General features: G+C 36.3%; 3 protein-coding genes across 3 annotated transcripts; 1 reads left to right on the top strand and 2 right to left on the bottom strand.

The window, feature by feature from the left end:
• Positions 1–34,842: 34,842 nt before the first annotated feature.
• Positions 34,843–36,627, bottom strand: LOC145089414 (uncharacterized). Its single transcript, XM_079027855.1, has 4 exons — positions 36,481–36,627; positions 36,262–36,336; positions 35,364–35,783; positions 34,843–35,292 (listed from the first exon to the last, which is right to left on the bottom strand). The coding sequence occupies exons 1-4, from the start codon at positions 36,625–36,627 to the stop codon at positions 34,843–34,845; spliced, it is 1,092 nt and encodes a 363-aa protein (XP_078883981.1).
• Positions 36,628–39,876: 3,249 nt separating this feature from the next.
• Positions 39,877–40,984, top strand: NDHO (NAD(P)H:plastoquinone dehydrogenase complex subunit O). Its single transcript, XM_079024355.1, has 5 exons — positions 39,877–40,130; positions 40,212–40,267; positions 40,441–40,548; positions 40,662–40,721; positions 40,827–40,984. Exons 1-5 carry the CDS (start codon positions 39,914–39,916, stop codon positions 40,854–40,856), a joined length of 471 nt encoding a protein of 156 aa, XP_078880481.1. The 5' UTR covers positions 39,877–39,913; the 3' UTR covers positions 40,857–40,984.
• Positions 40,943–43,556, bottom strand: LOC145086547 (DNA repair metallo-beta-lactamase family protein). The gene is made up of 4 exons (XM_079024354.1): positions 43,157–43,556; positions 42,958–43,063; positions 42,337–42,548; positions 40,943–42,221 (listed from the first exon to the last, which is right to left on the bottom strand). Exons 1-4 carry the CDS (start codon positions 43,343–43,345, stop codon positions 41,202–41,204), a joined length of 1,527 nt encoding a protein of 508 aa, XP_078880480.1. The 5' UTR covers positions 43,346–43,556; the 3' UTR covers positions 40,943–41,201.
• Positions 43,557–72,089: the final 28,533 nt, after the last annotated feature.

Below are 72,089 nucleotides of genomic sequence, written 5' to 3'. Positions count from 1 at the left end.
CACCTGGGGAACGTACTCATCTCGGAACATAGCAGTGAACCTCTCCCAAGTCATTGCATCAAGCTCAGCAGGCGAATAATGCACCATCACAAACTTTCACCAGTCCTTCGCTCCCAAGCGAAGCTGGTTCAACGCGAACCGGACTCTCAAATGCTCTGGGGATGAGCAAGTGAAGAAAAACCCCTCGATGTCTGAAATCCACCTCATCGCTGCAATCGGGTCCTGGGTCCCATCAAACTCCGGTGGTTTTGTGTTGCTGAACTCCCAGAACAGAGACGCATCACCACCCTGCGGTCTAGTCGCAGCTACAGCTGCAGTGGCCGCAGCAACAGCAGCATCAGAAAGAGCAGTGTATCTCTCGTCAAATGTCTCTATTAAGGTGGTCTTGATAGACCCGAACATATCTGGAATCTCAGCGCGGATGGCAGCAACAACCTCATCATGAATCTTCTGGCGGAGCTCCTCGTCGCTCACACCCTCTCCACTAGTCCCTGGTCTGTGGCATGTCCCCACCATGATGTCTCTCTGAAATACAACACAAGATATCAGATACTCACTCGGGTGTACACACACTCGATATCCCAAACCTACTTGATCTCTGGTACCCTAAGGATTCTTACTTAGGTTGCGCACTGACTCGGTGCCTTCGGTAGTACGGGCCCAACACTACCGGCCACACCGCGTCAGCATTCATCCCAAGTCCTCCTCCCAGAGTCCCAAATTCCAACCACTCTACTCTCTTAAATCATATGCTACTCACTAGCTAATCTCTCATAAGCTCCTTGCTGCTATCTAAACACTTTAAATCATCCCTAGCAGCAAAGCTCCTAGACTAAGGCATCACATATCAGGCCACTCTAGTACTAATAAGGATACCTAGTCTACTCTAGCATGCATAATATAGCTCATCATATAACATAACATAATATATCTCATAACGCTTATTACAAGGGCATTTTGGGAAATCACCGTTCGGGCGCTGGCTGATCGTACACACGGCTCTGCTCTGTTTTTTTTTTCTCAAAACTCTTTTTAAAATTGTTTTGTTATCAAAATTTTTCCCAAATCCTCAGTTTGAATTCAGATACGCCCGAAGATGCATCCGAATCCCTCAAACCAAGGCTCTGATACCAACTTGTAACACCGTAAAAACTAAAACAATTTTTCACATTTTCAAAACACATTTTTCCAAACACATTTATTAATAAAATCTCATTGTATCATATCTTTGTTTCACAAAACATTTCCCAAGATCGAAATACATAAAATCTCATGTGTGTGTACAAATCATGCTGGCGCCTTCCCGCGGTCATCACTGGTACCTAAAACACATAACACGTAACACTGTAAGCATAAAGCTTAGTGAGTCCCCCAAAATACCACTCTAACACATATATTAGCCACTTAAGGCTATAGCTCTGCTGACCCTCTGGTCAGTGTGTCTCAGTAGGACCCTCCAGTCCCAACTCTCTGTGGGCTCTCTAGCCCTAGCTCTATGGACCCACGGGTCCTATCCCTGGAAACTCTGAATCACGCATATCACATATCACAATAACATACATAAATAGCATACAAATACACTTGCATACAACTCTGCAGTATACTAGCACATAACTCTGTTACCACTATAGTAAGTATAGTGAGAAGACTCACCTCAGATGTCCCGGTAAATCTCCGACTCGGTGGAAATATGGTCTAGCCTCCGCCTAATCACACAAAGTAAAATACTCCCATAAATATAACTCTCGAGACTAGACTCAACCCTCTCTTGACACAAAGACCCCATTGTTGACCAAACCCTCTAAGTCAACAAAGTCAACGGTCAGAATTTGACCCGACTCGCCGAGTGCACTTGGGTGACTCGGCTAGTCTACGTGTGTCCACTATCCCTTTAGTCTTGCATGACACATCGAGTCTTTCCCCTGCTCGACGGGTTACACCTGGCATGAATCGCAGGGCCACCCCGACTCAACTTGCCGAGTCCCATTATGAACTCGGCGAGTTCCGCCTTCAACTCCAGTCCTCTAATTCCTTCTGACTCACTGAGTCATTCCCCCAACTCGGCAAGTACTCACTGAGTGAACTACTGGGAAACCCTAACCCTACTCGCCGATTATGCTCTTGGTGCTTGGCGAGTTCGTGCCATGCTTGAGCTCAAATGAGCTCCTGACGTCAGATCCGTTCCTCTAACTCATAGATCTGGCCTCCTAAAGCATTAAAAACACGTAAAGTTTGGATCTTGATGCCCATGCAAAGACCTAATGGCTCTATTTGAAGAAATGGCCTCAATATGCCCCCCTTAAGCTCATATAACCCAATGACACCCCATAAAGATCAAGGGGCTTATATCTCTGGACCTCTTTGGATCCAGATCCGCAGCCTCAACACAAGAAGGGACCAATTGCCCTAACAATCATACTCTAAATGGGCTAGAAACCCTAACTCTCAAGGATTAACACCCAAAAATGAGGAAGGATCGAATATATACCTCAAGATGAAGTCTCTAAGCTCTGAAATCCACAGATTCGCACCCTCTTCAATTTCCTCTTGCCTTGGTCACCCTCTTCTTGCAAAATCACCCACACAAGGATCAAAAATGGCTTCCTTTCTCTCTCAAAACGTTCACACACTCTGGGGTTTCTCTCTATCAACCGGTAGCCACAAATGAAGGCCATAAGGGCCTTTAAATAGGTCTCAAACCCCGGGAATTAGGGTTTCATTAAACAGCGTGGACTCGCCGAGTCCGGTCATTAACCCGGATGGAAAATCGCGACACTACTCGGCGAGTCTAAGCATCAACTCGCCGAGTCCCTCCCAAAATCTCCAAAAATAATGAAATAATTAATATACCTGGAAATCCGGATGTTACATTTGTGGCACCCAGTTCCATGACAAAACCTCATTGAACTTCCCAAACTTGTCGCAAGTTTGACCCCTTTCCCCCATATGTCAAATTTGCAAGCTTGAACCGCTTAGCTATGGACCGTGACTGAACCTGAGTTTGTCTCTTCTCTCTCTTTTGGGTCTCTAACTCTAACTTTCTACTCCTTGCTTCTGACTACAACTGATATAGGGTCTGATACTAGGAGTTTTCCATTGTCTCCCTGTCTCGGTTTTCAACATACTTAGGTATCGGGACATATTAATCTCCTTATTGGTTAAATACTCTTGACAAAATAAGGCTCTTTTACTAAACTTCTTAGTGATCTCAGTCACCGACTCTTTCATCTGCATCAACGACATGTACTCTTAATCTAGGTGTTTTGTCTTAACGTTTAGGACGTACTCTGCTTTAAACATGTTAGTAAAATGCTCATAGTTTATCGCCTCATGCTTAGCATAAGAAAGGGTCTTGGAAACCAGACCCCACCAATCCTTCTCCCCCTAATTAAGAAGGTTCAACAAAAAATTAACCTTCAGCTCATTCGGACATAGGATTGTGCTAAAATCACTATCTACATCAGCGATCCATCTCATGATGAAAATCAGGTCCTTACCACCATTAAAATCAAGAGGGTGGATAGTGTAGCATTCACGATACGTCACCATGCAGGCTCTTTGTTGACCAAAAGCAGCAGTGACAATAACAATAGTTGTAGTAGCAGCAACATTAGTGACAACATATCTATCATCAACCATAACAATTAGTTTGGTCTTGATAGACCCAAACATATATGGAGTCATCTGTCTTACGACTGTGGATACCTCGATAAAAATGAAATCATGAATCTCTATATCACTCAGGCCCGATCTCTCTGAATCACTCGTACCCCCACTAATACCATCAAACGAACTAGTCATCACCATGTTGAAACATATAAAGAAAGATATCAAAACCAGATAATTGTCCTAGCTCATACTATTCACTTATTTACAATTTTCTTAGTAACAATATGAATTCCCCATATCCTTGTATGGCTCTTGTCCTTCTAGTCAAGGGCGGAACCAAGATATTTTATTAAAGTAGGCTTACATCGTAATGATATATTAAAATGTATTTTATTTTTGAATAATATAATAAAGTTTTTAAATTTGAAAAAGAAATTAAATGAGAAAAAAAACTATATAAAAATTACAACATTTTTTTCAGATGTTACCTATAATCGTATTTTGAAATAAAATATGAATCTAAAAGAGTCATGATATAGATGTACATATCTAGTTACATTTGTAATATTTTAGCAATAAAACAGTAATAGATGAAAAATATACAATAATAATAATAATAATATATATGTGAAATTTGTATTTATAATTTTATATTATGGTAATGTAGATGTATATGTTATATGTTGATGAGTTATAGAAGGGACCTATTCTGGAAATGTACATGTTAGATGTTGTTGAGTTATACAAGAAACACAACATAAAAATTTTAATCGACTAAATATGGTAAGGATACAATATAAAAGGACAGATTGTATAAATTTAACCTTTTCATATACAAAATAAAAACTATCATTTAGTAATTTAAGATATTTGCACTGGATGATATGGTATTATGGTCAACTATAGTAGGCTTATTAAACATATGGATATTAGGGGGGGCGAGCACCGGACAACCCCGCTACTCCCTCTGCCACTGCTTCCAGTAGTACCTGCACATTCTACCTTCCACACCTATTCGTACTTGTCCCCAAGAATTATCCCATAGTTTCCAATGCACTATACTCGACTACTGCTAGGTGTACAAAAACACACATATGTGCTCAAAATATCCACAAACTACTCTTCCTATACCCTTATTCTACGATTTCCTCTACCACATTCTTGTACTGCTAAAAATCTATGCTAACATCGATGGTTACCTCGTGTATGCGAGTTATATGTAATCCAAGATTAGATAGATGGTCGAATAAATGATTCAACCATAAGCCCACAACCAAACAAGGAATAGGAAGTAAGGCTAAATCAAGCACTCTAAGGCTATAAAATCCTATTCATGTACAACTATAAGAATACACTTAGAATCTAACAATTTAGCATAAACTTTAGTTAGCATTTAACAAGCAATTTCTAGGCTATAAGGCTTCTTAAATGTCAAACAATTCTAATATGCAATTCTTTAAAGATCCTTAGCCTACTTACTAGCAAACATTTCTAACAAAACACATATAAGCATATATATAACAAGTATGAATATTTCGAGAAATCACTTTCCATTGAGATCCAGATGACTTTCCTTTTTATTAAATTCTTTTTTGAAAACATTTTGTAAAAACTTTCAAATCCTAGTTTGAGTTTAGAATCACATGAGTTTTCATCCAAAACCCTCAAACCACGGATCTGATACCAACTTCTAACGTACAAATTTTCAAAATAAAATTTTCATTATTAAAATAAGATAAACACCCATTTTCATAAAATTATAATCAAGGTAAAACCTTGTGTTTGTAAGCCATAATCCGTAAATCAGAGTAATAAAGAAAATCGTTGCGGAATCTCAAAACATAAAACTGCTAATATATGTATACAATTATGCCTTCACCTTCCCACGATCCGAAGAAGTACTTGAAAACATTTAATCTACAATTGTACGCACAGATATTAGTGAGTTACCTAAAATACCACATACTATATATATATATATATATATATATATATATATATATATATATATATATATATATATATATATAATGCATACAAATAATGGTCTTCAGCACAAAGCTGATTCTACCCATTGGCCTTAAGCATAAAGTCGGTTTGCCCGTTTGGCCATCAACATAAATTTAGTCAGCCCCTGGCCTTCAGCATAAAGCTGGTCCGCCCCAAGTATCTTGTAATAAATAATATACTTTCCAAACAACACATAACATATTAACTACATCCTAACATATAAAGGATATATATTGTAATAAATAATATAGTAAGAAAACTCACATTATAGAAACCTGTGAATAAATGTAAAGGTCGGTCTCACGAACCACCTAGACATCATATAAAGGTCAAATCTCAGTCAATAACTAAAAACCGTAAAGTTTGACCTAAGGTCAAACATAGTGAAAATTTTAAAAAGTCAAAATTCTAGTCCAAAGGCACCATGTTCCCTCTTCTGAGCGCCCAACACCCACTACAAGACAAAATAGTTGGACCCGGGCTAAAATCGGATGCATTACAGAAATATTCATAGGAGGCGAGCCCATCAAAGGACGTGCCACGTCTAGGGTAATCTCCATAGGATTTTTTAACTTAATCCATTAAGTCAAGGCTCAACTTTTCAGATCTGATTCTCAATAGCTTCTTAATGGATAAAATTTACAACTTTAGCCATTAGGATGGTGCAAACAACCAAGATCTAAACTTTAGGTCTCTAAAATGACTAAATGGACCATAACTCTTGCATGAATTAATAGGAATGCACAAGATCCCATTTTTCCAAGTCCAAAGAGAATTCCTAAGTGGTCAAAACGCGATAGAGTTCTCTTGACTCCAAAGACATAAGGAAAATGGATCACTAGATCTAATGAAATAAAGAGCAAGATATGAACTTTATACTCACAAAGGTCAAAAAACAGAGTTACTTTGATAGATCTAAACATGGAACCACCTTCCTTGCAAAAAAGGAAACTTTCTTGATCTTCAATCTTCATTCAAAAAGGATGAAATAAGCTCTTAAATAACTAAAATGATCAAGAACAGCAGAAATGATGTTAGGGTTTCACTCAAGGGTGCTATAAAGGCTTAGAATGATGCCTCCTAGGGTTTTATGCCCTTTAAATAGGCCCAATTCCTGAGAAAATGTCAATAACCCATAGCTCGGATGCCCCACACCTTGATATTGGCGCTCGACGCCCTAGAAAAAACCCACAATTTTTAGATTACAGATTTTTAGCAAATTAAACTGATTAAAGCTAGAATAAAATATGAACTAGGAATTCGGATCTTACAATGCAGGTTGCACGATTGCCCAGAGCCTTAAAGTTATATATGGCTTTATTTAGATTGACATTAATGTTAGGTATTTTAGGGCCAAATTTTGAAATGTTTCTCTTACTTGCATCTAATTCCAAAATTGAAATACACATTGCCGATGTCCAATTATTAAACGCTTCGTTTTTTAAGAAGCATCAAAAGTCGAAGATCTATAATCTACTCATAACTTATGGTTTCAGCTTCACTCACAACTTATTTTAGGTTTTTAAATACGCTATAAAAGACCAAAGCCCTATTATTTTTAGAAGCCGTCGAGAAAATGTAATTCTCAATTTGTTATTGTTTTCGAAGCCGTCGAGAAAATGTAATTCTCTTTGCTTCTTTTGTTTTAGGTAGTTTAATATTTTTTCCAAATTTCCAATAGTTCTTTATTTTAACAATATACATTTCCAAAACTCTAATCTTGCAAATTTGATTCGAGTTCAGAGGTTTGAAATATGTTTTTGGCAATTTTTGGTTTTTGTTTTCAATATACATATGGTGCTTTTCACGTTTGTAATCATCTTTGCAATTGATATTGGAAGTAAAAGAAGTACAATAATATTCACAACTAGTTTATAACCCGTGGAAACCCACGATTATAAAATTAATTAAACTTTTATAGTAAAAACTCAAAATTATTAATCAATTATTTTAAATAAATTATTAATTAAGAGATGTTTTTATTAGTTATATGAAATTATAATCGTTGATTCAAATAAATATGTAAAAATTAATTTTTAATATATATTAGACATTTTTTATTTGTGAATTAATGAAAACAATACTATAAATTTTAAATTTTAAATTTAAATTTAAAATAGAGAATAAATATATTGACAAATAACATCACATTAACAATGATGTCTAATAAATTTAAAATAGAGAATTAATAGATTGACAAGTGTCAACACATTAATTAAGAGGTCTAATATGATGACACATGGCAAAACAACTATTCTTTTATTGGTATAGAGAAGAGATATAGAGATTGGTAAGGTAAGTGGTATGTAAGTTTTATATTTCATAACCTTTTTGTAACCGTTTTTTGGCATCTTGGACACAATAAATAAAATTTGAATTATTATGTATGTATGTCATTATGTTTTTGCTTTTTTCCTATATTTTTGTTTTTTTCTATCTTTTTTGTTTTTCATTTAAGTTTGAGTTTATGAGTGATAAATTTTCCTTGCTGCGAACATCATTTCTCAGTTGAGAAAGATAAATTTCTTAAGAAAATCAATTTGATAACTCTAATATTCATCATAAAAAGAAGTGCTTTGCTATTTTCGTTAAAACATTATAAGTTCATCATTATATCTTTTTTATTATGTGTCAAAAATATTATATGTATCATGTTATTTTTTAGCTATGTTTAATTTTGAAGATACCTTATTTTTTCAACGTTTTACAACCACAAAAAATCACATACATTAAAATATAGTTATTTGAATATACTTTTTTTTAAGGATCTTATTTTTGTTTTGCCCTAGACATCAAATCCGTTTGAACCGGCCTTGATTACTTGTCTCATTTGTCTCATTTTTTCATAAGAGGTGAATACTACAGAAAGATAATAAAATGCTACTTTGGTAGCCACTATAGCGTAAACCCGCAATTCCTTTTGGGCATGCATACCTTGTGTACACATGCAAAAAATGTGATGAACTTCCTCACCCTGGAAATGCTATTAATTTCCATAATTTTAATACATTAGTGCGTACGCTGTATAAAACTTGTGAATACCCTTTTTATTTTAACCATATTACAAATAAAATTACAATAATAATAATAAAATTTACAAGTGTAAACAATGTCCACATGAGTACCACATTGTTCTTGCTAGGTGTCTTAGTTTTTAGATATGGAATTAAAATTTAGTAATCAATACGGGTAGAAAACCTTTATATGTTTGACCTTATGCTTATGATTTCCTTTCTTTAATATTTTTTTACCTCCCTACAAGAAACGGGACCTACAGGGACGTCAAATGGCATCCCTATAGGTTCAAAAGTCGTCCCTCTAAGTGTTCGGGGTGACATGTCCCTATAGCTCTCGTCACCATAGCCTCGTCGCAATAGATATTTTTGTCGGAGCTATAAATATCGTTGCAGTAGATAGCCCTTTGAGACGACATGTTGTCGTTTTCTTCTTCGTCACTATGCGATGCTAGTCACCATAAACAAAGCTATAGAGACAATATGTCATCCGTGTAGTTGCATCTATAGAGACAACACATCATCTCTATAGAGACAACATGTGATTTCAATATATAGAGATGTATAGTCGACATTTTTATCCTACACCAACACATCATCGTGGTAAATACACTTGTAGAGACGACATGTGGCATCTATAGATGTACATATAGAAACGACATACCGTCTCTATAAGTATGTCCTTACAACTGTTATTTTTTGTCTATAATTTTGCCAGTTTTCACATACAAAATTGCTAAAGCGGTAAATTTACAGAATAGCTAAAATAGTAATTTAATTGTAAAACATTAAAATAGGATATGGTCTCAAAACATTTAAAGTCTTATAAAAGTTTACTAAAACATATCACCTAATTTGAAAATGTTTAAAAGTTTCATAAAATTATACATACTACCTAATTTAATCGGATCCACTAGAAGTTTGTCAATCATCATCATCAGTTTTGCAACATCCTAAAATTTAAGACTATATTCTTAAATTAATGAAATAAATAAATCAAAGATTATTTATATAGCTAAATCATCAAGGAATAATCGTACCATTAGTTGGTATGAAGTTCAGAAAATTTAGAAGTGAAAATAATAACATTTTAAAAAGTTAAAGGGTTAAAAGTGTCAAATTGGCAAAGTGAGTTGACCAAAGGGTTGACTCAGTTAATGGAAGGGACTGCCAAAGTTATTGAATGGATGGAGGAGGATTTGTTTTGTCAACCTTTTAGACAAATGTGAAAAATAAATGAAGTAATGGTGAAATTGACAAAATTTATAAATTATAGGGACTAAAATGGAAAAATAGGACAAGATGAACACTCTCATCATTCCTCTTCCAGATTCAATCTTACATACTAGAGACCTTCTAATGGTGATTTTCCTTCCTCCTTCCATCTATGTAACGTCCCGATTTTCAAAGCAAAATTTTCATTTTTATTTATTAAAATATATCAGAGTATGATTACATTGTGCGGAAACATGATGTGAATACGTGTGTGTACAGTCGAACCTTGCCCTTCTCATGAATCACTGAAGTACCTGAAAGACATTTTTATTTAATTGGGTAAGCACGAGGCTTAGTGAGTTTCCCAAAATATCATATATCACAATACATATACATACATACAAACAATAACTCAGGATCTACAAATAAGATGTGTATCTTGGAATACGCGGGTATATAGGTTCTCGACCTATTTAACTATTCCACCATCATCCCCTAACTAAATCTATATGGTTCTATAGGTTCTTGGCCTCTTTAAATGTTCCACCATCAACCCCTACCTAAGTCTGATAGCATAACAATTAAGCATATAGAGATTGCACTTTAGATTCTACTACTACATGAACATTTATACTTTCTACTTTACTAGTTCACACTTAAGCACATAGAGATTATACTACTAGCTCTACTCTACTTATTCCCTATCACAACATACATGGATATATATTATAGTACATGGTATAGTAAGATAACTCACCTTAACAAGTACTCCGATGATTGATAGATATCCCTTCATCGGAACGGATAACGTGTCTAATAGATATTAACCTAGAAAACAATAGCTTATCAGTTCCTACAACAATTTGATAATGAAAGATAGATCCATCATTAATCCCATTGAATTCTGAGAGTTCTATCAAATAATGATCATCCAGACAGGACAGTTGGGAGGCAGGATCATTTCGGCGTATATCCTTTTTGAGATCCAATAACCAAGCCAATGTGACCATTCTAGACAGCTCTCCTATAAGTAGATCAATAAGCACTACAACTGGAATTACTAATAAATCTTATTGATATATCTATAACAACGATTATGAATATAAATATAAGCTACACTAAAAGCGTAACTTAACTTATAGGGATCCTAGCGAAGACTGGGATTTGTGCTAGTAGAACTTCGATACCGAGCACTTCTACTCCACCAGGCTTTCAGATGCCTCAAGGTCTCACTAAAGAAGAATTCATCAGACACTTGAAAGTATCTCTAGAGGTCAAATTTATAGAGAAATGTATGAGAAATGGGTGTGAGAAATGAAGAATCTTGATTTAGTATTTATAGGCTGATTCGAGATGTGTGTCGCACACATGGTCGAGTGCGCAAAGCGCACTTGGTCTGGGTGCTGACGTGGCACCATCTAGGTGGTGAAATTGTCAGCAAGTTGGTTGTGTGTCAGTGCACATCGTGCGCTTGGTCTGTGCATTCCTTCTCATGTGCGGAATTAACAGTTCTTCAATAAATCATATATTCTCCATACGAGCTTCGTTTTGGACATCCTTTATATCCACATGTAGCTATCGATGATTTCAACAACTTTCCTTTAGACTTTGTTGGCTAAATCTCACTTTATTTTTAAATCTATATTTTTTAACAGGCTTAGACTGTTAAAGTTTGTATAAAAATCATAATTTTCTCATATGAATTACATTCTGGATTGTCTTTATATCGACAGAATCATATTGATGAGATCTTCAACTCTGGTTTAGATTGTTTTTCCTAACAATCAACCGATCTCTATTTCAGTTTCTATGTCATACACTATTGCGATGAAACTTCTAAAAATCATAACTTCCTCACAAGAAGTCAGATTTAGGGTACACTCTCGCTTTTACGACTACTATGACTTTTATCAAGACTATTTATCCTAAACAGTCGCCCATCAAAGACATCTATTTACGTAACGGATTGTTTATAAAATAAGGCGAAAATGTGGTGTTACAAATCTCTCCCACTTATAAAGATTTTGTCTCCAAAATCCTAATCTTAACTCACTTTAGGATAATTCCTACATACTATCTAGATGGGATTTCATGAGATCAAGCTAATATCTAGCCAATTTTGCCACATTGGCTTCGTCCATTTGTACTTCACTAGCCGTAGAACTTCATTTTCTACTATAGATGTATTGCCGAACTCTTCGCAGAGTTTTCCAAAACCAGAAACTCGTTGATCTAGACTTTTTAGAATCTAAACTCAACGATGAGCAATCACCTTCAGACAAGAAATGTGTATTTTTTCCTTTGATCAGGAAACATTGTCGTTTCGATATAATATGATTAATTAAGGAAACTTATCTACGACATCCTAATAGAATGCACTTTTGTGGATCATGCCTCTAAAAAGGCTTATGGCATAGCCTAAACACACATGAATTTAGATTGCATTTGGTTTCTTTACTTAGTTCAGGAGTTCCATCATCCTAAAATTTAACCAAAATTACTACAATGGGTTTACTAACTTGAAAACTCTAGAATCAATACTCTAATATTGGTGACGTGCTCATTATACGTATTTCTTATCTTCTATCATACTAGATTATAATGAACACTAGGTCACCAATAACCTTCTCGCAAGGCTCTAACTACTTTTCCTATATCGAGGTGTAACTATTGTTTGCGCAATTTGTCCTTATACCCGCTCATGATACATCGTGACATTATCCCACTACTGGGATTTTGATGCTAGATCATTCTTGTCAGCATCCACTCTTGGGCATGAACACTCACGATAGACCCTTTGGTGGTCTTGAAGGCTCACAACCATTATCTGACTGTTTTTAAGGGAACTCAATATCATCTTTCCTCGATATCTACTTATCACAATAGATCCTTGATTTATAAAAGTTTGTGGCTATAAATAATTAGAGCTCTTTAATCTACATTGTACGGGTGCTAAATTTTAACTGTCGTCCTATGTCAACCTATTAACGTTGAAATTCGATCCTAGTTTTCAATTAATTCTTACACTTATCGACTAAAGGAATAACTAAACTAAACACGTAGTCTAAAGTAAAACTTAAGTATTTCCATATGCTTAATGGGCATAGTTCTTTTCAAATAGTCTCCTCTAATTCTAATCATACTTATGAAAACACTCTATCATTTTATGTTGATTCTATTGATAAAATCCTTTGGCATGGGTTAACTAAATTCTTACTATGGTTGAGATCAAATCTCTAGCTCTGGTGTATCCCTCGAGTACTTGACACTCTATACGGAAAACTATACTTACCTATTGGATTCATGAACCTCTACTATGAGGATAAATCCTACATCCTCGAAGGCAAGAGCCTATATGGTCCTTTTGACTTTGAAGATACTCATTGTTGTCATATCCAATGACCTTTGACATTATCATTGTGCCTAAAGTAAGTGGTTTACATAGCACAACCAAAACATGATAAGGTTGTGATAAACACGTCGTTGCTAGTAATTTACTAACGCATGTGCGTGAGAAAGAGGATTTTATTGTGTAATAGAATTTAAAAGCAATAACGACGATTGTTAGGTTACATACTAATACCTACACACATAAAAATAATCATAACAACACACTATCAAACATTTCGACGAGTGTCACTCATTCTTCTTAGATGGGAAACAATAAAAATCCTTCATTGACTGTGGGTTCCTTTTCCAACGAATGCAGAACTTCTACCACTTCCCACGGAACTAAAAGTGTTGGTGTCTAAATCATTCCTATTTCTAATTGTGTGTAATCATTCCTAATGTGGCCACGCTGGTGACAACGATGGAATAACTCCACCTCTAGTGTGCAGTATGATGTTTTATGCCTCTTTTTTCTACACCTTGCACACTTTGATCCTGGGATGCACCAACCTTCGCCAGCCTCTATTATTTGGCATAGTACCATCAAGCTTCTTGGTTATTGTTAGCAGAGTTGGGTCTTGCTCTTGTTTTCTCTTTCTTAGTTGTGTTCCTAAACCAAGTTCCCCGTTCTGAGTGGTTCTAACAACTTCCTTAAAAGTTTAAATGATCGTGCTCTGTTCCTTGAACAAGACGACCAACATGTCAGTGATTTGTCCCACACAATCAGTTAACTCTTCTAGTAAGTTCTATAATACTTCAACAGCAATCCAATTGTGTAGTGATGCCTTGTCTGACCCAATCCTAGTGTAATCTACTTCGTGGTACATATTTGACATATAGTTAATATAAACAGGACTTGTCACCACCTATTCTGATAACTTTTTCCGCAGTTGGTTGCTAAAGAACTAACACCTGAGACACCTCTCATATATCTTATCCTCTTCATTATTAATAATCCAATTCATTCTCCTATGATTATGGGAGGTCGGTATTGAAGGGTTTTGAGTATTCTAACACTCCTATGGTGTACATGCAACCCTATAAACCTTGGATCTATGTTTTCTCTATTATACATGCAAATATTCAATATTCCAAGGGTTCATCCTAACTAGCATAATATGAAGCAACTATACTACAAAAGTCTAGTTAGATAACATACCTTTTGATGAAGCTTGAAGTCTTGAACTTTAAGAGCTTCACCCCAATAGTGTGGAAGCCTCAAGTGGAATCACAAATCACCAAAAACACCTTGGAAATCTTGAGAGAATAGTAAGCACACTAGAAATCGGCCCACCCTTGTATCCTCACACACTAGTGCCATTTCATGTGCCAAAGACCTCTTTATATAGTATGGAGGATTAGGGTTACATTCATGTAAACCCTAATACCCATGATCTTTCATTTCCATAGGATCCATGAGTTAAAAACTCCATGGACTATCCATGAAAGCTTAGGCCAACCTAAATGAACTTGGCCCATGCTATATATGTAAGAGTCCATATTTAATTAGTTCCTTTTGATCACTAAATTAATTCTAAATTAATTCTTGATCAATACTAATTTAAAAATATTATTCCATATTAATATATTAGAACTTATAATATATTAATATAAATCATAAACATACTATTCTCAAAAGACTATCCATATAAATTGTTCCGGTGAAGTGCAACCTAAATGGACCATTCTACTCTCGGGTCGAATACATACCAATAATAGTTATGGGCTTAGACATCTAATCCAACAATCTCCCACTTGGATAAGTCTAAAACTATTATTGTGTATGACTCCAAAATCCGACTAGCAATCGTAGCTCTTAAAGCCGTTGTCGAACTCTGACCTAGTCAAATGACTTGTCCATTAGATAAGGGATCATATGTTGCTCCATTATAGATATCATATGGACTGAAACATGGATTATAATCATTCTCTCTATCCATTTGTTGTTTCCCGATTTCCAATTTATGACGACCGACTAATTGAACAAATCACATCAGTCCAGGCTTGGCAAAGCACTTTGGGGTGTCATGACTAAATCATCTAGGGGCCTACGGATATCGCTTTTATCCCTCCAAGGGTAAAAGGAATAGATAAACTTCGATTCATATGCTTGTTCTACTAATTGTTGAATCATACACAAAGGCACGTTTTATAACATCGAGTTACCAATGCGTTTTCGTACAATCAATGCACAACCAACTCATAGGCAACAACACATATCTCTAGGTTTGAAGAATATAAGATATTATCGTCTCATGATCACTCGTGATAAAATCAATGAAGTGAGTCAAATGAGCGTGGGTTGAATCCAATACTCAGAACTTATGAGCACTCATGAGTGTTATAGCAACTCTTGCTATGTCCAACATCTTACACATCTACAAGCCAACTTAATGACAGTCTTGATTCATATCTACTTCCAACATATGACTGACTGTGGATGGTTTGAATAACTTAGTCATTCGGGAAGAATGACCTAGTTGTTCTGGAAGTCAAAACATGCAAAGTGAAACACAAGAATAATCGAATCCAAGTTATGATATCATTTTCCATTCCTTACCACCAAGTTATGATCATTTTTGTATGACTTATCATATGAGCAAGGAGGAAGTTACACGTAGCAAACTTCAAGGACTTTTAAGGACCGTTGAAAGTGGCCTTAAAGGTAAATCGGTTGTTACTTCTACTCCTACTCCTACAACAACCCTTGTTTTGGCAATTGGGCAGGGAAAGGGGAAGAAGAGGAAGACCCCTTCGAAGGGTATTAAAGGAAAGTCTCTTGATGGCTCCTCTTCAAGTGGGACCAAGAAAGGTCCCATTCCTCCTTCTTCAAACCCAAAGGAAGCACAATGCTTCTACTGCCACGAAAAGGGGCCCTGGAAGCGAAGCTGCCCTAAGTACTTGCATGATTTAAAGGATGGGAAAGTTAAACCCACCCATGCATGTATTTATACCATATTGTCTAAGAACTCATTTCATACTAACTCTTGGGTGCTTGACACAGGTTATGGTATTCACATTTGTACTTATTTGCAGGGCCTAAGAAGTAGTGAAGAAGTGGAGCATGGGAAGATAAACTTAATCATGGGCAATAGGAAAGCATCACCTGTGACCAAGATTGGAGTTTATTCTTTATTTCTTAATAATGGGTTAAATTTAGATTTGAATAAATGTTGTAACTCGTCAGAAATAGCGAGAAATATTATTTCCTTTCATAGTTTGTACAAGCAAGGATTCACATTTTCATTTGATAATAAAATTGGTGCTATTGATGCTTTTTATAATGATGTGTTTTATTTTAAAGCATTACCTTGTGATGGTGTATATGAAACTGTTTCGATTGTAGACAGCTTAGTAAATAATGTAGTTCATATTGATTCTTCGATTACCATGGATAAAGCACCCTTGTGGCATTGTGGTCTTGGACATGTCAACAAGAAGCGCATAGGCCAACTCCAAAAGGCTGGAGTTTTGGAATCACTTGACCTAAAATCAGATGATAGTTGTGAGTCTTTTTTACTTTGAAAAATGACAAAGTCACCCTTCACTGGTTCTTGTGAGAAGGGTGAAGGTTTGTTGGACCTCACACACACAGATGTGTGTGGACCCTTCAAAACCACTACAAGGGATGCTAATCGCTATTATGTGACTTTTACTGATGATTATAGTAGATATGGATATATCTACTTAATCAAACATAAGTCAGAAACCTTTGAAAAATTCAAAGAGTTTAAGTAGGAAGTGGAGAATCAACTGGGCAGGAACATCACGATGCTCTGATCCGATCGGGGAGGAGAGTATCTTAGTATTGAGTTCCTTGACTATCTTAAGGAACGTGGGATTGTCTCACAATTGACACCTCCTAGGAGACCATAGCTGAATGGTTTGGCTGAGAGGCGCAATCGAACCCTGATGTACATGGTTCATTCCATGATGAGTCGAGCTTCGTTACCAATCGCATTTTGGGGGTATGCCTTGGAGACTGCCGCCCATATCCTTAATCTAGTCCCTACCAAAAAGGTTGCCAAAACACCTCACGAGATGTGGACTGGGAAAGTTCTAAATCTAGACCACATCAAGATTTGGGGTTGCGAGGCTTTCGTGAGGCGCGATTGTCACGACAAGCTCGAATCTCGATGCGAGAGGTGTATTTTCATCGGTTACTCATAGAAATCCTTTGGTTACCTCTTCTACAGACCCAATGAAAATGTGGTCTTTGTGTCAAGGAGAGGAGTCTTTCGTGAGAGAGAGTTTATAAGCCGAGGAGACAGTGGGAGGCAAATTGACCTTGAAGAGCTTCAAGAGTCAAGCGGTGAAGGAACCTCAAACACTGACGACCAACTTGAGGAGGAAACTCCTGTTGAGCCGATAGATGACTCCGTACCTCCGAGGCGTTCCACTAGAGTTAAGAGCACACCTGGTTTTTATTATGGTTATCACATCACTACTGAAGGTGATACATTTATTAGTGACAGTACACTTATAGATTTAGATGAACCTAATAATTACAGGGAAGCCATGGCAGGCCCCGAGTCTGCTAAATGGAAGGAGGCTATGGATAGGGAGATTCAGTCCATGTATGACAATAGTTTGGAACTTGATTGACAATGTACCAGGTCGTAACACAGTTGGGTGCAAATCGATCTTCAAGAAGAAGACCGACATGGATGGGAAGGTGCACACTTACAAAGCGCGGCCGGTGGCGAAGGGCTTTACTCAAACTCTAGGAGTTGACTATTATGAGACCTTCTAACTAGTAGTGAAGATCAAGTCTATTAGAGTTTTACTAGCCATAGCTGCATTTCATGATTAGGAAATATGGAAAATGGATGTCAAAACCGCTTTCCTTAATGGAAAGTTGGCTACGGATGTTTACATGAATCAGCCTGAGGGTTTTGTCGATGCAAAATACCCTAATAGAGTGTGTAATCTTGAGAAATCCATTTATGGATTGAAACAAGCATCTCGCAGATGGAATCATTGCTTCGATGAGAAAGTCAAAGAGCGAGGATGAGTCATGCGTATATGTTAGGGCTAGTGGGAGTATAGTTAGTTTTTTGGTACTGTATGTGGATGACATACTACTCATAGGAAATGACATCCCAACTTTGCAGGAGGTTAAGTCCTGGCTTGGGAAGTGTTTCACTATGAAGGACCTTGGAGAAGCTGCCTATATCCTAAGGATAAGAGTACTGAGAGAGAGGAGTAAAAGACTAATTAGACTTAGTCAGAGTACCTACTTGGATAAGGTTTTGAAGAGGTTCAATGTAACAACGCAAATTTTTAAACAAATTTTTCATTTTAAAAATAAAGTATTTCCATTCAAACAAGGCATAAATAATGTAGGTGTCATGTCAAATACAAATTGTCTAAATCCCAAGATCATAAAAAAACATCCTTCAGTGTGTACCGATCACGCCGGCGCCTTCCCACGGTCCTCGCTAGTACCTGAAACACATACATAACAACTGTAAGCATAATTGCTTAGTGAGTTCCCCAATATACAACTTACGCACATACGCCCTTCCAGGCCCTGACCTTCCGGTCCTCAACACAACACCTTCCGGCCCATAACATAATCGCCTTCCGGCCCATCACATATTGCCTTCCGGCCCACATAACATACATAGCACATATAACAAATAACTTACCACATATAGCATACATATCACATATCATATCTGACCTTCCGGTCACACAGTCAAACCCTTCCGGGTACAGTATAGTGAGAAGACTCACCTCGTGAATGCTGAAAGTTAGCAAATCCTGAAATCACTCGTGCACAATCCGTCGAGCTACAACCTCCCTATAACATCACATATTTCTCATTAACACTTATATCTTCTAAGTGTGACTATCCCTAAGAAGTTAGACTTAGATCAACTCTGGTCAACGGTCAACGGTCAACTTGATCGGACTCGGCGAGTGCAAAGGCGACTCGGCGAGTCTAGACGTCCTCCCCAACTTTCCCTGATGTTCCCTTTCTACTCGTCGAGTATCCCTCTTGGCTCGACGAGATCCTCGTGGAAGAATCGCGGGGCCACCCCGACTCCACTCGCCGAGTCTGAAGAACAGCTCGACGAGTTCCATTCAATCTCCAAGCTACTCGCCGAGTTTGTTCGTCGGACTCGGCGAGTCCCTGCCATGCAGTCGATCAAACTGCTTCCTGAGATACGTATTGTCCCGAAATACACAAGCATGGGACCTTCTGGACCTCTAAAGGTCCTAATACAGGGTTATAGTTGTTTAGGTAACAAGGTACTAATCCATCTAATCCCCAAATGGGTTCCATAACCCTAAATTCATGCACACATCAACATAACAGAAAAGATCCGAAATATTACCTGAATAACGCACTCTCTGTGTCCCCAAACCGCAGAACTCGAATCCCTTGCTGTTCCTTTAGCCAAAACTCTTCTCCTCCTTGCACAACAATTTCTTCAAGGCCCTAATATCCTTCAATCTTGCTCTAGATGCCCACAGCCGTTTAGGGTTCTTCTCAGTCGACTAAAAACGGACAATGACGGCCTATAAGTGCATTATATACGTTCCAAAACCAAACGGCTAGGGTTTCCGCTGAACAGCGCAGACTCGCCGAGTCCATGATGGACTCGTCGAGTCCAGTCGCGAACCCGCGACCCAGTTTGTGGTCCTACTCGGCGAGTCCGGCTCCAACTCGCCGAGTCCCCTCCTAAAACACCCCAAAAACAATATTATAAAAATACCTGAAATTCTGGGCTGTTACATTCAACATGGAGAGTTCCAAGAAAGGATACTTACCGATCCAGCACAATGCCAGACTGAGTAAGACTCAGAGTCCGAGTACAGAGGCTGAGATAGCTGAGATGAGTCGATTACCATATGCTTCCGCTATTGGCTCGATCATGTATGCTATGACTTGTACTCGTCCAAATGTGGCCTTTTCTTTGAGCATGGTTAGCAGATATCAGGGAAACCCTAGCAAGGCTCACTGGACTGCGGTAAAGAATATTCTCAAGTACCTACAGAGGCCGAAACACTAGGTTCTTACCCTCGGTGGGAGTGATGACTTGAGAGTAGCAAGGTATAGTGATGCTAGCTTTCAGACTGATAAGGATAATTTCCGCTCTTAGTCAGGCTAGGTCTTTACCCTAAATGGAGGATCAATTACTTGGAAAAGTTCCAAGCAGGAGAGAGTAGTTGATTCTACTTGTGAATCAGAGTACATAGCAGCAAGTGAAGCGGAAAAGGAGGCGACACATTAACAGAAAATATCACTTCTACTTGTGAATCAGGAGACAGTAGTTGATTCTACTTGTGAATCAGAGTACATAGCAGCAAGTGAAGCTGAAGAACTTCATTGGAGACCTTGGAGTTGTACCATCTATACAGGAGCCTATGGAGATTTTATGTGATAGCAATAGTGCGGTTGCCTTAGCCAAGGAACCAAGAGATCATGGTAGATCCAGACACATTAACAGAAAATATCACTTCATAAGACACAAGATAGAAGAAGGACTCCTCGTGGAAAAGAGGGTATTGTTAGAAGAGAACCCTACAGATCCCCTCACCAAGGGACTGACTAGGGTTAGACATTTGCAGCATGCGAGAAGCATCGAGTTGAGAGGCGATATTAGTTTTAATAATTAGATGGCTTTTCTGAAACTTGTAAAACCTAATTGACATTTGATGATTAAATAAAAGTTGTTGTTTATTTATAAGGAAGGTGTTACTATCTTCTGTTAATTGTTTACTATTGTTTCAATTTTGCAGGTTTTGACTTCCAGAATAATTATTTTATTCAAAACTCTCCATAGTCGGTCATACATTGGATGTAGGTATTGAATTAAGACTATCATGAATTTAGTTTCTAAGATTTGTCTAAGGTGCATTAGACATTGCAATGGTTGCTAAAACATTCATGAGTGCTCATAAGGTCTGAGTATTGGATTAAACCCACGCTCACTTGTATCACTTCATGGAATTTATCTCGAGTGATCTTGAGAAGGTAATATCATATATATCTTCAAACCTAGAGATGTGAGTTGTTGACTATGAGTTGGTTATCCATTGATTGTACGAAAACACATCAGTAACTTGATGTCATAAAACATGCTTTTGTGCATAACTCAACAAGTAGTTAGTACAAGCATATGAGTCGAAGTTTATGTGTTCCTTCTAGCAATAGAAGCGATATCTTGGCCCCTCGATCATTTGGTTTTGACTTATGTGTCGGGCCCGGTCAAAACCTAATGTATGTGTTCAATTTAGTTCTATGTCAAACAAATCAAAGATCGAGAAACAACTGCTAGACAATAAGTATGAAATTGTTCAATGTATTTGTCCAGCTGATATCTTGAGAACAGAGGATTATATGATCACTTATCTAAAATAGCGCTTCATAGTTCAACAGAGTTTTAAAGAGCTATGATTGTTGGTTGGTTCCTGAAATTATACTTGCAACTATAGTTATCAAACTTATCCAAGTAGAAGACTGTTGGATAAGGTGTCTAAGTTCGTAACTATATTTGGTATGAACTTGACCCGACCCGGCATGGTCCATTTAGGTTGCACTTCACCTAACAATTTGCATGGATATACTTTTGATAATAAGATGTTTATGATCTATTAATATAGTATAAGTTATAATACAGTAATATGAAATCATATTGTTTAATTAGTGTTGATCAAGAATTAATTTTGGAATTAATTTAATGATCAAAAGAGGCTAATTAAATATGGACTCTTACATATATATGGATTGGGCTAAGATTTATTTAGGATGGGCTAAGAGTATATGGAAGTCCATGGATAGTCCATGGAGCTTTTAACCCATGGATCCTAGGTAAATGAAGAGTCATGGGTATTAGTGTTAAACCCTAATCCTTCATAGTATATAAAGAGGTCCTTGGTTCTAGAATTGACACTAGTGTGTGTGTGTGTGAGAGAGAGAGAGAGGGAAGGGTGGGCCGATTTTAGTAAGCATCATATTCTCTCATATATTTCCAAGTTGTTTTGGGTGATTTGTGACACCACTTGAGGCATCCACACTATTGGTGCTAGGCTCTTAAACTCCAAGCAATCAACCACAAAAGAAAGCTATGTTATTTTACTTAAAGTTTTATATTACATGTACCCCATAACATGCTAGTTAGGTTGTAAACCTTGGAAATCAAATTTGCATGTATTTTAGAGAAAACATAGATCCAAGGATTATCGGGTTTCATGTACACCATAGGAGTGTTAGTATGCTCAAAACCCAACAAATATCATAATTGCTATCAACTTAAAATCACTTAGTGAAAGTGTTTCCTCACCATCATTTTCATGAATTGAAGAGAAACCTTATGAAAATTAGATTTTATGGTGTATGTATTCCTATCCATGTGGATTTCTCAAAACCATAATCACAAGACACGGTTAATGATAAATCCAAACTCATATGGACTGAACTTGTGCAGTCTTAACTTTTTGCCACCTGGCAGCACAAGGACCTGACATTGCTTCCAAGTTGTTATGCAACCAATTGAGAACTCTCATAACTCATATGCAAAGCCAACTTTAACTGGAATGGGCACAGAAATAGGAATATGTCAACACGATAGGTTATAAACCTCAAATCGTGAGCTAGTGAGAAATTAAAGGTTTTATTCTTGATTAGATCTTGAAATTCTTTCAGGATCTTTAAGACTCCCACTATCCTCTTGACCTATATGACTCTCTTGCCAAATATTCAAGAGATAGTGTGGATTCTTTATCAAAACAAACACTTCACACAATTGGCCTTAGTTGGTCTTTGTTTTATCTAAAACATCACAACTTACCAATTTCAAATGTACAAGAGTATGAAAAATTTTACTCTTACATTTGACAAGTGTTAATAAACCTTCTTTAAGATGTGTCACTCAAATTACAATCTTGGAGTATGACTCTAAGACTTGTTTTGGAACAAAGCATGACTCATTTTCTTGATTTAACCATTTCAACAATTCACGATTCCTCTTCTTAGCCATAGGAATGCACTAAGATCTCCTTAGAGGACCAATTGTGATATGGTTTCTTAATCATTAAGATGATCACAAAATATGATATTAAAGTACTCTCCCATCTTTTCAGATTTGAGAAACTTTTATCTTTCTGCCTAATTTGATTCTTCTCATTCGTTCTACAATACATCAAAACTTTTCCAATGCTTCAGAATTATACTTAAACTTGTAACTATAACCATATTTACTAAACTTTAGTAAATCATGACGAATAGTCTTATCGATCTTTTTGTGGAGGACCTGACCAGTGCACAACTAAATGTACCCGATCCCTTTGTCCTTCACTTGACTCACATATACATGTGAACAACGAATTAGTCTTAACTTTACAAAGATGAAAATTCTCATTCATCATACTATACAACTTGCATGATTCCAAGTTTCGGTCCAATTGAAAACTTGGGTGATGAGAATCTTTCCTTATTTAGTAAATTTAGACATTACCACAAATGAAAAAATCAAATTCATATTCCCAATACTGCTAGAAACATACAACTATCAATTTTCCATAAATGTCATTGCAAGGAGATATAAAATAAAGTTAAATAGAATTTTATTTATTTATAAAATGCAGAAAAACTTTTCCTTACAATGCAACTTTAAATGGAAACTATGCTATTACATATTTCCTAGCAATCTATCATAACTCCTAAGTAGTAGCTCAAGAATCCGATCTTCGAACCATGCGATTGAAATCCATCTTCGCGATCAGATTCATCATACTCTTCTTTTAAGCTTCCTTGCCTTTGCTTGATCCTGCAATACATCAAAATGTATTAAGAATCTTCAAATAGGAACTTAAGAGAGTTAGATAATGGACTTACCTGAAGCATAGTCAATCTTTTTGACTTGACCTTCTCTCAGATCTTTCAGGTAGTTAGGGCAGCTTCGCAACTAATGTCCGTTCCTTTGGCAATAGAAACATATGAACCCCTTTAGGAATGGTACACGAAACTATCTCAGACGTAGCCTTTCTCTTTACTATTTGGTCAACCGAGTTGACTATGGCCGATCCCTTTCCATTGGGAAGAGAAAGCTTTTCTGGATATCCAATCTTACCATTGTCAATGTCCATGGTATTTTGGGAAGTTGATCTTCTAATCAAATTTGCTTTACCAGTGCTCCAAATCATTGTTGATTCAGCAGCAACAAGCAAATAGATAAGATTATTGAGGGTCATGTCATAGTCTGTTACATAGTAGTCCTTAAAGAGCTCACTATGTGACTTAGGAAGTGATTTGAACATCCAACTTCCTCAAGACTTTGACACCCAACTCTCCCGGCTTGTCAATATGTGACTTCATCTCCAAGATGTGAGCACACATAGACCTTGCTTGCCAATAGGGCTTGAGTGAACTTGAACTATTCAAGAACTTGTGGGATATGGAGAATAATTCGAGGAGGTGGAGGAAGAGAAGTATGATTTCCATTATCCAACCATGGAACATCATCTTCATTAGGAAAGTTTGTTCCAAGAGATTTGGGAAGATCATAGTTGTCTAAACCAGACATCTATAATGGGAGAAATTCAAGTTAGTTGATTAAAAGTCCTTAATATAAAACCCAACATAAAATATTAAGGCTAGGACCCAAGACAATATTTTATAACTTGAAAGAGGATTGCCGTAATCCAAGCTATAAAATATGTGAAGGTAGGCGAATGACGATTCACCAATTTCCACCATGAAAAACAAAATAATTTATTAGGTTTTAATTGGATTTGAAACTCCTAGATCTTTTGAGATTCATTGAACTTTTCAATGGCATGTTTCAATCTCGATTGTTCCCTTTCAAGCTTTGTGACTGGGATCTCGAGGATCACTAAACAAGGTGTGAATAACCATGCAAATATACTTGGTACCCTTAATATTTATCACTTAATCGATGTTCCGGTTAACCAAACGCGCTCAACTGATCCTATGATAAACATTAAGTTACCATTTGCCTACCTTGTTAAATCCAGGTTAGTGTGCCGGTTAACCACACACGCTCCACTAACGAATTAAGCAAAGTCCAAAGTATAATTTCATGGGTTAGCACCAAATTCACATTTTCCTAAAGTAACTAAGATAGGGAATTTATAAAAGGTTTAGTTACTTTATCATTATACTTATAATGAAGGGATAATTATAGTCCTTGTCCTAACCGTTCGGCTAACGACCCTCCACTAGTCAAGGAATCGGTGGGTGAGAGTGGACACCCATTAAACTGCCATTTTATAGGCAGTAACCTTATACCCCCCTTATAGACCGGCTTCGTGAATGAGACCTACTAATGGTAAGACTAACTTTATTCGTATATATATATATATATATATATATATATATATATATATATATATATATATATTATAAACTTATAATACTATAAAGTATAAGCGTTGAATTTTAACTTTTAAAATTCTAGGGTTTGGAATTAAAGTGTGTGTGAGACTTTACAAATTCCAAAACTTGAGGGCAAGTTTTGAATAATTCAAAAACTTTTCTATTCCATAAATTATGTGTTTAAAGTAGTTTTTAATTAAAAAAATCTCTTCAAGTTCCATAACTTGCGGACAAGTTATGGAAGACTTTAAGGCATTTACAAAATAAGACTCTTCATTTTTTATAACTTATGGAAATCTTATGAGTTTTAATAATCATAAATGTGACTTTTCATATAACTAGAGGACATGTTACAAAAACACATATTATGAGCAACTTTTAGATCAATTTGGATTGAAAACATATTATCACATAACTTTTCTACTAATCTAAAACAATTCATAAGAACAAGATAATTCAAATCAAACAATTTTCATGAAATTAACCTAACAATTAAACTAATACAAAACATGAATCTATTGACAATTATCTTTGAAATTAGATTAGCATGAACATTACCACATCAAAAACAAGTTTACAAGATCAAAAACAGCTTAGGGTAATGATCCTCATCCAATACCAAGTAAAAACCTCGAAATTCTACATACAGGGGCATCACCACGTCGTGGTAAAGACTATCACACTGTGGTGAGCAGTCAGATGCAAAAAATGGCAGAATTTCAACTTTGGAAAAACATGTAGCATCAAGTATAATTGAAAACAAGCCTAGGCTCTAATACCACTGAAGGGTTTTGAGCATTCTAACACTCCTAAGGTGTATATGCAACCCTATAAACCTTGGATCTATGGTTTCTCTATTATACATGCAAATATTCAATATTCCAAGGTTTCATCCTAACTAGCATAATATGAAGCAACTGTACTACAAAAGTCTAGTTAGATAACATACCTTTTGATGAAGCTTGAAGTCTTGAACTTTAAGAGCTTAGCCCCAATAGTGTGGAAGCCTCAAGTGGAATCACAAATCACCAAAAACACCTTGGAAATCTTGAGAGAATAGTAAGCACACTACAAATTGGCCCACCCTTGTCTCCTCACACACTAGTGTCATTTCATGTGCCAAAGACCTCTTTATATAGTATGGAGGATTAGGGTTACACTCATGTAAACCCTAATACCCATGACCTTTCATTTCCATATGATCCACGGGTTAAAAACTCCATGGACTATCCATGCAAGCTTAGCCCAACCTAAATGAACTTGGCCCATGCTATATATATATATATATATATATATATATATATATATATATATAAGAGACCATATTTAATTAGTTCCTTTTGATCACTAAATTAATTCTAAATTAATTCATGATCAATACTAATTAAATAATATGATTCCATATTAATATATTAGAACTTATAGTATATTAATATAAATCATAAACATACTTTTCTCAAAAGACTATCCATATAAATTGTTCTGGTGAAGTGCAACCCAAGTGGACCATGCTACTCTCGGGTCGATACATACCAATAATAGTGTGACATCCCCAAAATCTCGGCCAGAAAAGACCAATTTTCATTTATGCTTTTAAAATAATTTCAGAGTAAATCCTTTTGCTTTGAAAAAGTTGCAGAATTTGATCCCAAAAACAAAGTATGATAACATAATATTTACCAAAGCATTTCATCAAGAAATGTATTTTCAATATATAATCAAAACTCGGGATGTCATGTTCCGTTACAGACCATAATGCATAAACGATAACATTACAAGTCGTTCAACAAATATATACATATACAGACTTGTAAACAAAACAACTTGATGAATCATCCATCTTATGCCCTTGCGCCACTTCCTGTAATACAAATAAAGTAAGTGGGTCAGGCTTGGGAGCCTGGTGAGCATATAGGGTTTTCAACCCACAATAAATAATTATATTTAATTCCACCAACCAAAAATAACCCAATTACCCATTCCCATTATTCTCACTTTACGTCCCTAAAACAACTAACACAAGGGATCTAGTCTTAGAATATTTCGTCGGGGCGACAACACATGCATTCGGGGGTTTCCCGGCAATATATGTCAAATAAGGCAACCATGAGGGGGATGGAGTACAGCGAATGAACACCCGAGTTCATTAACACCTACAGGTGGCGAACCTGCTAGCGTTCCACAGGACTGTCTAGAAAAGTCTGTGGTCGTCATCTAAACTCCGCTAGACGACTGAATCAAAAACAACATCGAGGCCTCTCATCTGTTTATCACACATCAACTATCTACCCATGTTCTGCCCAACATATTAGTAGATAAAAATATATATTTTTATACATAGTTTAAAACCTGTCTAGCATTCTCATTCAATACATATTCCACATAACAAATGAGGCACACCCACATAACACGTATTTCATAGAGAATAAATCAGATCTATGAGATAGAAGAAAGTGAATATACATTCACACATATATAACAACAAAATATACACATAACATGTATTTTATATAAAATACTTCATAATTATGCGTTAGAAGAAAGTAACCACACACTCACTTGATCAGAAGATGATCGGACAGCAGTACGGCTTATAGAAGTAGTATTCTTTGGTAGATCTGGAAGATCTTCACAAAAACCGGACTCCTCACAGGCAGAGCTTCGGCTCGGGAATTGCACTTCTCGGGATCTTCGGGTCCTCGGGATTTGCTTCGGGGCTCGGGAATGATACCGGGGCTTCGGGATAATTCGGGCACGAAAAACGATGCAAAACGGGAGAGAGAGAAGAGAAAAAGAGCAAAAATATCGGTTGCCCTCGCAACCCTTTTATAGGAGGCTGAGGCCTCACAGTACGCTGGGCGTATAGCTTTACGCGAAGCGTACTGCCTCGGATCGTCATTGCATGCGTCATCGGAGCACTCGAGTCCGAGGCGGTGCATGCATCGGGGTACGTTGGGCGTACTCAACTACATTGGGCGTAGTTCGGATCAGAACGGTGACTCCTCCCCCCTTCGGATATTATCCGAATATATATATATATATATATATATATATATATATATATATATATATATATATATATATATATATATATATATAATTTAATAAACTTCAAAAATTCATATCTTCATCATACAAAATCCGTTTTCGACGTTCTTTATATCAACGCGTAGGTGAGACTACGCTCTACAACTTTCCTTTAGACTCCGTCGGCTATTTTTGAATTAATTTTTATTATTTATTTTTAGTAGGCCGGGACAGGAAAACTCCGTTATAAAATCATAACTTCTTCATCCGACGTCCGTTTTCGCCTATCTTTTCATCGTTTCACTACAATTAACGAGATCTTCAATTCTCGTTTAGATTGTTTCGGCTAAAAACCGCTCGATCTCAAATCGAGTATTATGGTTGCATACTGCTAAGTCAAAACTTCGAAAAAACATAGCTTCCTCATACGAAGTCAGATTTGGGCGTTCTTTTTATGCATGCTCTCGGTTTAATGAACTCTACGACTTTTGTTTTGATCATTAAAGCTAAATATCGCTCTAACGTAAATTTCACTTTTTACGTCATTCAGCATTGTCGGTTCTGTCGCGAAACTTCGACATGTCATAACTTCTTCGTTATAACTCGGATTTCGGCATTCTTTATATCTCCGGAATCCTTGCTTCGACCACTACATCTTTATGCAAAGATATCGGGCTTATCTCATACTTTAATTTTGACGCTTATTTTATTCTTAATTCATTAAATTATAATAATTAAGAAACTAAACACATAATTCACATAATACTCAAATATTTAATCGTTAATACTCCAAATATAGTTACAAGGGTTAACCTAGGCTATTACATCAATGATAATGCCTAGCCTGGAAATGTGGGCGTTACAATTCTCTCCTCCTTAGGATGATTCCGTCCCCGGAATCACACATCAGCAAACAAATGCGGATAGCGACTCAACATGTCACTCTCCGTTTCCCAAGTGAGATTTGGCCCATTCGAATGTTTCCAACGAACAAGCACTAATTCGACCATCTTGCGTCGAAGTTTCTTAGTCTTTCGGTCAACAATTGCCTCTGGTTCTTCAATTAACCTCTTGTTTTCATCAATTCCCAATTCAGAAATTGGAATTATATCGGGAACTTCTCCCGTGAACTCCCTCAAATAACACACATGAAAAGTGTTGTGAATTCCATTCAGTTCTTCGGGTAATTCGAGCTTGTAAGCTTGGTTCCCAATTCTATGAAGAACTTTAAACGGTCCAATAAACCTTGGACTCAACTTTCCCCTTTTACCAAATCTTATAAGTCCCTTTCCACGGCGAGACTTTAAGCAAAACCGAATCTCCAACCTCAAAATTCATCGGTCTTCGCTTCTTGTCAGCATAGCTCTTTTGACGGTCTTGAGCTGCTAACATTCTTTCCCTGATCACTTTCAACTTCTCAGCAGTCTGATGGACCATCTAGGGACCCATAAACTGCTTTTCCCCAGCCTCAAGCCAACAAGACGGCGTACGAAGGAGTTTTTGGGAAGCTTAAAAGAATATCTTTCGGACTTTTATCTTTCTCAACAATCAGTTGTATCTCAGGAATCTATCTCGAAGATGATTTCTTCTATCGAATCCAACATCAAGGAAAAGCTTGAACCTATTCTTAAGTTGGTACTTCTCTTGCCAACAAATGCCCCACCTGTGAAACACGTGGTGCAAGGGGAGAAAAAGGTGTTGGCCCTTCGAAATATACTAATCAGGGTAAAGTTGTAGGGAAGGTGATATCAACTCAAATTTCGACATCACTTCCAGTTTCACTGACAACTACTTTTACAACTACAATATAAAGACCAATAACAAAAGGCATTGTTATTGGAGAAACTGTTGGGGGATCAGGTACAAGTTCGAAACCACCTTCTAGTAAGCTTAAATGTGTAGTCCTTACATATTTTTGTATGCTTCTGTATCACCCTATAAATAGAGTAAGTATAGGAGTCAAGAGGAGATTTTGGGTGTTTTCATTCTTTACTCTCTTGTGTTCTTGTATACTTGTTCAGACAAAATCAACGAGCCAAACAGAATTTATTTACATCTTTGTTTTAAACGCTTTCTATTCTTGATTTTGTTCTTAATACTCGATTCAAACACACTACAACTAGTAGGTGGTAGTGAGTTGTATTATTATTGTTTATCTGTATTGTGTGCCTACCTGATACTTGATTGTTTATATGGCGACATATGGTAGTAGTGGGTTGAGGCGGTTCTGCTTTGTGTTGTAGACCAAGATACCTGGTGCAAGTCGGCTGTAAGCCAAAGACATGGAGGCTCGAGAGAAGCAGTTGGGTCGAAGCGGTAGGCTAATAAACCCTAGGCATTCAAACCCGATGGTTGATTGAACCCATTGCATGTTGGCATTCTAGTCCTCAAGCTGATTGGGCCTGGGAATTCCAACCGGGAGGTTGTGGGCCATTGTGTATTCTTATATGTTTATCGTATGGGCTATTTTGGGGAAACCTCACTAAGATTTGTGCTTACTCGGTTATTAATCCTTTGCAAGTTTTATCAATGATCGTGGGAAGGCGAAGGCGGGACTGTACACACTCATCGCCAACATTGAGGATTCCGTGCTTTTTATGATACTCTGATTTTTAATAAATGTAATTTGGAATAACCAATTTTCTTAATAATGGATTTACAAATTGGGAATTTTTACCTTAATAAAAATGGGGAAAAAATTGGGTGTGAAAATAGGACATTAGAGTCATGGGTTTCATTAGTGGCCTAAGAAATTCCAAGTACTCCAATGAATTTATTACAAAGTCATTAACTACAGTATAGTAGCAATAAAGTTAGAAATTATTTGTTTGTAGATTTATGTGAAAGTTGAAGTTATGAAAAAGAAAAAAATGGAAAAAATTGTAAAAAAAATTAAAAAGCGAAAAAAAAAAAGTTCCATTTTATAAAATAAGAAGTTACATAAAAGTATAGTTATATTTTTAGGTCAATTATAATATATATAGTATTTTTCTTTTTAAAGTCGTGTCACATAGAATCTGGAGATAACTTTTGAAACAAAATGAGATAAATCAAAGGGCGTAGGTGGTAGGAAGGCAAAAACTGAATGGTTTTGAAAATAATTGGAGAACGTTTATGAGGATTGAGAGTATTTATGATTGAGAGATAATTAGAAATTAAACACAAATACATACATTGATTTAAGGAGTAAATAGGGAGTTTAAATGATTGTTTTGTGTGATATTGGTGGGCAATGTTTTAATGTGATGTATTGAAATAAAGTTTTGTTTAGGGACAATCAAAAGTCAAGTGTGGGGTATTTTGATATTGATGTGTGTGTGTGTGTATATATATATATATATACATACACACACATGCATTATTTCAATACATTTTAGCTATGATTTGGTCTAATACAAAGTTAGGGCAAATACCATAAAAGTCCCACATTTTATCATTAAATTGGGGAAACCCTATAATTTAATTTTTGGTCACTGTGGCCATTTTTGTGTCATTGAGTATTTGGTTTAGCCCTTTTAGCCGGTTTCACCGGTTTCATCCGATCATTAAGGTTTCAAATCTTATTTATGAACATTTGAGAGATAGTAGCAGGTCACACATGCTCTTCCTTCCCTATCTCCCACTAATAAAGCATGGTTTCGTCTTCAAATTATGGGTTGTACAGAACATGGGCATCAAGGAATCGGTGATCTGAAGAGCTTAGGTGTGATTGTGATGAAATCGCCACTTTCTCCATCTTCATTACACATGAAAATCCAAGCAGAAAATTTGGAGGGTGTCCTAACTATCAGGTAAAAATGACATGATTTTTGTGATTTTGTTCCTATTAAACTAAGAACTAAGGCAAAGGCAAATCTTTTTGACACTGTGCAGAACAAAAAAATGTGATTTTTTCTTATGGCTTGATCCACAACTACCAAATAATCACTACAAGAAAACAATGTGGAAGTTGTATGTTAAGTTGAAACAAGCAAATGAAGCTAAAGAATGTCATAGAATAATGTTGACACTTTTGAAGGTGGTGGTGATCATGTTATTGCTTCTTCTGGTTATGGTTATTTTATTGGGTTTCATGGTTCACAAAGTGATGTTCCAAATTGGTTGAATATGTAGGCATTAGTGTTTTGGGAAAGGTGTTGATCATGACAGTGTTACTTATGAAGGTGGTGGTGATCTTTTGATGTTTATGTAGTTTTATTTAGGTGTAAGCATAGTAGTAGTGATTTGTGATGTAACCCAGGTCATGTAATGGGAAATGTCCCTAATGAATATGATGGTTATTTATAATGGTAATTATTTGTACATTTTGCCCAAACATATGTCAATGACCTTATATTGTAGTGTACTTTACAATGTAAATTCAATTAACAACAATCAAGATAATGAACTTAAAAAGACTATCTAGTGTCAACCAAAGGTAATAGTAGCTTATATTTTATCATTATCCAACAATAACATCTCACAAAATACAATGTAGTATGACCAAAGTACCAACATAACTACACAAAGGGGTAATAACAATTAGAACCAAGGTTCCAATTCTGCTAAATTTATTGGACATGAATTGGAAACCTGTTACCAAAAGATTTTATGTTCAAAAAGGGCAGAGAAAAAACCAATGCCCATTTTACTCCTATACTATGAAACATGTTAATCCAAAAGATATAGGGATATGTGTTCAAAAAGGGCAAACTAAATACTTATGCCCATTTTACCCCTACAATATGCATACATGTTAATCCGAACACAGTATCTTGTCCTTCATACAACGTCTCTTCTTCTCAGAAAAGGAAACAAGTTCACTCTTTCTTAGATTTATCTTTATGATTCTTTCAAAAGGTTTGCTCCTTTTAAATAGTGAAACAGCCCTCATCTTATGTCTTTCCCTTCTAACTTGTAAGCAAACAAATATCATGATATAAACGAAAAGAACATATAAAAAGGGACACGTAAATTGCATACCTTTTTCATAGTTAACTCAATTTCAGCTTGTGGATATCCACATTCAACCATATCTCTTATCATGCCCTCAAACTCATTCACCTCAACCTTATTCCCCTCAGCCTGAAGGTCATTCACCTCAGTCTCATTCCCCTCAGGCTCAAGCTCATTCCCTTATCCTCAAGCTCATTCACCTCAGCCACAAGCTCTTTCACCTCACTTTCAGTCTCATTAACCTCATCTACAGTCTCATTCACCACAACATCAGGCACTTTTACCTCAACCTCAATCATCTTATTTTCAGCATAAGGTTTATCCATTAAGATGTCACTAATGAATTCTTCACAAGTAAGGGACACATCTCCTCTCCTCCCCCACAACAGTTTCGTCCCTCCTCCCAATTATGTTGTTTTTCCCTCCCCTCCTTGCCTTCATCTTTATCCTTTTCTTAAGAGTAGGTTGCTTAGCCATATTCTCATGGTGAGCAGTTTGACTACCCACTTTATCCCTTCATCTTGTACATTTTGACAAGTTTCAATTGGTACATCATCCCCCAAATTCTGTGTAGGTTGAATTTCTTCTTGTTGACCATTGTTAGGAATAGTGTGTTTCCCTTCACTATCCATCCTTGTTCCATTCCTTTTAGGTAGGAAGTGGTCAAAATATGGTTGATCAACTCCATCTTTCCTTGGTCTCCCAAGATTCCTTGTTGGAATAGGATTTTTGGGAACTTCTTCATTCTTGCAAGAACTCTTGTTATGCTCAATTTGTTGTCATTTTCCACATCTGATAGTGCTAAGTATCTTTTCCCTTTGATTTGGATATTTAGAGTCTTGAGATTCAGAAGCATGCTTCCTTCTATTTACTTTAGGTCTCCCAGGCATTCTCCTCCCAAGGGTTGGTAGTGGCTTGATGAAATCAGTCTTTTGCCACAGATTGCTTCCACCAACAAGCAATATATTTTCCATATATGTTGCAATCAACTTGTCCTTATGGAACCAAGGAGAAAGAAACTCAAGACGATCTTTGTGCGCATAGTTGATTGCTTCCTAACCATGAACACATGGTATTCCAGACAACATCCACATTCTACATGTGCATGAATGAGGATGTAAACCCATCATGTACCCATAATATGCATACCTAGCCTCAAATAAATGACCTCCACTTGGTATTACCTTCCACAAACTACAAGATAAACAAGTTAGTGGCCAATTATATGTAATAATATTATAGCCAATTAAAAATAGTAAATGTGTTAACATTTTACCTTATATCTTTCCTAAATTATGTAAGTTTTTCTAGGGTATTTGGGCCATAGTCACATCTCCATTGGTTAGGCAAATCTGTTTGGTGATAAACCCTTTCCATTAGGTAAATTCTGATTTCCTCAAGCATTGTAAGTAAAGGTTTCTTCCTCGTTATTCTTATCATAGAATCGAAGCATTCTGAAATTTCATTCACTACAGCCTCACATGCAAATCTTGTTATAAAGAAGGCCCTGCACCAAGTTTCTAGTTGTCTTGCCATTAGACAGGTATAACCTGAAAGTGTGTTGTTCTTGATCTTCTCCATTGTAGCTTTAAAGTCCCCTTCTACTGTACTTTTAGTAGCCTCCCAAATTAGATTCTTTAGCTTCAATCCTGTGCATCTTTTCCTAAAATTTGCAAATATATGTCTTGCACATTGTCTGTATTCAACATGTTGAAGGAATTGTGCCATGGCCTGCAATAGTCCCTGTAATATGATAACAAATTAATAAGTAACACATTTGTACAACTTTTTATTGAAAGGCATAATATACATACCTTGTGTTGGTCTGAAATAACAACTAGCCCATTACCACCAACAAGATCCAAATCATCCACCAATAATTCAATGAACCAAGACCAATTGTCTTTAATCTTAGTTGTAACCACTGCCCAAGCTATTGGGTAGACATGATTGTCTGCATCTGCATCTCTACCAATAGCAATCAATAGCTCACCTTTTACTTGCCCCTTCAAGAAATACCCATCCAACCCTATCACTTTTCTGCATCCTTTTTTCCATCCATCCTTAAAAGCCCTGAACCATACATAGAACCTCTTGAAATAGTTTATTCCACCAGGATTGACATATACCCCAACCTTGCATGTGCTCCCTGGATTAGACCTGAGGATTTCATCTGCATAGTCCCAAACCCTAGTATAGTGCTCCTCTAACTTTCCTTCTATCATCTCCCTAGCCTGTGAAGTTGCTCTTTGACATTTCCCTTTAGATACATTCACTTAAAACCTCCTCAAAACATCTTCTTTCATCTTATCCAATGTCATTTTGGTCTTCCTGATGACATCTTGCAAGTAGTGCTTGGCTAACCATTTAGAAGTAACTAAGCTACCAAAGTTGTAATTCCTAGCACAACGATGAGTCTTAACAACGGATTTAATTTGGAATGTCCTTTCATTATACTTCCAAGCAACTGTTACACTAAAAGGGCATGGCTTTTTATCACTAGAATTTTTGACACGCCTAGCAATTACCCTAAGTCTATCACTCTTCTCAAAGTAAATACCATAGCCATTATGGACTGCATAATTTGTTAATGCAAACCTAAGTTGATTAGGGGGCTCATAACACTCTTCCAATTCAGGTCTCATTTTTCTCCAAAGTTGGTTTGGATCATGGACCCTAACTAAACTTTACACTAATGTCTTCATCGTTTACCTCTGGTAAGTGGACATGCTCAACCTCATTTACACCAGTTTGATTATTATCATCCCCCGACCCGTCTATACCCCTCTTTAACATATTTTCATCACAAAAAAAAAAGTTAAGAAACGGTTCGTTACATAGGTTGGATGGTGCTTTGAAGGTTTCTTGTGAAAAATCCAAGAAACTGAAGTCAAAAACTTCATCATCTGAGTATGAGTCTTCAACATATACCTTCTCAGGTCCTTTGCCTTTCTCATTCTTAGTACTAGTTTTAGGTCGTTTGTCTTTGTGTTTCTTAGTACCAAAAACATAGGCATCTGCTAAATATGCAATAAAGAACTTGCACTGATACTGACGTGAGGAAAAACCCACATACATTTCAATTTCATGTTCGAACCTACATACCTTGCACTTGTAGTGTTTCTCAGCAACAATTTCCTGTGTGAAAATGGTGATTTTTCACAATCCCTTTTCAAACCCCTCTTCCCAAACGTTTGTATGCATGAAAACCCTTTTTGAGTTCTGAAAGATGAATAGGTAAGAAGAGAAAGGTGATGGATGGGTGTTTCAAGGTAAGAGGTGACTTGCTGAGGCAGGTTACCGTTTGTTAGCTGGCTATTTGTCTTAAATCAATAGCTTAGCGACACAAAAATGGTCACAGTGGCCGAAAATTAAATTATAGGGTTTTCCCCGATTTAATTACAAAATTTTAGGACTTTTATGGTATCTACCCTACAAATTTATTTGGTACTTCTAAAGTATAAGTTCTATTTTGTAGCCAAAGAAGGACATTCTCGTGAAAATGGACTAAAATGGAGCAAAGCTGGAAAGTTGGAGGATGAAGTTGGCATCAAGAAGAAGAAGAAGAAGAGAAGAATTATGCATAAAAGAAGAACCCCACATTGTGGCATCTCCTGATAACATTCTCGATTAACCAATGGCGAAACTTGAGGAATACGCGTCTGGAATAATTTCCACAACATGGCGACCATTTGGCCACGGTGTTGAAGTTATAATTTGGCAAGTATAAATATCGCTTTTTAGGTCAAAATTTGTGATGCATGCATAGGGAGCTAATGTTTTCTTCAACCAAAAGCGACCAAGAAACCTTGGAGACTTGAATTCGATTGGAGAACAAGAGTTAGAGATATTGAAATAAAGATTTATCTTTAATCATTTGGTTTTCCTAGATTTACGATGTTTAACCTAGACTACTTTATGATTATGAGTGTTTTTTTTTTGTAATCATAGGCTAATAACCACTTACTTTCATTTAGAATAGATGAACCCTAATACTATGTGTTAATTTTTGTTTATGGATTATTGAAGTTGATTTTAGCTTGTGTTTGGTAGATCTTATCCTAACATGTTAAAGTTGTTATCTTTATTGCCTTTCCCTCAAGTTTTATATAGTTAAGTGGCCATTGATTGCATGAACTTTTTTACCTAGTTGTTTATGATAATTAAATTGCTAGAGCTAAAGATTGACCATATCCTAATATAGGTGGTAAAGTTAGTTGTTTAGCTGTGTTAGAGAGCATTATTACATCATAGTATGTGTTTGATTGTTAATCTTAATCATAGATAGATAATTCTTAGATCGATTCATTCATTGTCAAAATATATCTTAAAATCAATTTGATGTACTTACTCTGCATGATCATTGGGGTTAAAGCTCATAAATTGACATACGCTAGTTAGTCTGATCATGATAACTAGTAACTTCTAATTTGGTAACCAACTGAATTAATCCATTGCTTGAAATTAACCATAGGAAATTCGAAGCTAAATGGAAGTATCTTTTAATTATTGATTAAAACTCGTTTTCTATTTGTTTGCTTTAGTTAAAGTGTTTTTAGTAGATTGCCTTAATTAAGTTTTTCTAAAGTTGAAAATTTAGATAAAAACCCTCCAAATCAAAGTTTGCTTCTTCTAGTTTAATTATTAGTATTATTTTCTTAACTAGAATTTCTTTCTTTGTGTTCAACTCATACTTACTCTAATTTACTATTGCGTGACTAGGTACACTGTCTATTGTGTTTTAGTTGAGCTAAATAGATAGGATATAAATTTTAAAGCGTTGTTTTATAACACATCAGTGTTCTTCAAGGATGTCGGCCTAGTTCATTTCCAGTGGATCAAAATGCTCAACTGGTAATTGAGAGCGATTCACCACTTGTTTATGAGTTACTGCTCGAAAATAAAATCGTCTCATTGGACAGCTTCTATACTTACAAATCACCCAACCATACATAAATCTTGTTGAAAATATATTCAGTCAGTTCGTCTTATCACTTAAATAATAACACTTGGATGTCGTTGTCATAATTCTTTGTTGCCTCAAAACCACTCCCGTACATGGAATATTTTACCATCTTATGGAGATATAAACATGATGTTTTCTGTGACTCGGATTGGCTTGGGTTCCCTTTACCATGTGTACAAAAACAAGTTATTTTATCACTTTGGGATGTGCACATGTCTCTTGGAAAACAAAGAATCATTTTGGTTTCTCTGGATACTCGATTAGTCGATTGAAGCGGAATACCAAACCAAAGATCAAGTTGCTAACATTTTCACAAAACTATGTGGCATTAGAGCCTTATCTTTATCACTATACAAGTTGGTTGTTCGCGATCAACACCTTCAAACTTAAATTGAGAGGAGTGAAGGAAGCCATGTAATCATTATCTAGCTTATATTTATCTTCTAGATAGTTTATGCTTCTTATGTTTAGGATACTTGGTGCAAGCATGTATATATAACTCATGATGGTATTATGCAAAATAAGACTTCAAGATCCTAAACAACAATCAAAACCACATATTCAAAATTCTGATTTTCTCGGTAACATCCTAAATTTATATTTATATAGATCATGTTATTAGTTTTGATAATTATATTCAATGTGTTAATATATTTCTTAAGTGGTTATTTGGGTCCTTTGGGATAGCTTTTGAAAATAGTTTATTAGCTTTTTAGCTTTTCAAAAAGCTAATAAGCTAAAAAAAATGTTTGTGTATTTAACAAGCATTTTCTAAAACAACTTTTCGGATAGGAAAAAAGTAAAGTTTTCAAAATGCTGGAAAATCCTAGCTTTTTAGTCATTTTACTCCTAATAAAACAGCTTTTTATTTATCCAAACACTTTTTAAAATGCGTTTTTTCTAAAAACCATAAGCTAATAAGCATTTTTCTTAAAAGTCGTTTTTGTGATAAAGAAAGTAACTCAAACACACCCTAAGTTGAGGACAATAATATATGTACATGTGCAACGATATATTTTCATTTATGTTTAATTACAAACTTATATTTTTAGAGTTATACCGATAGCATTATTTTCATTAGATTCTAATGAAGATAACTAACATAGACCATTGAATAAGGATATTTAATGAAAATAAGTTATTTGAAGATTCAAAATAGCGGTATACCTTGGCATTCCTTCACCTTTTTTTATTTTATTCGAGCTACTAAGAGTTAAGACCTTGGATGAAAACATTATAAATATCTGTGATCCAAATGCACTTTTCCAAATCTTTGGGGAAAAATAGAAAAAACAAAAAGAATGATTTTGAAGATGGATGACCAATCTTTTCTTATCTATATATACATATATAAACAAAATAAAAAGAAAGGGTCACGAAACAGAAAATTCAAGAAAAATGGCAACGGCATACTCTTCATCCTTCTCATCATTTCAGTACACAAAACCATACCCCCCACCACCCACATCAACCACCACTAAAGTAGTACTGCCGCCTGGTGGCAGCGGTGGCAGGTTCCATTTATCCATTAAAGCTGTGAAATCACCTGAGTCTGCCGACCCGCCTCCTCCAGCCACCGCCGCTCCAAAAGCCCCCAAGAAGCCTGTTTACTCCAGTCAGTAATTCAAACCATCTCCAATTTTAATTTTCTTCATATAATTGGTAATAGGTATTAATACTTTTGTTTTGTTGGCAGTGAAAAAGGGCCAGATTGTTAGAGTAGAAAAGGAAAAGTATCTAAATAGTATCAATGTAAGTCCCTCTCATCATTATTAATACGATTAAACTTATCATTTAATAAGAAATTATGATACTGTAATATGATGAAAGATTGATAGTAGGATTTAGGAAGGAAATAATATATACGAAGATAATGCAAACTTTATAGGCTAAGCTAATACTATGACTTTTTGGTTTTATTTCAGTATCTATCCGTTGGACATCCTCCTTATTATAAAGGCTTGGACTACATTTATGAAGACCGTGGGGAGGTTTTGGACATCCGTGTCTTTGAAACAGGAGAGTATGCACTTGTAAGTTCAACAATTGTATTTTATTCCATTATATAATAAATAATAAATCTTTTCTGTAAAAGTATATAATTTTTATACCATCTTAAACGTCTATGTTTTACTTTTTGTTTTAGATTGCATGGATTGGGGTCCCGACTGCACCAGCTTGGCTTCCAACGGACATGCTAATTAAGGTAAATTGTTCACATATTTCAATTTAAGTTACGTGCTTTTATAGCAACAAACTTTATTCGCTCAAATCATCACTACAACTTTAACCAACATACTCTTTCTTGCAGTCGGACAAGCTCGACTATGAAAGAATATGAATCAGAGGCGATCGCTTCAAAAAACAAGATTTCATTCAAATGGATCCTACTAAACAATCTGTAATTTGACATTGTATCTTACCATATTAATCGACCAAAGCATAAATTTAAGATAACGCTTGCAATTACTAGTATTCTTTCTTTTCATGTAAAGTGTATATACCAGGCGGTCAATGTTAATCTGGGAAAAAAAAACGCAGACCGGTCCGACCTGGTCTATAAAGACCTGGTTGAGGACCGGTCTAGTTTTGACAAATTGTAGTTTGTTCAAAACTCTACTGTCTGGACTGGGCCAAGTTTGGCCCGGTCCGGACTGGTCTAATGCAGACCAAAAACAATTAAACTTTACAACATGAAACTTCTTTTGGCTCGTTTTCTATTATTCAATATTTCCACTAAAGAAGGAAGTGGTTTAGGAACCGGAATATGCATACTTCTGTACAACTTCCGTATATTCTCATTAACTCCGTTTGACATTCCCGTTGGTGAATAAGGAGTTGCCCGTTTTCCGATTCCTTTCGTTAGTCCGTTTGACTTTGACCCATCATGTTGACCTTCCGGAACTTCCCCATCCGAACCCACTTCATCCACATTCCGGGTCGGGATTTCGGGTTTGACTAAGTCTTCATAACTTAGTGTAGAATTCCCAAGTCCAGCCCTTGCTCTTCCAAACAATGTCAAACACGGCCCTTTGACCGGAGAAGAAACAGTCAACATTTCTTTCTTATTGACCGTAACTTCCTCTTGTATGTCTTCATTGACCAATGGAGCCTCGAGGTCAATATCTAGAAGCTTCCAAAGAGGGTCATCAGGGGCTAAATTGTCAAAAGAGCAGTGGCGTCTCACATACCCAAGCTCGATAGCACGAAACTCAGGGGTGGTGGAAACCACCCGTTTCGGTGCAAGTAATTGTAGGGCCCACTCGAGTTCGTCTCTAGACGAATGCATCGAATAACAAACATGCCAAATTCCAAAACTATCCCTGATTGCTTCTTTAAATCGAATGTTTTTTCGTTTTTCGGATTCAGAAGACACGTCCTCGAAGACATACCACTGGGCGGAAGGGCGGATTATAAGAGGATCGGGTTGAAAATTAGCCCGGGCTTCAATTATTTTTGCTTCTGCTCTTTCAGAAAGTCGTGGAAATCCATCAAAAAGATGGAATCTTGAAGATGGATCTTGTGAAAGGATGTTGGGTATGGTTAGAGATAGAGATTGGAAACATTCGGGGTTGTTTTCTTTGTTTATAAAGATTTTTGACCCGAAAGTTTTGCAGATATTTTCAAGTATGTCTTCTTGACCTAAAAGGTCACATGTTAGGTACACCACTCGTGCATCCGGATGCTTCCATATGCAATCAATAACCTGTATTAATAGAAACATGATTATAACCATTAAGTCGCCTCTTTCACCTTCATGTATAGTTTCTGCAAAAAAGGGTTAGTGTCTTAATAGCCCTTAAGAAGGAGAAGATATCTACCTGGCGAATTGCAAGATGTTTGCTAGGCATCTTTGAAGAAAATGTCGCGAATGTGCAATCTAAAAAGATATAATCAAGTCGACACTTGGGTTCTCTTGATGTTTTGCCTAAATACTTCTCGGGTAATCTTTGTAAACACTCGGGTGTAAGTCTGCAGTCTCCTGTGTGAAGGATATTACCAAATGTGCCCTCAAACAAGAACATGACTGCACCTGAAAGTTGAAAATAGCATTGCAGATATAGGGGTCATTTGTGTAAGTTTAATCAATATCACATTTGGAGCATGCAAATGATAATGACAAGCTTGTAGATACAATCACAAAATAGTAAACAATATACTACTTATATCCTTGAAAACTTGATATAAAGAAACAAGGAGTTTGATAATATTTGTAGGTCTAATGTATCGTGTATTGGCCTTTACATACCCAATTCAAAGTAAGTATACAGAATTCTTTTAGAGAAACATCGTGGAATATATTTGACATGAATTTACTCCGCACAAGATTAGGGTAGAAATGCCCTAATATCACAGGAGACGATAGTTTTGAAAGGAAATCAATCAAAAACCTCAAATTTAGTTTACAAAAAGATCCTAATTTTGACATCTAAATCAATTACCAGGGCAATGATTCGCATCAAAGGCCGTAACCGTAAAAGTTTCAACGGGATCATTAATAGCAATCGGCTGACCAATCTCAATATCCACAAATAACGACTCATTAAGCTGCAAATGAACAACGTATACAAATCAAAATCGGGGACACCAGCGCAACATAGGGTTTAATTGGATTTCATTTCATATAAAACAAATGATTACCTGCGGATAACAGTTGAGAGTGAGGGATTTTGTGAGACGGGTAGCGTAAATTGGAAAAGAAGAGTGAGTGGAGATTCCTTGAGAGTGATCTTTGTGGGCGTGTGTTAGAAAATGATGTCTCTTTCTATTTGAACATGGCGTCCATGTGTCCACCGAGAACGGTAAGCCTTTCGGCATCTCTATCGGCATCTTCGCAGAGAGCTGATATGTGTTTCGAGTAATTTTTCACAGACGCCAAGCAATTGTGCGTTTTTCCTTCTGTATGAATTCAAAATCGGAATCGACAAAGAGGGTGTGTTTGGGCTACAGAAATCTTTTTGGCGGTATAAATGTTTTTCAGGAACAAACTTGCTGTGGAAGTTCGCTTAAAGAAACTTGACCGGAACCTAACCCGACTCGTATTTTGTGGTTGATTTATGGATGTAAAGTGTCAACTAGTGGATTTGGGATTATATACTGATAAAATTACATGGTCTACTATTAATATTTTTGGAAATTTTTTTGGCACCGATTATTATTCTTTTAATGTTTGGAACTTTTTTTTTATTAACTTTGTTAAAATATATAGTTAACTATGGGTGGACTCGTGTCGTCTGAACACCTATTTGAATGTATTGATTATCAAAATAGGCTATCAACAATTATATTGAAGAAATTAAGGTTGTAAACGAATAGCACGTTCGAACATAAACAAAATTTCCGTTCGTTTAGTTAAACAAACGAACATGAATAATGGTCTCGTTCGTTCATTTATATTCATAAATATTCGTTTATGTTGTTAGTTTACATTCGTTTATGTTATTTCGTTTAAGTTTATTTATATCCATTTATGTTCAAAAAATTAGTTTATTATTATATCATATGTTCATTTATCTTCATATATGTTCAATTGTGTTTGTTTATTTTGTTCGTTTATGTTCGTTCATTTATGTTCGTTTAACATGTTCAACAACATAAACGAACGATCATGAACAAAGTAATTTGTTATTCGAATGAACATGAACAAAAAAAACTCGTTCATTTATCCATTCGTCCTCGTTCGTTTGTCCGGCTAATTTAAACGAACGAACATAAATAAGCCCTTTCGTGTTCGTTTACAGTCCTAGAAGAAATATATTATTTTACTTATACTAAAAAATAAAAATAAATTAAAATAATAAATAAATAAATAAAAACTTACATACATATTAAAACTTTATATTATCTTATAAAAAGAAACAAAAGCATCAAGATGTTTTCTCTTCAGCAAAACATTCCAAAACCTCTTCTAAAATACGGTTTGTGTTTAGAATAAAATGTAATTATCAAACTCCTAATCTCAGAAGGTGTTTCATCTTGTATTGCCTCTAGTTTTTTTCCTTTTTGTTGCTAGTCGGCATCATTAACGTGTTGTGATGTTTTAGTCTCTCCTTATAAGTTTCAGAAAACAAAATCACATAATGTTTTTGCTCTTTTTCGGTGTTTGTTGTTAAGTTATGAGGATCTTTGGCCACAAATGGGCACAAAGGAAGCAATCAGATATAAAAACAATAACTCATGAACCCAAGAGCATATCCATGTTCAACCTATCTAATCAACTAAAACAACCACAGTAAACGGTTGAGCACAAACAATTTGGAACTTCATTTTCGGAATTTAGATTATTATTTATGCTTAGAACATAAAGTATTTGTATTATAAAACAATATTTGTTTGGAACAATGTATGTGTAACGTTTAAATTTTCATAACAAATTTTTCATATTTTTCAAAGTAGAGTATAACAATAATACTTGTTCCAAACCGTGACATAAAAGCGTATTTGTCCAACTTTGTAAAATATAATTTCCAAAGGTAATATAAAAATCCATTTTGTTCAATCATTGTCAAAAAATAGTTCTAACTATTCAAATCAGAGTATAAATAAACATGTAGAAAACTAAAACATGATGTCGATGTGCATGTACCGTCAAACCTTGCCCTTCATACGATCTGAAGAGTATATGCAAAACAGTTAATCAAAAACTTTAAGTCAATACTTTGTGAGTTCCCTAAGATATCATATATCACAATGCATATACTATGCATACAAACAGTGGTTTAGACCTTTCATCGTCCTACCAATAATGTGTGTATCTGGACTCACGACATATCATCAATCCATCATCAACACTAGTCTCTAGACTCACGACCTATTACTGTTCCACCACCAACTCCTTATATATACATACAGACGAACAGTCTAACAATAACATACAATTTACTAATCTAGTCTACTTGGTTAACATAATACTACAACATATCTTCATCCTAACATACTTTGGATATATATTGTAACATATAGTATAATAAGATAACTCACATGGATAATTACTCAAACGACTATCAGTTATCCAACTGGCGATGCAAGTGGCGGGTGACGTGTCTAACAAGTATTAACCTATAATACTATAACTTATTAATATCTATAGAAATTCAGTGGAAGTTAGATCATTCACTAATCCCAATGAGTAACGAGTTCTATCAAATAAGTAACGACCATATAATATCATATTGGAGGTATGATCCGTTTGGTATAAAGATGTACCATTTGGAAAATTCATTTTAAAAACACCTCACGGATCTAGCCTAGACAACACTCCCGTAAATAGATTGACTAGTAGTTTGACTAGAATTACTGATAAATCTTATTTATATATTCATAATAACTTCTATAAACATAAATATAAGTTACACTTAAAGTGTAGTAAGTATAACGCAACTCACAGGTTTTCTAGCGAAAGTTCAGGAAGTCGCGGGCAAAACTTCGACACTAAAAGCTCTTCTTATCGTGCCTTCTGTTGCTCCAGAGCTTCGCTACTAATACCTGAAAAAATCCTAAAGTCAGGCCTCGGGTGCGATATATATATATATATATATATATATATATATATATATATATATATATATATATATATATATATATATAGGTTGCAAAAAGACACTCCACGCCTATAGAGGGGCATGTTGCGCCCACGTGCTCAAAATTTGGTGAGCCATGTCGACTTGCTTTGGCCAGAAGGATCTCCTTTGGGCTTAACACGTTTCGCAACCCTAGTGGTGCCACGTGCCTCATCGATGAGTTCTTCTTGATGGTTTCTAGAAAATTCATCAACTGCCAAAATGATATATTAGATCTTGAACCAGATAAATGACTTTAATTCATGAAAAATAAGATGTAATCGATGTCTAATAATCAAGTATCGGCTTGATTAATCTTCCTCCTAATAGCAAGGCTAGAAAGAGTAAGTGATTCTTTTATAAAGATGTAACGACCCAAAAATCAAGGGTAAAAATTTCATTTTTAATATCATCAAACATTAATGGCATTTATTTCAAACATTTCAAATCATCATTAAGTATAACATTTATCAGAGTTCATCCCAAAATCGTTCATTGTGTAAATCATAGGTGTGTGCGTTGCAATCCTTCCGCGCCCTTCCTTTCCAAAACAATGATACCTAAAACCATAAACAAACATATAAGCACGAAGCTTAGTGATTTCCCCATAGCATACCCCACACATAATCCACATATCATATTATCTATAAAGCTATCTCTACCACGTATTGCATATCAATTAGCTATAAAAGCTACCTCTACCACATAATACATATCAATTAGTTGTAAAAGCTACCTCACATATCAATTAGCTATAAAGTTATCTCTACCGTTAGTCGTAAAGGCTATCTCTACCCTTAGCTATAAAAGTTATCTCTACCATTAGCCACAGTGGCTATCTCTACCCTTAGCCAGAAGGCTATCTCTACCACTAGTCGTAAGGGCTATCTTTACCATTAGCCACAAAGGCTATCTCTACCATTAGCCATGAAGGCTATCTCTACCACATATCACTACATAAATATGCAACACGACTCTACACAGCAAGTATACCAACTATCATAAAATGGGCCGGTCTTGGTGCCTTAGACTCATTGGTATGGTGAGAAGACTCACCTCGAATGCAGAAGCTCCTTGAAAGAATCCTTAGCCGCTGCCCTGTCCATTTCCTGAGCTGTCAATACCGATCAATATACCTAATTAGCAATTGGGTCCCACACCATAATCCTTAATCCATGCATGGGGGTAAAATGACCATTCTACCCCTGGCCCAATACGATTCAACACTAAGGCCCAAACCAAAAACAAAAGTCTAACACTAGGTAGGCTTTCCAAGCCCACTAGTGGCCCACTAATGACCTAATTTGCTAAATTGGGCCCAATCCCCCTAATGGGCCTTACCCTAAGCCCAAACATCTTCCTGGCCCAAAACATCTGACTTCTGATGATCCACTAAGGCCCAAAGGCCCAAAGTCCACTGATTCGCCCAACTCGAGGCCCAAAACACTACAAGCCTATAGTTGATGAGTACGTGGGGCGTACTCCTATGTATGCTAAGCGTACTGGCTGAAGGTCGTGTACGTTGCATGTACCTGCATGTACGCCCAACGTACTCCTCTGTTAAGCTACTTTTCCATTAAGTGCTTAATACTTGGGATTTCAACATCAAACTTTCGATCTAAGTCCATTAATACGTCTTAAGGCATAAAGTTGGCGACTTTATGCCTTTGCATGCTCCATATGCTCCGAACAACCCATTAAGACCTTTCCAAGGGTCTTGATCCATGCATAAGGTTAGAATACTCATCAAGATTACATTCTTATGAAGTAGATGGACCAAAGGACCTCAGATCTACTCTTCCTAAGCTCTGGAGTTGCTCAACTCCCAAGAGATAATCCATAAGCTCATAAGAAGCACCAAAGAAGCCCTAATATAGATCTTAAGTTGTTAGATAACAAGATAGAAATTGTATACCTTCTAAGACTTGCAAATGAGCTGGAGAACCTGGATCCAAAAGCTCCTCCTTGATCAATGAGACTCCAAGATGATCACTCCTCTTCAAGAACACTAAAATGCACTCCAAGATGGCCTTACAAACTCACACACTCACCATTTGGGGTTAGGGTTTCGAAAAGGGGGTTTAAGGGTGAGAAGGAGGCTGACCCTTGAGATTATAATGTTCTTTATATAGTGTCACATCCAAAAATTAGGGTTTAGTGACTCTGGGCATACGTCTCCAACACCCGCTATCATTTACTCCCTCTACGTTGGGCGTACCCCAGCTTACGTTGGGCGCATGCATGGGATCTTCTTGTCACTAATTTCCATTAGGGGCTAAAATTGACAATAACTTCAAAGTGACATAACTCCTTCATTCTAAGTCCGTTTCCGACGAACTTTATATCCACGAAAAGGTGGCGGGAAGCCCTATGCTCTTATCCACCCCCAAGTCTAAAACCTTCCGGATAAAACCCGGGACCCATAAAAGACCGAATCGCCCCTACCATTGGGCTTCTAAGACCCCAACCGAGTACTTTCAAAACTAGGTGTTACAAAAGAATACATACATCAATATCTATACACATTTAACAAGACTTATTGTTAAAGGTTTTAATCATACTCATGCCAATGACTATAATCAAATCTTTTCTCAAGTAGCTATTAGTAGATAAACAAGGATATTATATACCATAACTATATATTCTGATTGTGAGATAAGGAAAATAGATTTCAAGAAAAATCATGTTTCCTAAGAAACACCAACTTGAAGATATCTACATAGCATAGCCTGGAGGTTTTCTTAATCCAATTTATCCTAACAAAATGTGTAAGCCTTAAGATCCATTTGTGGATATAAATAAAACAACTCAAAGTTGGAATCATCCTTTCAACACGAAAACACAAGGTATGATTTTATATCAAAATGGAGATAACATCTATGTTTACTAAGAACTACTAGGATCTATAGTGATATTCCTAATCTTATATGAATGAGACATATTGAATCATAAGAGATTATATTTTGACTATGTGACATCCCTAATTTAACGGCCTATTTAAAACTTTTTGTTTATGCTTATTTAAAACATATGTTATTGTGGAATTGGATGCAAAATATCCTTGACATGATATAACATCAAAATCAAGGAACTTTAGAAGATTTTATATTTTAAAAACTTAGGATGTCATAACTGATACAAGAAACATAAGAATAAATAGAGACTTCGAAAATCTCAATATACTAAAGATCTACATCTCATTGAATCTCTCAACCCACTATAATATAATTTATCTTGTTTAAATATATAATTCATACCAAAAATTTAACTTGATTACCCATTCCCATTACTCTCTTTTTCTCTCTGATCCTAAAGGATTATCTCAAGAATTATATCCTAAAGATTATTGTAAGCAACAAGTAAACAATATTGCTTAGAGGATTCTCTAGCAATACTTGTCAACAATGCAACCATGGGTGATAGATTACTCGAATGAACCCACAGTCCATACTCTTTATTTGCGCGATTCATTAACACCTACAGATTGCAAGTCTGCTAGTGTTCCAATGGATTGTCTAGAATATTCTATGGTTATCATCTGTACTCTACTAGATGACTGCACTCAATAGTATAATGGTACTGGTATCTCGAAGGCTACTACTTGTTGGGCACTCAGGGGTAGCAGGGCTTCACCGGTATATTATAAACTAAGGAAATTTTGGGTCAATACTGCTAGAAACTCGAGAGAGGGACGTTTGAAGGGTGTAGGAATAGACTGAATTTTGACTGCTATTTGTAGCTGAATTTGGACTGCATGTCGCGCATATGTCCCCTACGCGTTGCACATTTGGGCGGAAATGATGACATGTTGTTTTCTGCATCGTGCCATGTGTCACATTCTAGGTGGTGTAATATTGTATGTCGTGCATGTTGTCTGTGCATGCAGGCACATGCGAGGAATTTTTGTTTCTCAGAAAATTCATATCATTTCATATGAGCTCCGTTTTCAACGGGTTTTATATCAGCGCATAGCTATCGACGAGATCTACAACTTTCAGACTCTGTCGGCTAATTATGACTTTATTTTTAAAGTTATATTTCTAACAGTATTAGACTGTTAAAGTACGTTAAAAAAATTTAAAACTCTCTTATATGATATCCATTCTCGATTGTCTTTATATCGACAGATAGGTATTGACGAAATCTTCAATGCTGGTAAAGATTGTTTTTCCTAACAATCGACCAATTTTAATTTCCGATTCTGAGTTGTATACTACTATGTTGTAATGTTAGAAAAATCGTAATTTCATCTCATGAAGTCGGATTTAGGCGTTATTTATATGCACGGAATCCTTGTCATATATACTATAACTTTGGTTAATACGCCCTCCGTCCCAAATTAATTGTCCACTTTTGACTTTTGAAGTCTTTTTTCTTTAAATTTGACCTTAAATAGTTTTATTTGTGTTATATATTACTTGATGAAACTTATAACAATGAAAAGGCATTTAAAATACAATCCATTTATATATTTTGCATAAAGTATTATCTATCAAAAAGAAAAATATTTAAAGTCAAAGTTGAAGAATAAAGACTTCAAAAGTCAAATGTAAACAATTAATTTGGGACGGATGTAGTATTATTTATCCGAAATATCTTCTATCAAAAAGTCAATTTTTAACGCTTATCATATCTAAATTGACTAGCCCGAATTTTCGGCTGTTACAGACTATGCAAGGTCATTTCACCTTAACTCGGAAAGTCTTTCTATGATAAAAGTTTTAAAATCTTTATGCATATATTGACAATATCTTGAAAGAGATCGCGATACAATATTCCTTTGGAAAGACTCTTGGCATTGCCACATGAAACCACTTTGAGTTAGCATCAAAAGGACCTAACACATAGGTTTGAGCTTGATAAAATGAATTATATTCTATTTGCTTTGATAAATGAATCCATTATTTATGTCATATTATGCACAAGACAATGTATGTGTTTATTCTATGAACATATCATAAGATACCAATTGGATACATAAGTAGGTCATTAGATGACTATAAGGACATTCTAAGAGTACTTACGAAGAACTAAGAGAATGTATATGGGATAATCAGTTTAGAAAAATATCTTTTTATGTAAAGAGCTACACAAGATGTTGACTTCAAAATAGATAGATATAATTATGAATTATAATTGGATTATGACTTCATTATGAATAAATAATAAGTTTTGTTGGAATGAGGTCAAAGGAAAAAAATATATGCACAGTCTACCACAGAATCAAAATACACTGCTACTTTAGAAGTTGTAATAGAATATGTTTGGATGAATGAGTTCATTGAAAAACTATGTTGAATCCTTTCATTCATGGATAACCTGGAAATCTTTTGTGACTTCAAGAGTGTAGCTAATAAAGCTAAAAAACTCTAATTCACATCACAAAACTAATCATATTCTCCAAGATGTTTCACTATGCTTAGAATAGATTTAAAATGGATATGATAGTATTCACAGAATTCACACAAATTTAATTTAATCACACGTATTAATAAAGCCCTTTGTTTAAGCTAAGCATGAAAGATTACGCTTGAGCTGTAAGACTTTGTTATTCTAGAAATAGGATTTCATTTAGATTTAGTATTTGGATATTGAAACATTATAACAACAACTATTGTATTGTTTTGATATATTGGGATATGATTATCACATTAATACTTGTTGTGTTCTATATTAACATGTTTAATCCATGAATAATCTTATTATTTTAATAGTTCATGGTCGATTATAATTATCGGAGCAATTATGAAGTAAGACTCATATGAATTGGATTGGTTGACTCTCATAAAATGAAAGTAGGCAAGTGGTTGTAACCAGGATTCATAGGTACTTGTTAGAGAATTGGTATTGGATAGACCTGCATCAAGATCACCTTATGGATTGTTGTCATGAGTGATACTTGATAAAAGGTACTATCTTTGTATCCTTAATGCCTAAGATACATAGTGGGACTTAAGTGTATGAAGTGATGTGCTTTAATATGGTCAATTTTTGATCCTTAATCGGGCAGTTATAAAGGCCATTTCTAGGTATGGTGTGAACTATGCAAGAGGCTTATGTAGTCAATATGAGATTTGTTCCTCTTGTGTGTTGAGAGTTAGACATCTAATGTGTGTTACCCAAAGTTGAACATGAAATGAAATTGATTGCGATCCAAGTCTCATGTTCAACAGGATATATGTAGCAAAATGATAACTAATAACTTACCTTATACATCAATTGAGGCTTTAAGATTTTGGGAATTGGATGTTGATAGAACGACACAAAGTCATATATTACTGGGGGCAGCGAAATGTTGTTAGACGTTCATCGGTGTCTATATCAATCTAGAATGAGTCTTGTGCAAGTGAGATATTAAAAGATCTATATGCTAAGAGTCACTATACAATGATATTACTAGATAATATATTATCATAAAGGGTCAAACTAACAACTCAATGCCAATATATTATTTAGAAGAATTTGATCATTGATAAATAATAAAATAAATATAAGTCTTGTAATTAGTTAGAAATTATTAATTTCATGAAAATATTAATTTTCAATGTTAAGTATCAAAATATATCATAAGTATGATTTATTAAGTCATGCACATCTTTTTGGACTAGAAATATTTTTGTCTTTTAGCTAAAAAGATAGGGTTTATATTTTATAAAGACTTAAATTTTTTTTTATAAAAATCTTTTCTTTTTCTTTATAAAATGTAAGCATGGCTAGAGAATGAAGACACACTGTTTAGCTTATTTTATTCTAGGGGACATGCTTTAGAAGCATGACATTAAAATAATATTAAGAGGTATGACTTGTCTTAAAGTGTTAATAATTTTGGGTGATGTTTTGGCTTTATGAAGGCTTTCATTCTTCTCATTTTCACTAGCCAAAAACCACATAAGTTTTGACTTAATATTCTCTCTAGTTTTGTCTATTAAAAAGTTAAGATCAAATTAAGAAGAAGTTGATACTTGCATCTCTCTTTAAGTCATTATTTTGGTTTTAACTTAAAGCTTAAGAGTGTTCTTATTATTACAAGAAGGAGAAGCATACATTGTTGAAAACTGTTGGTGTTTCTAACTAAAGTGGTGTTCTACTCTACATTCTTCATCAACTTCCGAAATCCCAAAAGGAATCAAAGTCTTCACAGGTTGTAATATTTTATTTATATGGTTGTGTTAATCTTTCCATCTTTGAAAAATGATCATTGGTGGGTTAAAATAGTTTTATGTTTATTCAAAATTTTAAAATTTCCGCTGCAGTTTCTAGTGTTTTTCGAAACCCGTTTTTAATAAAACCCAACAATTTTATCACCTATACTCTTGGAGGCTATTCTTTAAAGGTAATCCATCCTCCTTTGCTTGCAAAAGTAATGAGCATTGCACAAATGATGAAATAAGAATTACAAGATGGAGACAATTCAATTTCTAGAACTTAAGGTGTCGAGATTGATGGAGATGCTACTGAATTCCTTCTTCTTAGTGCAAATATAGTTCAAGTATGTGAAATTAAATCAATTTTGGAATATATTTTGTTAATAATGGCTCAAACTGCTAAACATTGATTTGTAATTTAGGTATATACAAGTGTAATGATGTATCATGTATGAGTAGGATTAAGTATTGAAGTTGTGCAAGGAGCTCAAGTACCTCTTGGGAGTTCATAGATTTTTTAAAAATGGAACTTTGAATTAAATTTTATAAAAGAAAGAATAATTATTCTGGATTTGAAATAGTTTATCTTTTCATGCAGGGCATCAATTTGAATATATAACTATGCACATTGAACTAGTGAGAATACAACAAGAAGTGATTCGGGAGAGACGGGCAATCAAGAAATGATTGAAATCTAATAAAGATTGGACTGGAGATGGTTTTATGAAAGAAAATGAAAGCATAGTGTCTAAATGATTGAAAGATCAAAAAATTAACGAAAAGAGTTGTTTCTGAATTGTTTTATAAATAATACATCTTTACACGTTATTGTTTCCATGTAACAGCTTAGTGTAATTCTATGAATCTTGATGATGTTATTGATATGAGGAGTCCTCTATATACATACAGAGGGTACAAGAGAGATTACAGGGATTTACATAGAACTATACTAGGAAACACTAATCATTATCAATTTACAATAAATACAATAAATGCAAATATATATATATATATATATATATATATATATATATGTGTGTGTGTGTGTGTGTGTATATGGAGATATATTCTGCTAATAGTCCCCCACAGTCGAAACTGTAGCTGGGGCGGATGGAGAGACTGGAACGGAAGTAGCTGAATAGTTGACGTGGTAATCCCTTTGTGAAGATATCGGCATATTGGTAATCTGCGGGAACATGAAGCACGCGAAGAGAACACAGATGAACTTTTACTCGGACAAAGTGAATGTCGATTTCAACATGTTCCATGTGTTGGTGTTGGACTAGGTTGTGTGTGAGATAAACAACAGAGATGTTGTCGCAGTAAATGATCGTGACTTGGTGCACTAGAAGATGTAGTTCGAGAACTAGGTTGCATAGCCATGCGGTTTCAACTGCAGTGTTTGCGACCCCTTTGTATTCTGCCTCGGCGCTAGACCGAGAGATTGTGGGTTGTCGCTTAGAGGACCATGAGACTAGGTTTTCTCCAAGGAAGACAGGGTATCCAGAAGTGGAGTGTCGATAGTCAAGGCAACCCCCTTCCCAGTCGGAATTGGAGTATGCAGTTAGCTTGGGAGACTTGGAGGGATTAATGTGAAGGCCATGGTTGGTGGTTCCTTTGAGATATCTGAGAATGCGCTTGAGAAAATTGAAGTGTGGTTCACGAGGATCATGCATGAAGAGACTCACTTGTTGTACCGCATAAGCTATATCCGGTCGTGTGATAGTGAGGTACTGTAGAGCACCGGCAAGTTTGCGGTAGAGGGAGGTCTCAGATATTGGTTGTTTGGCGGTGGCACTAAGCTTGGAACCTGTGTCGACAAGCGTTGCACTTGGCTTGCAATTGTGCATGTTGGCGCGAATTAAGATGGCGTTGACGTATTGAGCTTGAGAAAGGAATATACCACTATTTTGATGTTGAACTTGAATGCCTAGGAGGTGGTGAAGTTTGCCAAGGTCTGTTATTGAAAATTCTTTAGATAATAGATCAATGAAGTGCCGAAGAAGATATGTGCTTGAGGCAGTCAAGACGATGTCATCGACATAAAGTAAAAGATATGTCATTTGGTTCCATGCTAGTAAACAACAAGACAAGTGTCACTATTGGTGCTTTTAAAACCGCATGTTTAAATGAATGTTGCAAACCGTTGGTACCAGGCTCGAGGGGCTTGTTTGATTCCATACAGTGATTTTCGTAGGCGGCATACCTGTGATGGTTTTTGGCATCGACAAACCCAGGGGGTTGGAACTGTTGGATTAATCTCTAAGTCCGTAACTATAATTGGTAAGACTTGACCCGACCCGACATGGTCCATTTGGGTTGCATGGCATCGGGACAACTAGATAGACAAGATGAGGAAAAAGGATACTAGTGATTTATATTAATATATTATAAGTTCTAATATATTAATATATAATCATATTATTTAATTAGTATTGATCAAGAATTAATTTATAATTAATTAAGTGATCAAAAGGAACTAATTAAATATGGACTCTTAGATATATATGTGTGATGGGCCAAGTTCATTTAAGGTTGGGCTAAGCTTTCATGGATAGTCCATGGAGTGTTTAACCCATGGATCATATGAAATGAAGGGTCATGGGTTTTACCCTAATCTCCACACTATATAAAGATGTCCTTGGTTGGTGAAATGGGACTAGTGTGTGTACACAAAAGGGCAAGGCCGATTTCAATAGAGAGAACCAAAGTATCCTTATTCTCAAGGTTATTCCAAGTGTTCATGGTGTTGTGTGAACCATTTGAGGTGTTACACTTGGGGCACTAGGCACTCAAACTTCATGAAGACAAGTTACATAAAAAAGGTATGTATTCTATCTATTTTATTACCCAAGTATCAAAAGATTGTATGCTAGATAGGGTAATACCTTGGAATATTCATATTTGCATGTATAATAGAGAAAACATAGATCCAATGTATTTAGGGTTGCACGTACACTTAGGAGTGTTAAAATGCTCAAAACCCAACAGTGGTATCAGAGCCATGGGTTGTTTTCTGTTATATTGATGCAAATGTTTTATTTTCAAAGTTGGAAAAAAAAGGATAAAAAAACATGGAATTTGTCAAATTTTAAGATAATTACTTGTTTTTGTGAAAAAACAATTATTTGTAAAATTTGAATCATTTGCTATATGAGTTGAATTAGGTCAAATTTAGTAAAAGATAAAATGATATGATTATTTTATTAGTTTTAAAAATTTGATCTAAAATGTTTTTTTTTTGAAATCTCTATAAGTTATGGATATGAAAAGGTTTTAAAAAATTTGATTCAAAGTTTTTATGGAGTTACAAAATTTGGAGTTAATGTTTTAAAAGAATTCCATAACTTATTCTTAAGTTATGGAACATGAAAAGTTTCATCATAAAACAAGCATTTAACTCCAGAAGTTATGGATTACGAAAAGTTTTTTTGTGTTACCTTGTTTTATGAGTTATTTTAGATTAATGAAAAATATGTGTTAGTTGTTTTCAATCCAAATTAATCTAAAATTTGTTCATAAAATGTGTTTTTGTAACTTGTCCTCAAGTTATATGAAAAGTCACATTTATGATTCTTAAAACTCATAAAAATGCCTTAGGTTACAAAAAAAAAATCAAGAGTCTTTTCTTATAAATAGTTTTTATGGCTCCATAACTTGTCCTCAAGTTATGGATGTCCAAGAGTCTCTTCATTAAAAGTTTTAAAACTTTAATTAAACTCATAAGTTATGAAAATCCAAGAGTTTTGAATAGTTTCAAAACTTGCCCTCAAGTTTTGGAATTTGTAAAGTTTTCCCATGAATACTTTAATTCCAAGTTAAGCCCTTAGAATTTTAAAAGTTAAAATTCAACCCTTATACTTTATAATATTATAAGTTAATAATATTTATATGTATGTATAAGAGCAAGTCATCTTACCATTAGTAGGCCTCATTCACGAAGCCGGTCTATAACGGGGTATAAGGTTACTGCCTATAAAATGGCAATTTAATGGGTGTCCACTCTCACCCACCGCTTCCTTGACTGGTGGAGGGTCGTTAGCCGAACGAGTAGGACAAGGACTATAATTCTCCCTTCATTAAAAGTTTTAATGATAAATACTAAGTAACTAAACTCTTATTAATACCCAATCTTAGTTACTTAGGAAAATGTGAATTTGGTGCTAACCCATGAAATTACACTTTTCACTTTGCTTAAGTCGGTTAGTGGAGTGTGTGTGGTTAACCGGCACACTAGATTGATTTAACAAGGTAGGCAAAGGGTAACTTAATATTTATCATAGTAGCGGTGGAGCGTGTGTGGTTAACCGGCACATCGATTGAGGGGTAAATATTAAGGGTACCAAGTATATTTGTATGATTATTCACACCTTGTTTTTGTGATCCTCGGCATCCCAGTCACAAAACCTGAAGGGCACACTCAAGATTGAAACATGCCATTGAAAAGTTCAATGAATCTCAAAAGAACCTAGGAGTTTCAAAACCAATTAAAACCTAATAATACATTTCGTTTATCTTGGTGGAAATTGGTGAATCGTCATTCACCTACCTTCAAATATTTTATAGCTTGGATTACAGCATCCCTCTTCCAAGTTATAAAATAGTTTGTTAGGTCCTAGCCTTAATATTTCATATTGGGTGTTATATTAGGGACTTTAGATCAACTATCTTGAATATCTCCCAAAAGATGTCTGGTTCCGACATCTATGATCCTCCCAAATCTCTTGGAACTTCACTTCCTCCACCTCCTCCAATTATTCTTCCTGACCCGCAAGTTCAATGTCACTCAAGCCCTATTGGCAAGCAAGGTCTATGTGTGATCGCATATTGGAGATGAAGTCACATATTGACAAGCCGGGAGAGTTGGGTGTCAAAGTCTTGAGAAAGTTAGTGGTTCAATCACTTTCTAAGTCACATAGTGAGTTCCTTTGGGACTCCGATGAAACAGAATATGACAAGACCCTTAATGATCTTATTTATTTGTTTGTTGCTGCTGAATCAGCAATGATTTGGAAGGCTAGTGTGACAACCCGAAGTTCATTCCGTTATTGTAACCCGTTCCGTTAATAAATTCGTCGTTTTCGAATTATTTCTGTTTACGTTATTAAATTAAATCATTAATTCTGAGACTTCTATTATGACGTAATGGGTGTCCAAACACATTAGAAACTCATGATAACACCCCAATTTAATAATTGGAAAATTTTTAGTTTCAACCATATCGGGTTACGGCAACTTTATCGGGTGCGACCAAAAGCATCGTATAACGTCAGTATCGGGTAGAATTCCACCGTGTCCAAAACTTGAACCATATATAAAGCTCAATTGACTTCATTTGAAGCTTTTGAACCCTCTCTCACTACTCTCTCTCTCTACAACTCATTTCTTGGCCAAAATCATCCAAATTCAAGCTCCAAATCATCAAGGTAATCATCCTAACTTGTAGTAGAACCTCTTCAACCTTCAAATTTGTGTTCAAACTATGAAAATGGACCATAAACATGTGTTTACTGCCCTGGAACACTCATGGGCCGTGAACACATATAAGTTGGGTTTTGGAGCCCAAAAACCCTCACAAATCACTCTTGGAGCTTGGAATCGACCTAAGGACTTATTGGAATGGACTTGGATCACCTTGAACTCAACTTTTGGGGAGTAAACATGAGTTTATTTCCCAAGAACATGCTTGGGCCATAAACTCCATATCATGGGCAGTAAACTCCTTTTTAGGTGTTAAAATGCCATTTAAACACCTCTTAAGCCTTGGATTAAAGTCTAGAAGCAACCACAATCGATTTAGGGGCCTTAAACATGATGAAAACTACCTCTATAGGAGCTTACGTCCGTAAACCCCCCAAGGATGAGTTCATGGGCCGTAAACTCCAATATCATGGCTAAATGATGTCTTAAATCCATTCCAAGGCTTGTAAAATTAGTTTGAATCACATGTGATTGATCTAAGGTCACCAAATCGTTAATAGAAGGAAGGTATAGGATCTTACAGCCGTAAAATCCTAGTTTAGGGCCATAAACTCCCTTTGATGGTTCCTTTGGTGGTTTAATTCCTTCCTATGCCTTAGATTAAATCCTAGCAACATTTCCCAAGTGATATTTGACCCTTAAGCACCTTAAAACCCATCATCCATGAGTTCACGGCCGTGAACTCATGTGGACATGGTCTTAGGGCCATAAACTCCCTAAGTAGTTTACTCTTGAAGAGAAAACTCATTATCTAAGCCCTATTCGTCCATAAGTGCCACCCGGGTCACTCCAAACACTTGATTTGAATTGTTTTCACGTATTGGAGTGTATAATCACATCTAATTAGTGAATTAAAGTCTAATTAGATACATTTGTGTATCATTCCATATTACATAGGAACCTCGCACGTTATCAAGCCCCGAACTGACACTTAGCCTCCAAATCGACTCGTTTCCCAATTGGTGAGTTCATATCCCTACGCCTTTTTCAGTGTTTTTCAATGTTTTCATGGGGGGGAATACAAGCAAACTATAAATGTTTTTGAAACTTAAAAACTGATGTAATTCTATAAATATCTGGCAAACTTTTAGATATCTTCACCCCTTATGTATTATGTGGAGCATAAGGGATGTTTTATCGATTATAACTACATGGATTTCAGTAAAGGAAACAATCAAACTAATCAAATTATTATGGGAATAATTTGGGATCTTCAGTTCTCGTTTTATGAATTCGAATTTCATGCAATTTTAATAGATAAACAATGTCTGATTCAGTTTATCTCTGTTTATTGTAAAGTATTATGCCAGATAGTTTCTTCGTATTAAATCGTATATAGTTTATTATGTTTCAAAACGATTAGTATGTTTGATAACGTCCGAGAACACCGTGAATGATTTAATACTGGCTTGTGAGATTCGTCCTTATTAAACCCTTTGGGTTATCAGTAAATCCTCCCCGGAAGTGTAACCAGAGTCTCCTGGAGGGAGAACGTGGAATTTGTGAATAGATCTATTCGGGACTGACAATCCCACACCTAAACTGCTAGCTACAGTTAGGCGGGCACGCCTGCGGTGACAAATTCTGGATATCGTCCGACGTCTGACGAACGTCAAGGAGGTCTCGTTGTCGTATTAGCATGGTTACCCGACTCACAATACGTATTAATATAAGTTTATTCATGGATTTGTATATCTATCTTTGATCTATTACGGGATGGTATTCCCATGATTTTAATAGTTTTACATATTAAAAACTATCTAGTACGGGATGGTATTCCCATGGTTTTCAATCTATAGTCTTGTGTACTATAACTACCTACTGTGATACGGGATGGTATTCGCATGGTTTTCAATCTAGGGTTATACGTATTAAACTGTCTTAATAAGAAAATATGGGATTTTCTTGGATAGCAACTTTTTCAGAAAACTAAAGGAAACATGTTCATTTTCAGAAAACAAAACACTTATGAACTCACCAGCTTTATGCTAATTTTCAAACTGCTTGTATTCTCAGGTTCGCATTAGACAGGCACACAGCAAATCCTTTTGGCGAAGATGGAGTTCGTAGAAGACACGTCTTTACTTTTGATCATATATACATATGTATAACGCTTGTAACTTTTTACTTTCAAACAAATGTAAATTCTAATATCTATTGTAATGGTTGTTTACTTTGCTTACTATGTACATTGGTTATGATACTTAACATGAAGTCACCTCCGCCCCAGAACATTTCCGCCCTGGGTTTCGGGGTGTGACAGCTAGTAAAGCAAATTTTATTAAAAGATCGACTTCCCAAAACTTTATGGACATTGACAATGGTGACACTGGAAATCCAGAAAAAGCATTCTCTTCCCAAGGAAAGGGATTGACCATAGTCAACAAGGTTGACCAAATGGTAAAGAGAAAAGCTAAGTCTATGATAGTACCATGTACCATTACCAAAGGTTCCATATGTTAAAGTGCCAAAAGAAGGGGCATTGATTGCGAAGCTGCCAAATTTACCTAAGGATGTTAAAGTCAATAAGTTTGACTCTACTTCAGGTAAAGTCCATTGTTGGGACGTATTGTGTTGCGTCTTAGGGCTTTTTGTATATATCCAGATTGGGCCTGTCCATCCATGATTATCTCTTAGGGTTAGACTATATACATGCATGCATGTATGCATTATGTTTTACACGTCTTATTAATTACGCTTGAGTTTTGTAACCCTACACACCTCTATAGTCGAAGTTCTTAATCGAGCTCTTCTGAGGTGTTGAAGTATTAATCATACAACGTATTCAAATCATATACTTGTTCACTTTACGTTCTTTCTTGTTTGCATACTTAGAATTAATTGATCCTGATAGAACTTTGTTCTAACAATTGGTATCAGAGCAGGAGTTTGTGTGATCAATACGCATTCCTTCTGTATTCAGAATTCCTTAGGGTTTCTGCTTTTATCGTATATATAACAAGTCATCTTCTTCGTTTCGAAGGCAACTTTGTTTTAGATAAAAGTCTAATCTCGAGTTTAAAAGTCTGAATCTAAAAACTCAACATGTCTCACGATGATTCGCAAACAAATCCCATTAACATCTCAAACAACATTGGATCTACAACTAGGATACCCATACTCTATACTCAAGACTATGAAGTATGGGCACTTCACTTTGAAGACTACGTGATAGGTTCTGAAGATCATGGCTATCTCATCTGGGAAGCCATCACTCTTGGACCGTTTGTTCATTCGGGAACGAACACTACTGTCATGACTCAGCATGAGTACAACAAGCTGGTGGCAGATGAACAGAAGATGCCACAAGATGAGAAAGACAAATTGCTATTGTCACACCCCGAAAACGAAGGCGGAAACGTTCCGGGGCAGAGGACGTCATGAATATCGCAACCAATGTACATAGTAAGCATAGTAAACACAAAACATTACATTACATAGAATTATTACATTTGTTTGAAATCAAAGTGTTACAAGTGTTATATATATATATATATATATATATATATATATATATATATATATATATATATATATATCGTATGAACAAAAGTTAAGATGAGTCTGATAAGCGTTCCGTCTTCTCCAAAAGATCACGGGTACCTGTCTAATGTGGACCTGAGAATACAAGCAGTTTGAAAATCAGCATAAAGCTGGTGAGTTCATAAGAGGTTTGTTTTCTGAAAATGTACAAGTTTCCTTTGGTTTTCCGAAAAAGTTTGTTATCCAAGAAAACCCATATTTTCTTATAAGTATAGTATAGTTATCCGATTGTTATACGATCCGGTTATCTATAGTTTGTTATCCCAGGAAAAACCCTTATTTTCCTTAAAAGTAAAGTTTAGTTATCCATTAGTTACACGGTCTAGTTAAGAACAGTTCAGTTATCCCAGGAAAAACCCTTATTTTCCTACAAGTAAAGTTCAGTTATCGAACCCAAATGTAATGTACAAGTATCTACCATACTTAAATTGTGTGTGTGAAGTTTCCTGAAAGCCTGGTTATCCTTGAAATGTATGTTAGTTTTAACACGTATAGAAAACTATTGTGAGGAAAGTAAACTAATTCTTATTAACTTACTAAATTCATTATTACCAACAAGTAAATCTCCGTAATCTAAATTGCGAGTTCCATAACCATACGATAGACTAAGAATGGCAATAAGTAGTCCATTATCCATTTATGACTTTCGTCACCCTTGAACCTTTCGGTTCGGCTGTAGCTAGGAACCAGGTGCGGGGTAGTAATCCCCGTATAGATCTATACACTCAAGTCACGCTCTCTCACCAGGAGATTTTGGTTACGGGGGCGGTCCTCCACTCGCGTATCTCTATGGAGTGTTTCAGAGGACGTGTCTCCAATTATTAAGATTAACGAATTTACAAGTAATAATGCGGAAAATCCTGTTTTAAATTCTAATTACAGAGGACGATCCTCCACTCGCGTATCTCTGTGGAGTGTAACCAAGGACAAAACAAATGTACTAATCTAATGCTTTTAACAGTAATAAAGTGGAGAAGCATGTGAGAAACATATATTATAACAATATATAATAAGATTTGAAAACTAACTCTCCAAGTCAAACAGTTGGTTAATACGGTTTTGATTGTTAAAAGCATGTGGAATATGAAACATCTCAAATGAAATAATAAGTTTGAGTACAAGCTATCCTTGTACTTTTGCTTGTATTCCCCCCTGAAAACATTGAAAAACACGGAAAAAGGTGTAGGGGTATGAACTCACCTGACGAGAATTGTGTCGGTTTGGATGCTAAACGTCAATTCGGGGCTTGAACGCGTGCGAGGTTCCTATGTAATGTGAAAAGATACACATTTGTATCTAATTAGGCTTTGTACCACTAATTAGTTGAGGATACACACTCCGAGACGCGAAAACTCTTCAATTCAAGTGTTCGAAGTGACCCGGGTGGCAATTAGGGATGTGTAGGACCTAGATAAGGAGTTTACTCTTCAAGAGTAAGCCCTTAGGGGATTTTACGGTACAATGACCATATCCACATGAATTTACGGCCGTAAACTCATGGGTGGAATGTTCTTGGGTGCTAAGTGGTCTTACAATGCACAAGGGAAGGTTCTAGGGTTGATTTCATGGCTTAAGAAGTGATTGGGACTTGAATTGACTTATGAAAAGGAGTTTACGGTCTAAGAAGATGTTCTTGTTGAGATTACTACCTTAAACACATGATTTTACGGCCTTAAACTCATTTTTGTCCATGAATCATGCGTTTTGGTGGTTGTAGGTTAAGCATACAAAGTTCTAGGTCCAATTCTAAGCCATACAAGGTGTTAAGGGCACTTTAACACTCTTTGGAGGATTTTATGGTCTAAGAAGGGGTGTTTACGGTCCAAGAATGTTCTTGGGCCGTAAACTCAAGTGTGAATCTTTTGTGTGTGTTTTGGTGCATCTCATGAAGGAATATAAGGTTCTATGCACTCATGGAAGCTCATAGAAGCTTTTGGAGGTGTTTAAGGGGCAATTTAACACCTTAAAAGGTGTTTATGGTCTATGAATGAGGGTTTATGGTCCAAGCATGTTCTTTGACCATAAACTCAAGTTTACCCCCTAAATAGTAATATTTGGGTGCTCTAAGTCCATTCCTGCAAATCTAAAGATCATAACTAAGCACTAGAAGTGATTTGGAAGGGTTTTGGGGCTTCAAAACCCTCGTTAGGGGTGTTCACGGTTTTGGGAGGGTTCCCAAACCATAAACACTTGTTCATGGGTGTTTTGAGTGATTCAAACATGACTTTGCATACCAACCAAGTTAAACAACAAGCTAGGATAGATTACTTACCAAATTGAAGCTTGAAAGGGGATTTTTGGGATCAAACTCGAGTTCTAGAGACAGAGTAGTGAGAGAAAGTGTTTTAAGAGAGAGGAAAAGCTTCAAAATGATGTCACTTAATCCCTTATATAGGGGTTGAGTTTATGGCCTGGAGGAATTCTACCCGATACTGACGTTAAACGGTGCTTTTGGTCGTACCCGATTTAGTTGTTGTAACCCGACGTAGTCGAAACTAAAAATTTTCTAAATAATAGTTTGGGATGTTTTCATGAGTTTCTAACGTGTTTGGATACCAATTAAGTCATAAGGGAAGTCTCAAAAATAATGACTTAATTTAAAAACTTAAACGGAAACAATTCGAAAAAAATGAATTTTATGGACGGAAACGGGTTACGGCGATGGAGCAAACTTCGGGTTGTCACATTATCCCCCCGTTAGAGGGAATTTCATCCCGAAATTCAAACTTGAGATACGACTCAAGGATTTGGAACGAGATACAGATACTTCTGTTTCCTTGGATCTTCACGCTCCGAAGTGAATTCGGACCCTTCACTTATCGGGATACGGCTTTGTTTCGTACGTTTAATCTCTCGATCTATGATTTCGATTGGTTCTACCATGAGGTTCAGACTTTCGTTGATTTTGGTCTCATCAAAGGGATTAATAGGGTTTCATCGGGTAGGCACTTCTTAAGGACAGAGACATGGAATACCGGATGGATGCTGCTAAGTTCTGAGAGTAGTCGGAGTTTGTAGGCTACAGATCGATCCTAATGAGGATTTTGAAAAGTTCTATGTACCTCGGGTTTAGTTCTATGCGTTTCAAAATGTAACATGCCTTCTTCGCTTATTACGTGACCTAAGAAAATGGTTGGATCGAAGGGCATCACTACATCTTCGTAGTGACTATATCGAGTCATGAATGTTGTTTTGGAAACATCATTCCTGTGAGCTCGTAGCTGATGGTCCCTTGACCTAAGCTCTATCTATGAGAAGTAGCTGGCTCTCTGAAATTGGTCGAAGAGGTCATCTATTCGAAGAAAAGGATATCAGTTTTTGACGGTCAACTTATTCAGCTAACGGTAGTCGATACACATTTGAAAGGAATAGCAATACTGGGGCTCTTCGGGGTGAGGAACTTGGCCTGACGAACCCTTCGCTGAGTAGCTCATTAAGCTGATTGGAATGCCTCTTTATTTCTGATGGCGCTAATCGGAATTAGATCGATACGAAAATTGGAATTAGGTTTGTCTCCGTAAATCAAGAGAGTCGGGTCAGAGGAGAGCTTGAGACGGATGGCCTTTTCGAAACCAAGAATATCAGTATGATTGGAATCAGTCAATCCATTCCAATGATAATATCAAAGCTCTTCATTAAAAATTGGCATTAGGTCGGATGGAAAGGAATAGTCGCCCAGAGTAAGGATACAACCTATTGATATGTCGTTAACGTTCTCTTACTCACCGTTGGCTATGTCGACGGTAAACGTTTCGGTTACTAACGAAGAACTAAATTTAAGAAGGTGTTTGAATGAATACTAACAAATTTTCTTTCAACAGTACTAGAATTGAAAAGGATTTCGGGCATAAGATTTATCGAGGAGGAATATACCTGTGGCAACGGTGGGGTCGGCGGATGCCTCATTTTGTCCAATAGCTAGGACTCTCCCGGTGTTGCCAGTTGTTGCTATTTTGGGGCAGTTTCTCTTGTAATGACCAACTTTACCACAACCATAACAGGTCTGACCGATACCTGCTTCAGAAGCTTGGCTGGTTGATTGGGCTGGCGCCTTGCAGAATCGAATCGTATGCCCCTTTTTACCACAGTTGGAGCATGACAGTTCACGGCAGGGACCGGGGTTATGGTGGTATTTACACTTGTCGCATAAGGGAAGGTTACCGGCATATCTACTAGTAGGTGGTTGAGCTGTGGATCCTACTACAGAAGCAGCAGCAATAGGGATAGTAGCAGCATGGACTGCTACAGTTTGCTGCTTCTTCGAGGACTCCTGAGAAGGCTGACTTTTCTTCTTCCTCCAAAACTTTATTTTCTCACCGCTCCTCTCTGTCGGCTCAGGAGTGATGGCTGCTTCCTCTAAGTCCTCGCTATGGTCGATCAGGGTTTGTGCTAAGCATTTGGCGCTGTCATAGGTGTCTGGCTTCGCAGCCGAGACATTTCCTTTTGTTGGCTGGGTCAACCCCCAGATAGATCTCTCAATTTTCTTACTCTCCGGGGTAACCATTCCCGAACAGAAGTCATCAAATCTTGAAGTGTAAGCGGCGATATCGGAACCCTTCATCTTCAGGTTCCAGAGTTCGTGTTCTAGCTTTTGCATTTCGCCCTGAGGGCAGTACTCTGCAAGCAGAAGTTCCTTCATGGCCTCCCAACCCATGGCATTGTCTACAGGTAGGGTTAGGGATTTGACTCGGCCATTCCACCAAGTTAGGGCTTTATCGGTGAACGTGCAGCCAGCGAACTTCACCTTATCCGATTCAGAGCAGGCACAGATTTCGAAAATAGATTCGATTTTCTCAATCCATCGGGTTAGGGCAATGACACCTCTAGTGCCATCGAAAGATATGGGTTTCGCGTTCATAAAGTCCTTATAGGAACACTCCTTCCGGTGTCCCTGGCTACCTTCTTGGTTTTGGGGCTGGGGACCACCTCCTGGACCACCGGGGCCACCGGGGTTCCTTTGAGACATGGCGGCTGCCACTGCGGCAGTAACAGCTGCCTGGAACATTACGGGATCAAATTAGGGAGGAGATGGTGGCGGAGGGTTGTTGTTGTTCTTTGAGCTGGGTCTCTTTCTTGGAGGCATCTTGATCTAAAAGATCAGAAAAGAGAGGATGGTAAGTCCTCTGAATTGAATCAAGAGATATGGAACAGGGGATATCTCATTATGACAGATATAGAATTCTATTAAGCGATAAAGCAGGAAAGGGTTATCAAAGCAGATAAACTATCACTAAGGAATGATTGAGGAACAACGCTGGGATGAGAATTTCTATAACGGATTTGGCTCGAGAAATACTCCCATAGTATTTCATGTCTCATTGCAACGACGGCTCGTTGTTTGGGTATTGGGTAAGTTTTAGGCAAGCTGCATACCGCAATCACTCCCAAGCACATGTTGGTCGTGTCTAGTTGGCCAGGCTATATTGATCCTAGACACGACTACATAACTGCCCAGGCTTAACCGCAACGTACAACACCCATTTACTTATGTTTTGTTCTACTTGTAGTTACGGATTTCGATGGTTAGGTATACTTGTATACTCTTGAAGATACTTATATTTTAAGGTATACTTTTAGTTCAGAGCACTTAGGCGCCTTAGTGTTTATAGTCTTATACCATGTAAGGTTTGGTATACTAGTTCACTATAAACAAGGGCTCTGATACCTATCTGACACACCCCGAAACCGAAGGCGGAAACGTTCCGGGGTGGAGGACGTCATGAATATCACAACCAATGTACATAGTAAGCGTAGTAAAAACAAAACAGTACATTACATAGAATTATTACATTTGTTTGAAATCAAAGTGTTATAAGTGTTATACATATATATCGTATGAAAAAAAGTTAAGATGAGTTTGATAAGCGCTCCGTCTTCTCCAAAAGATCGCGGGTACCTGTCTAATGTGGACCTCAGAATTCAAGTAGGTTGAAAATCAGCATAAAGCTGGTGGGTTCATAAGAGGTTTGTTTTTTGAAAATGTACAAGTTTCCTTTGGTTTTCCGAAAAATTTTGTTATCCAAGAAAATACCATATTTTCTTATAAGTATAGTTTAGTTATCCGATTGTTATACGATCTGGTTATGTACAGTTTGTTATCCCAAGAAAAACCCTTATTTTCCTTAAAAGTAAAGTTTAGTTATCCATTAGTTACACGGTCTAGTTAAGAACAATTCAGTTATCCCAGGAAAAACCCTTATTTTCCTAAAAGTAAAGTCCAGTTATCGAATCCATATGTAATGTACAAGTATCTACCATACTTAAATTGTTTGTGTGAAGTTTCCTGAAAGCCTAGTTATCCTTGAAATGTATGTTAGTTTTAACACGTATATAAAACTATTGTGAGGAAAGTAAACTAATTCTTATTAGCTTACTAAATTCATTATTACCAACAAGTAAACCTCTGTAATTTAAATTGCGAGTTCCATAGCCATATGATAGACTAAAAATGGCAATAAGTAGTCCATTATCCATTTATGACTTTCGTCACCCTTGAACCTTTCGGTTCGGTTGTAGCTACAGCCAGGTGCGGGGTAGTCAACCCCGTATAGATCTATACACTCAAGTCACGCTCTCTCTCCAGGAGATTCTGGTTACGGGGGCGGTCCTCCACTCGCGTATCTTTGTGTAGTGTTTCAGAGGACGTGTCTCCAATTATTAAGATTAACGAATTTACAAGTAATAATGCGGAAAATCCTGTTTTAAATTCTAATTACAGAGGACGATCCTCCACTCGCGTATCTCTGTGGAGTGTTACCAAGGACAAAACAAATGTACTAATCTAATGCTTTTAACAGTAATAAAGTGGAGAATCATGTGAGAAACATATATTATAACAATATATAATAAGATTTGAAAACTAACTCTGCAAGTCAAGCAATTGGTTAATACGGTTTTGATGGTTAAAAGCATGTGGAATATGAAACATTTCAAATGAAAATAATAAGTTTGAGTACAAGCTATCCTTGTACTTTTGCTTGAAAACACGGAAAAAGGTGTAGGGGTATGAACTCACCTGACAAGAATTGTGTCGGTTTGGATGCTAAACGTCAATTCGGGGCTTGAACGCGTGCGAGGTTCCTATGTAATGTGAAAAGATACACATTTGTATCTAATTAGGCTTTGTACCACTAATTAGTTGAGGATACACACTCCGAGATGCGAAAACTCTTCAATTCAAGTGTTCGAAGTGACCCGGGTGGCAATTATGGATGTGTAGGACCTAGATAAGGAGTTTACTCTTCAAGAGTAAGCCCTTAGGGGATTTTACGGTACAATGACCATATCCACATGAATTTACGGCCGTAAACTCATGGGTGGAATGTTCTTGGGTGCTAAGTGGTCTTACAATGCACAAGGGAAGGTTCTAGGGTTGATTTCATGGCTTAAGAAGTGATTGGGACTTGAATTGACTTATGAAAAGGAGTTTACGGTCTAAGAAGATGTTCTTGTTGAGATTACTACCTTAAACACATGATTTTACAGCCTTAAACTCATTTTTGTCCATGAATCATGCGTTTTGGTGGTTGTAGGTTAAGCATACAAAGTTCTAGGTCCAATTCTAAGCCATACAAGGTGTTAAGGGCACTTTAACACTCTTTGGAGGATTTTATGGTCTAAGAAGGGGTGTTTACGGTCCAAGAATGTTCTTGGGCCGTAAACTCAAGTGTGAATCTTTTGTGTGTGTTTTGGTGCATCTCATGAAGGAATATAAGGTTCTATGCACTCATGGAAGCTCATAGAAGCTTTTGGAGGTGTTTAAGGGGCAATTTAACACCTTAAAAGGTGTTTATGGTCTATGAATGAGGGTTTATGGTCCAAGCATGTTCTTTGACCATAAACTCAAGTTTACCCCCTAAATAGTAATATTTGGGTGCTCTAAGTCCATTCCTGCAAATCTAAAGATCATAACTAAGCACTAGAAGTGATTTGGAAGGGTTTTGGGGCTTCAAAACCCTCGTTAGGGGTGTTCACGGTTTTGGGAGGGTTCCCAAACCATAAACACTTGTTCATGGGTGTTTTGAGTGATTCAAACATGACTTTGCATACCAACCAAGTTAAACAACAAGCTAGGATAGATTACTTACCAAATTGAAGCTTGAAAGGGGATTTTTGGGATCAAACTCGAGTTCTAGAGACAGAGTAGTGAGAGAAAGTGTTTTAAGAGAGAGGAAAAGCTTCAAAATGATGTCACTTAATCCCTTATATAGGGGTTGAGTTTATGGCCTGGAGGAATTCTACCCGATACTGACGTTAAACGGTGCTTTTGGTCGTACCCGATTTAGTTGTTGTAACCCGACGTAGTCGAAACTAAAAATTTTCTAAATAATAGTTTGGGATGTTTTCATGAGTTTCTAACGTGTTTGGATACCAATTAAGTCATAAGGGAAGTCTCAAAAATAATGACTTAATTTAAAAACTTAAACGGAAACAATTCGAAAAAAAATGAATTTTATGGACGGAAACGGGTTACGGCGATGGAGCAAACTTCGGGTTGTCACAACTATGTAATGTGAAAGCCATGCGAATGATAAGATTCGCCTTGCAATCCGACAGCTTTTGGCTAGTTGGTTCATGCACGACTGCTAAACAAATCTGGGACAGACTGAAAGAACTTTATTCAACTGATGAAGATCTGGAACACTCAACTCAAACCTTGTTGCTGTCAGAGTTTGGAGCTTTCAAACAAAAACCAGAGGAGAAACTCGTACAGACGTTCGATCGGTTCAATCATCTTCTCAGCAGAATGGTCAAGCATGGAATAGAAAGAAAGTTAAATGAGCAAAAGGTGAGTTTCATGAACGGACTAAGAACCGAATGGATGGCTGTGGTCTCTACCGTAAAAGCGCATGAGCAGTTCAAATCTTACTCGCTTGCAAAACTTGTGGGAATCCTTAAGTCCCATGAAAGTGAAGTAACCAAAGAAGCGAAATTGGTCTCTGGTATGGGATCGTTGGCTCTTATATCAAAAGGAAAAGGTGTTGCAGAAGAAGAAGAAGAGTCGGATATATCTGAATATGACCTTACAAGCGAAGAATATGCTATGATGGTCACTAATCCAAAGAAGTTTGCTAGAAGAAAATTTATTGTCAACAAGAACCGTAACTGGCAAGGAACTTATAGTTCCGAGAAAGCAAAGGATGAAGCAAAGATCACCTCTCAAAAGACTGAAGACAAGAATGAGAGCAAACTTGCAGGAGACTCGGGATACGATTGCAACTACTGCCATGGCAAGAACCACTTTGCAAAGGATTGTATGTTAAGGAAATTGGCTGAGAAGAGAGACGAGGAAGATGATGAGGCATACTACATGCGAAAGCTGGAAGAGATCAAGAACAAGAAGACAACTAACGGTGCAAAAGGAACGATGAATGCTATAATTGTACATGAAAAGGCTGATGAAGATGAGTTAGGTGGCGTAGAAGTGTGGTCAACCGACTCTGAGGATGAAGAAGTAAGAAAGCCTACTCATGGAAGGGCTTATGTGGTAAAGGAAGTAAGTTCGGTCGGGAAGTGCTTGATGGTCACCACTGGATCATCAACCGAAAGTACAGATAAGGAACCGAACCTGAATGAAGACAAATGCTTCGCGGCAAAGCCTATCAGTGAGCAGATCAACGACTGCGATCAGTTGATCAAAAAGGTACAAACCATCCTTGAATCTCTTAACATTCCATTAACAAATTATGAAGTAGAATTAAACGAATTAAAATTTAAATTCTCTAACTTAAGTGGTAGTCTCATGCAAACTCGCTTAGCGAATTCTAACCTAACTGACCAACTCAGCAGGGTGTCTTCAAAGAGTGAGGAGAGAAGGATGTGGATCGAGTTGAAGGAGGCGGAGTT

The sequence above is a fragment of the Lactuca serriola genome, chromosome 2 (assembly GCF_051521515.1).
Source record: "Lactuca serriola cultivar US96UC23 chromosome 2, Lser_US96UC23_V15, whole genome shotgun sequence".
In the NCBI taxonomy this organism is placed as follows: Eukaryota; Viridiplantae; Streptophyta; class Magnoliopsida; order Asterales; family Asteraceae; genus Lactuca; species Lactuca serriola.
The sequence above is the reverse complement of the archived record's forward strand: the minus strand, read 5'-3'. Positions and strand labels throughout refer to the sequence as shown.

Coding starts and splice junctions, on each gene's coding strand:
- LOC145089414 (XM_079027855.1), bottom strand. CDS start 36,627: ATGTATGTGGGTTTTTCCTCACGTCAGTATCAGTGCAAGTTCTTTATT. Junction 35,784..36,261: donor AGCATGTCCACTTACCAGAG/GTAAACGATGAA, acceptor GCAACTTCACAG/GCTAGGGAGATGATAGAAGG. Junction 35,293..35,363: donor TTATTTCAGACCAACACAAG/GTATGTATATTA, acceptor ATCATATTACAG/GGACTATTGCAGGCCATGGC.
- NDHO (XM_079024355.1), top strand. CDS start 39,914: ATGGCAACGGCATACTCTTCATCCTTCTCATCATTTCAGTACACAAAA. Junction 40,268..40,440: donor AGTATCTAAATAGTATCAAT/GTAAGTCCCTCT, acceptor GTTTTATTTCAG/TATCTATCCGTTGGACATCC. Junction 40,722..40,826: donor CAACGGACATGCTAATTAAG/GTAAATTGTTCA, acceptor TCTTTCTTGCAG/TCGGACAAGCTCGACTATGA.
- LOC145086547 (XM_079024354.1), bottom strand. CDS start 43,345: ATGCCGATAGAGATGCCGAAAGGCTTACCGTTCTCGGTGGACACATGG. Junction 43,064..43,156: donor CTCTCAACTGTTATCCGCAG/GTAATCATTTGT, acceptor GTTCATTTGCAG/CTTAATGAGTCGTTATTTGT. Junction 42,222..42,336: donor AACATCTTGCAATTCGCCAG/GTAGATATCTTC, acceptor CTATTAATACAG/GTTATTGATTGCATATGGAA.